Source organism: Balearica regulorum, chromosome 32, assembly GCF_011004875.1.
Source record: "Balearica regulorum gibbericeps isolate bBalReg1 chromosome 32, bBalReg1.pri, whole genome shotgun sequence".
Taxonomy (NCBI): domain Eukaryota; kingdom Metazoa; phylum Chordata; class Aves; order Gruiformes; family Gruidae; genus Balearica; species Balearica regulorum.
Window position 1 is genome coordinate 799,347 of NC_046215.1, and position 64,962 is coordinate 864,308.

Below are 64,962 nucleotides of genomic sequence, written 5' to 3' on the forward strand. Positions count from 1 at the left end.
TGCTATCAGATTTGGTCATAGAATCATATGGAATCACAGAATGGTTTGGGTTTGAAGGGACCTTAAAGAGCATCTAGTTCCAACCCCCCTGCTGCAGGCAGGGACACCCTCCACTAGACCACGTTGCCCAAAAGCCTCATCCAACCTGGTCTTAAACACTTCCAGGGATGGGGCATCCACAACCTCTCTGGGCAACCTGTTCCAGGGCCTCACCACTCTAACAGTAAAGAATTTCTTTCTAACATCTCATCTAAATCGACCCTCCTTCAGCTTGAACCCATTCCCCCTTGTCCTGTCACCACGCTCCCTGATGAACAGTCCCTCCCCATCTTTCCTGTAGGCCCCTTCAGGTACTGGAAGGCCGCAATTAGATCTCCCCAGAGCCTTCTCTTCTCGATGCTGAACAACCCCAACTCTCTCAGCCTGTCCTCATAGCAGAGGTGCTCCAGCCTTAGGATCAACTTCGTGGCCTCCTCTGGACTCACTCCAACAGCCCAATGTCTCTCCTGTACTGGGGCCCCCAGAGCTGGACGCAGTACTGCAGGTGGGGTCTCACCAGAGCAGAGGGGCAGGATCACCTCCCTCAACCTGCTGGTCACACCTCTTTTGATGCAGCCCAGGACACGGTTGGCTTTCTGGGCTGCAAGCGCACACTGCTGGCTCATGTTGAGCTTCTCATCAGTCAATACCCCCAAGTCCTTCTCCTCAGGGCTGCTTTCAATCCATTCCTTGCCCAGCCTATAGTCGTGCTTGGGATTGCGCCGACCTACGTGCAGGACCTTGCACTTGGCCTTGTTGAACTTCATGCGGTTTGCACAGGCCCACCTCTCCAGCCTGTCCAGGTCCCTCTGGATGGCATCCCTTCCCTCCAGCATGTTGACCACACCACACAGCTTGGTGTCGTCGGCAAACTTGCTGAGGGTGCACTCGATCCCACTGTCCCTGTCAGCAACAAATATGTTGAACAGCGCCAGTCCCGGTACTGACCCTGAGGAACGCCACTCGTCACCGTTCTCCCCTTGGACATTGAGCCGTTGACCACAACTCTTTGAGTGCGACCATCCAGCCAATTCCTTATCCACCGAGTGGTCAATCCATCAAAGCTGTGTCTCTCCAATTTAGAGACAAGGGTGTCATGCAGGACAGTGTCAAATGCTTTCCACAATTCCAGGTAGATGAGGTCAGTCACTCTCCCTTGCTCACCAACACTGTAACCCTATCTCATCAAATCCCATGGACTTGTGCACTTTCAGGTTCCTTAGATATTCTCGAACCTGATCTCCTACAGTGGGCGGTTCTTCATTCTCCCAGTCCCTGCCTTTGCCTTCTGTGACCTGGGCAGTGTGGCTCAAGCATTTGCCAGTGAAGACTGAGGCAAAGAAGTTGTTGAGTACCCTCAGCCTTCTCCATATCCTGGATAACCAGGTCACCCATTTCATTCTAGAGGGGACCCACGTTTCCCTCGTCCTCCATTTCTCACTAACATATCTATAGAACCTTTTCTTGTTGTCTTTAACATTCCTGGCCAGACTAATTTCTACCAGGGCTTTGGCTTTCCTAACCTGATACCTGGCTGCTCAGGCAGTTTATCTAAATTTCTCCCAGGCTACCTGCCCTTGCTTCCACCCTCTGGAGGCTTCCTTTTTGCGTTTGAGTTTGCCCAGGAGCTCCTTGTTCATCCATGGTGGCCTCTTGGTGTTTTCACTTAACTTCCTCTTTGTTGGGATGCATCGCTCCTGAGCTTGGAGGAGGTGATCCCTGAATACCAACCAGCTTTCTTGGGCCCCTCTTCCCCCCAGGGCTCTGTCCCATGGTATTCTACCAAGCAGGTCCCTGAAGAGGCCAAAATTCACGCTCCTGAAGTCCAGGGCAGTGAGTTTGCTGTGTGCTCTCCTTGCTGCCCTGAGGCTCTTGAACTCCACCATTTCGCAGTCACTGCAGCCAAGGCTGCCCTTGAGCTTCACATCCCCTACCAGGCCCTCCTTGTTGCTGAGAACAAGGTCCAGCATGGCACCTCTCCTCGTTGGCTCCTCTGTCACTTGGAGGAGAAAGTTGTCATCAACACATTCCAGGAACTTCCTGGATTGCTTGCACTCTGCTGCCTTGTCCCTCCAACAGATGTCGGGGTGGTTGAAGTCCCCCATAAGAACCAGGGCTTGTAAGCATGAGGCTGCTCCTATCTGCTTATAGTTGGCTTCATCTGCTCGGCCTCCCTGGTCAGGTGTCCTGTAGCAGACCCCCGCTATGATGTCCCCTGCCCCAGTGCTCCCTTTAATCCTGACCCATAGGCTCTCCGTCAGCTCCTCATCCATCCCCAGGTGGAGCTCCGTACACTCCAGCTGGTCATTGATGTAGAGCGCAATGCTCCCTCATCGTCTGCCCTGCCTGTACCCTTCCATCCCAACACTCCAGTCACAGGAGCTATCCCACCATGTCTCTGTAATGCCAATAAGGTCATAGCCTTGCAGGCGTGCACACGTCTCCAGCTCCTCTTGTTTGTTCCCCATGCTCTGTGCGTTTGCGTAGAGGCATTTCAGTTGTGCCCCCGATGAGGCTGACTTATTGGCTGGGGTGGCTGGAATTCTTTTGATGTATCTTCCCAGTGTTACCTGGGTTGGTTCCTGTTGCATCTGGAGTCCCTGGCTCATCTTCTCTAGGCTTTGAGCATGCTGTAGTGCGTCCAGCACGTCTCTGAGCAGTAGGCTGAGAGCCCTCACCAGCACCCCGTCCCTCCAACATGTTGGACATGTCGTCCCACAACATGTCGCTGGCAAGCCTGATGTTATCCCCCTCCCCCTTCGAGCCTAGTTTAAAGCTCTGTCGATGAGCCCCCCTGGTTCCTGGGCAAAGATGCTCTACCGCCTTTGAGAGAGATGAATCCCATCAGGGTGCATCAGGCCTGGTGCCGTGTAGGCTGTCCCATTGTCAAAGAACCCAAAGTTGTGGCGCTGACACCAGTCACAGAGCCATTCGTTTATGGACTGTGTTCACCTGTTCCACCCACCGTTGCTGCCCTCAACTGGAAGGAGGGAGGAGAATATTACCTGCACTCCCAAATCCTTCAGTGACTGACCCAAGATACTGAAGTCCCTTTTCATCAGTCATCGCCTTTGAGTTGAGTCCATCCCTGACTGACCCCAACCACGGGCTCTTCCCCAGCCACAGGCTCTGTCCCTCAGCTCTCCCTGGAGGCTTACGAGGACGGAGGCATCCGGGTGGTGTGTCGATCGGCCGGCTGGTACCCACAACCGGAGGTGCTGTGGAAAGATCCCAACGGGCAGCGTCTCCCCTCCATCTCCCAGAGACATTCCTCGGATGAGAGGGGCCTGTTTGACATAGAAGGCATCATCGTTGTGACCGGTAACAGACATGGGAAATGGTCCTGCGTGGTCAGGAACAGCCACCTCAACCAGCAGCAGGAGACGTCCCTGCACATCTCAGGTGCAACGATGGCAGCCAGACCCTGTGGCACTGGCAGCAGGGCTGGGGTTTGCTGCGTTGCTTTGAGCAGCTTTGATCTGGGGTTCCCAGTGCAAGGTGTGGGGTGTGGGGGCACGGGAGGGCTGGGCACCTTCACAGCAGTTTTAGCGCACCAGAGAACCGGAGCCTCGTGCACTTCAGGTGAGCATTGGTATGTGCAGGGCAGAGAGAGGACTATGTCCCCTTGAGGCCAGGGCTCCCAGGACAAGGGGCTGTGAGCTAGAGCTTTGGGGCGTTTGTCTTTTTGTTCTTCTGCTCAAAGACGGGACTCTAAAACCATCCCTTTTCCTGACGATGGTTTTGTTTCTCAGCTCCCTTTTTCCACATTGCCCGTCCCTGGATGGTTGGTGTAGGTGTGCTCCTCGTGCTTTCACTTGTGTTCCTTGGCCTCGGTGCTTATCTGTGGAGAAGGAAAGGTAAGTGGTGTCAGAAGAATGTTTTGCCTTCACCAAAAAGCTCTTTGGGCAAAGGAAGGAAGGGCACAAGGACACGGCGGGATGTGGGCAGGAGGACAGGGAGCATGGCTAGAGGGTCTGGCTGGTGGGAAGGTGCAAGAGACCCTCTTGAGATGTTGCCAGGGATGAAGCCAGCTGCTGTCCTGACCCCCTCTTCCTCTGGCTTTGCTTTTCAGGGCTGCAGTCCAGAGAGCTGGGTGAGTCCTTCTGGCCCCTTCCACCAGCAAAACCTGCTGGCAAAGGAGCCCCCCTGGGAGGGACTTGGGTTTGGATGGCTCCTGAAGTTACGGCTGAACTGCAGAGTGCCTGGGTGGGCTGATGGGGGGATGGGTAGGCAGGGATCCATTCCCTGGGGTCTGGGGTTTTTTTGCACTCCCCAAAGAGAAGGAGTTGAGGGTCAGCCCAAACTCTGTCTGCTCCTGTGGGAGCAACCATGGGATGAGAAGCTGTCCCCTCTGATCACTTATTGCTTTTGGTTTTGCTTTCCAGAGGAACGAGATGCATTACTGGGTGAGTCTCTATGAGCTCCATCACAACATGCAGTCCTGTCCTGGGTGTTCTGTGCTCAGACCTTTCCTTCCTTGCCCATCCTCTCCATCCCTGCATCCCCGGGCTCTAGGAAAGCCCAAGGCGATGTGCCTGGGAGAGTGGGAAGCTCAGGTAGACCAGGTCAGGGTTATTCCCTCTCCCCCACCACTCTCCTTGGCCACCAGCCATTGGATGTGACCCTACTGGCAGGGAGGCATTCCCAGGAGCAAGGTGGTCTTTTCCCACTCCCCACAAAGAAGCAATCTGAGGTCTGCCACAGCTCTGCCTGCTGTTGTGGGAACAGCCTTAGGATGACAGGCTGTCCCCCCTGATCATTTAATGCTTTTGGTTTTGCTTTCCAGAGAAAAGAGTTGCAGGACTGAAGGGTGAGTGTCTGTGAGCTCCGGCACAGCATGGGGTACGGTCCTGGGCTTTCTGTACTCAGCCCTTTCCCTCCTTGCCCGTCCTCTCCAGCCCTGCATCCCCTGGCTCTGGGAAAGCCCAAGGCGATGTGCCTGGCAGGGTGGGCAGCTCGGGGACACCAGCCCACGCCTGGACCCTCGCCCCTGCCCAGACCTGCTGGGCACCGGCTGGGGGATGTGACCAGCTCTTGTCTCTCCTTGTAGCCTGCAGAAAGTTTCTGCTTCCCCATCATCCAGGTAATCCCGTATTTTAGTGCCATTCTGGGTGGTTCTCCTCCCTCTCCTTGTGTGCAAGGGGCAGCTGGGCTGGGCAGTGCACGGGACTGGCCGTGCCTGGGTGTGTTTGGGGACTCAGACCCCCCAGACCAGGGCACGAGCCTGTTCTCCACCCCCTTTTCTTGCCTTTCCAAGCCATTGTGAGGGCCATCCCTGGGGCCAAGAGGAGCCCTCTCCCACCCCCTGACAGCCCGTGCACTGCCCAGACCCAGCCACTGCCTCCCCACCCTGCTCCTCCCTGCTGGGGCTGCAGCCCCACCGGTGCCTGTTCCCAGGGGACCCAGCTGGGCCGTGGCCGTGCTGGGGCCGGCCCCGTGATGGGCATCTCTCGGAGGAAGGAGATGCCCCGTGTGGTGCCCCGCGGGGCAGAGCCTGGCCCCAGGGGGCTCAAACCCTGCCCAGGACGCAGCTCTGCCCCTGAGGCTCTGCCTCCTCCTGTCCCCTGCAGACGTGGTGACCCTGGATCCAAACTCGGCTCATCCTGAACTTCTCCTGTCAGCAGATGGGAGAAGTGTGAGATGGGGAAGAGCACGGCAGGACCTGCCCGACACCCCGGAGAGATTTACATATTGGTGCTGTGTGCTGGGCCAGGAGGGGTTCAGGGAGGGGAGGCACTGCTGGGGGGTGGAGGTGAAGGGGGAGCTGGGAGGTGATGCCTGGTGGGCTGTGGGGGTGGCCAGGGACTCTGTGGACAGGAAGGGGTATATGAACCTGAGCCCTGAAGGAGGGATCTGGGCGGTGCAGAACTGGAAAGGGTGTTTTGTGTCTCTCACCTCTCCTCACACCTCCCTGTCCCCCATCCCCATCCCCAGGAGATTCTGGGTCTGTCTGGACTGCATGCAGGGGGAGGTGACTTTCATTGATGCCGACAGCGGGGTCGAGATCTTCACTTTCCCATCAGCCTCGTTCAATGGAGAGATCATCCGCCCCTGGTTTTTGCTGGAAAAGGAGGAAAATGAGCTGTGCCTGAGGGACAGCACCTCCTAGACCCTCTGCCCCCTTCCATCCCCACCACAGCCCTGGACAGCCCCTGCCCTGCTGCAGACACTGCCCGCTCTCCTCTCCTCCATCCCGCAGCAGCACATGTCCCTCTCGGCCCTGCCCAAGCCCACCCTGCCCAGGCACAGCACCGTGGCCTTCAATAAAGCTTTGCGGGTGACCATGGAGTCTGGCCGTGCTGGTTCCTGGGGGCTTTTTGTCCTGATTCCTGCCTGCCCGGGAAGGCCATTTGCAGCCAGCGCAGTCGGAGCAGTGCTTGGAGCAGGAGCCTGGGGGCAGCTCCCTGCAGGATGAGCACGGGGAGTGGGGTCGGAGGCGGGGGGCACTCAGAACTCAGGCACCCCCTTCTCTTCCTTCTGGGCACCCCCAAACTTTGCCAGCACCCCGTGTCCCCAGGATGCCCCTGCTCTCTCAGCATCCTTCTCCACCACACAATCCTGTTGGGAGCAAGACTGAGTTGTCTTTCCCTAATCCCCTTCCTCGCTGGGCACTCGGGACAGGCGGCTGCGGCTCGTTGCTGCTTCTGGGGATGGGGCTGATATTGCGCAAAAGCATCTTGGTAACCGAGTGGCTTTAGGTGCAGCAGCAGAGGAACCTTCTGAGTGGAGAAAGAATTTCCCAACCTGGGGCTCTTTTAAAGTGATATTTAGCAATATTGATGGCTGTGGCTGCTGCTGCTCTGGGGTTTGGTGCTGCAGTGGGGACTGTGGGATCAGATAGGTGGGATGGGATGGGGTGAGGTGGGAAGGTGTTGGGAGCGGGGGACGGGGGCGACCGAGCCCGGCAGGGCACGGGAAAGGGCAGGGGATACGCAGGAAGGGGCTGGGGGTGCGGGAAACAAGAACCAAGCTGAGCCTGGGCAGCCAGTACCGATGCCGGAGCCGCTCCTGGTGATGCCGCCGCCAGCAGCGCTGCGCAGGTAACGGCAGGAGGATGGCCAGGGCTGGGGACGGGACCCCCCGCTGCACTCACATGGGGGGAGTCTGCGGGACCTCCTTCTACCCCCACCACCCCCATGCCCTTCTGCCCTTTCCAGACCCCCCGGGAGCTGGGTCTGGGCTCCCCGACAGCCTGGGGGTAGATGGGACTTGCCCTCGTCCCCCTCCCAAGGTCTCACTATGGCCCCTGAGTCCCCCCGTACCCATACCCTGCTCTGGGTACAGCCCCTCGCACCCCCCTGCACCCCTGCTCTTGGGGATGGGCTGCCCCTGCATGGGGATGGGAGGGTGGGGACAGCGGGGGACACATCCTCCCCTGGCATCTGAGGTCCCCGAGGGGACAGGGCAAAGGCACAGGGCACAGCTGGCATGTCCCAACACTTCAAGCCCCCCCACCCCCCATCTTGTCCCCTTCTCCCCCACTCCCCACCAGCTCCTGGCTGTTGTCGGGCTCCAGGGACACTGCTGGGCTCCTCCTGGATGGCCCAACATCACAACAAAGCTCTACGATTTACACCATCACCCCCAACAAACAGTCTTCTGTTGCCTTTCTTTTTCACCTTTTTTCTTTCACACGACTGATGGGCTCCTGCCTTTCACTCCAGAACACACCAATGTCCTGAAACACCAAAGAACCCCAAGAGATGGACCCGGTGCAACTGGCTCAGGGGGACAATTCACCGGGGTCTGGTTGGGGTTTCCTCGTTGCTTCAGTGACAGTGGTCATGCACAAGACAATCAGCCCTTTTTGGGAAAGGAAACACGTATTTCTGGGTGCCAAACCTGGCCTAGTGCTGTTCCCCAGCACAGGCTGCCGGGAGAGGTGCAGCTCTGGGAAAAGCCACCTTCAGCAGCTCCCATCCAGGCGGGAACGGGGAGGCTGCTGGTTTCCCAAAACAAGCTATTTGGTGCTTGGAGGTTTATTTTTAGACTCCGGACTTGGTGTCGTAGATGCAGAACCTCAGCTCCTTGTGTGGGGGATGGAGCCTCAAGTCACCTGGGGTGGGTTGACCCTGGCTGGAGCCCAGGTGCCCCCCAGAGCTGCTCCATCACTCCCCCTCCTGTACTAGACAGGGCAGAAAGGTGTAACGAAAGGCTGGTGGGTCGAGAGAAGGACAGGGACAGATCACTCACCAATTACCATCATGGTCAAAACAGACTCAACTTAGAGGAAAAAAGTCATCTAATTTCTTACCAAGCAAAAGAGAGTAGAGCCATGAGAAATAAACCCAAATCTTCAAACACCTCCCCCCAGCCCTCCCTTCTTCCCGGGCTCAACTTCACTCCCCAATTCTACCTACTCCCTCCCAGCAGCACAGGGGGACGGGGAATGGGGGCTGTGGTCAGGTCATCACCCCTTGTCTCTGCTGCTCCTTCCTCCTCAGGGGAAGACTCCTCACACTCCTCCCTGCTCCAGCGTGGGGTCCCTCCCACGGCAGACAGTCCTCCACCAACTTCTCCAACGTGAGTCCTTCCCACGGGCTGCAGTTCTTCACCAACTGCTCCAGCGTGGGTCCCCCACGGGGTCCCAAGTCCTGCCAGCAAACCTGCTCTGGCGTGGGCTCCTCTCTCCACGGATCCACAGGTCCTGCCAGGAATCTGCTCCAGAGTGGGCTTCCCACGGGGTAACAGCCTCCTTCAGGTGTCTCCACCTGCTCCGGTGTGGGGTCCTCCAGGGGTTGCAGGTGGAATCTCTACACCCCCTCATCCTCCCTCCATGGGCTGCAGGGGGACAGCCTGCTTCACCATGGTCTTCACCACGGGCTGCAGGGGAATCTCTGCTCTGGCGCCTGCAGCACCTCCTGCCCCTCCTTCTGCACTGACCTGGGTGTCTGCAGATGTTCTTACATCTTAATCTGGCTGCAAAAGCTGTTGATCCTTTTTTTTTTCCTTCTTATCTCTTTTGTCCCAGAGGTGCTGCCACCGTTGATGATGGGCTTGGCCTTGGCCAGCAGCGGGTCCGTCTTGGAGCCGGCTGGCATAGGCTCTGTCAGACACAGGGGAAGCTTCTAGCAGCTTCTCACAGAAGCCACCCCTGTAGCCCCCCCGCTACCAAAACCTTGCCACGCAAACGCTGAACATCACCCCACAGGCAGGAATTCTGCACCTGAAACTGAGCAGCCTGGTGCGTCCCGCAGCTCGTGCCCACCTGGTGAGTGACTTTTCTTTCTGCAGGGGATTTAGAATATTTCCTTTCCTTTAGAGTCTTGTCAGGGATTTGGAATAAATGCTGGTGAGGGGGAGTGGGGCAGAGCAGGGTTCTGCACCAGGGATCCGTGTGCGGTCCCGTCCTGCCCTGGAGCAACAGTCTGTTCTGCTGTCAGGGTGCTGGTGCAGGTGGTTTGGTGGGATCTCCAGACCCTCTTTGGGGGTAGGTGCAGACCTTCTTCCCCTTCTGCTCTCTTGCGGCTGTAACCCCCATCCCCCTCCCTCTGCCTCCCTTCCCCTCCCTCTTCTCCAGCTCTGGACGCAGATGTGGCTCCCCACGAGCCCTGGGGGCCTCCTGAGTTCTTTGGTGACTCTGCACGTCCTGCGGCTGGGATCAGGTAGGGATCCTGCAGGGCTGGCAGGGGGGTTTGCCATCTCTGGGTGGCAGCTGTGGGGCAGGGGCGATGCCGTGGGGTGGGGGGAGCCAATCCCAGAGCTTGGCCCAGCATGGGTTTTACTTTCCCTTGGGCTCTCTCTGCAATACGTCCCTTGCCCTGGGGGCACCTTCGGTCCCATCCTGCAGCGCTCCCCTCAAACGTTTCTGGCTTGCACCAGGGCTGGGTGGGGTGGAGGTCGGTTTCTGGAGCACGTTCCTGCTTCCAGGAAACCTCCTTCCCCTTCCAGTCCTCCCACTCCCTCTCCAGTTTCTCCACTGTCTTTGGACCACAGGGAGGGCAAAGTAATGCCCATGGGATGGAGCGTGCACCAAGGTCACGCCAAGCTCACCCCTTGCCCGTCCCTAAATTAACTCAGGTATAATCTCCATGTCTCTGTGTCCTTCTCCATTAACAAGCTGACTTCATCGTGGTGGGACCAGACCGCCCTCTCCGGGTCACTGTTGGGCAGGACATCGTGCTGCCATGTCACTTGTCCCCCAGCATGGACACTCGGAGCTTGGACATCAGGTGGATCCGGCACCAGGTCTCTGAAACGGTGCACCACTACCGAAACGGAGAGGACCTGTACAGGGAGCAGATGGAGGAATATGATGGGAGGACAGAGTTGGTCAGGGATGGTCTCTCCCGTGGACGCCTGGACTTGCGAATCTCTGGGTCAAGACCCTCTGATGATGGTCAGTACGTCTGCACTGTGACAGATGGTGCCTCTTATGGAGAAGCTACGGTGGATGTGGAGGTGGCAGGTTTGTGTCCGGTGCGGTGTTTGCAGGGGCTGGTGCGGGTGTCCCTGGGTTTGTGTGTCCCTCCCCAGAGCTCTGTCCCATCCTCAGGTGTGTGGATGAGGTGCTGCAGGACAGGAGGCGTTGAAAGAGGTGGGGTGCGAGGGGGCTGTTGCCTGCAGTGCCTGCCCAGGAGGGAGCACGCAGGTGGTGCTGGAGGTGTTTTGGGGCAGAGCCGCATGGCTGCGGTGGCTTTGCTGGGTGTGCGCGGTGTCTGTGAAGGGTGTCCTGGTGATGTTGTGAAGGCCCTGGGGACGAGGTGCTGAGCAGCTCCTTGGGCTGAGAGCAGGGGCTGCAGCCAAGCCAAGGCTGGGACCTGATGCTGTTAGGTGTGGAGTTGGGAAGAGATCTCTTCCTGGGACTGAGCAGCTGGATCTTTGCTTTGGCATTGCCATTTACGCCGTAGGAGACCGGGCACGTTGTCTGGAAGCGTTGGGGCTTCTTGAACAAAGACGGGTGGGTGCTGATGCTGCCTTGAGGCGCTGAAGCTCAGCAGCTGGGTCTTGCTCTGCCGGGCTGTTTTGTGGGAGATCTGGAGTTGTTTGGCATCAATGCTCTGCAGTTCCTGCACAAGTCGGGGTGGTTTTGGTGGACGGTCCTGTAGCCCTGGTGGGACCTGTGATGTGTCTGTTATCGGATTTGGTTGTCACCTTTGAGTTGAGTCCTTCCCACACTGACCCCAACCACGGGCTCTTCCCCAGCCACAGGCTCTGTCCCTCAGCTCTCCCTGGAGGCTTACGAGGACGGAGGCATCCGGGTGGTGTGTCGATCGGCCGGCTGGTACCCACAACCGGAGGTGCTGTGGAAAGATCCCAAAGGGCAGCATCTCCCCTCGGTCTCCCAGAGACATTCCTCCGATGAGAGGGGCCTGTTTGACATAGAAGGCATCATCGTTGTGACCGGTAACAGACATGGGAAATGGTCCTGCGTGGTCAGGAACAGCCGCCTCAACCAGGAGCAGGAGACATCCCTGCACATCTCAGGTGCTTTGAGCAGCTTTGATCTGGGGTTCCCGGTGCAAGGTGTGGGGTGTGGGGGCACGGGAGGGGTGTGCACCTTCACAGCAGTTTTAGCGCACCAGAGAACCGGAGCCTCGTGCGCTTCAGGTGAGCATTGGTATGTGCAGGGGAGAGAGAGGACTATGTCTCCTTGAGGCCAGGGCTCCCAGGACAAGGGGCTTGTGAGCTAGAGCTTTGGGGCATTTGTCTTTTTGTTCTTCTGCTCAAAGACGGGACTCTAAAACCATCCCTTTGCCTGCTGATGTTCTTGTTTCTCAGCTCCCTTTTTCCACATTGCCCGTCCCTGGATGGTTGGTGTAGGTGTGCTCCTCGTGCTTTCACTTGTGTTCCTTGGCCTCGGTGCTTATCTGTGGAGAAGGAAAGGTAAGTGGTGTCAGAAGAATGTTTTGCCTTCACCAAAAAGCTCTTTGGGCAAAGGAAGGAAGGGCACAAGGACACATGGCAGGATGTGGGCAAGAGGACAGGGAGCATGGCCAGAGGGTCTGGCTGGTGGGAAAGCCTAAGAGACCCTCTTGAGATGTTCCCAGGGATGAAGCCAGCTGCTGTCCTGACCCCCTCTTCCTCTGGCTTTGCTTTTCAGTGCTGCAGTCCCGAGAGCTGGGTGAGTCCTTTTGGCCCCTTCCACCAGCAAAACCTGCTGGCAAAGGAGCCCCCCTGGGAGGGACTTGGGTTTGGATGGCTCCTGAAGTTACGGCTGAACTGCAGAGTGCCTGGGTGGGCTGATGGGGGGATGGGTAGGCAGGGATCCATTCCCTGGGGTCTGGGGTTTTTTTGCACTCCCCAAAGAGAAGTAGTTGAGGGTCAGCCCGAACTCTGTCTGCTCCTGTGGGAGCAACCATGGGATGAGAAGCTGTCCCCTCTGATCACTTAGTGCTTTTGGTTTTGCCTTCCAGCAAAAACAGATGCATTACTGGGTGAGTGTCCATGATCTCCGTCACGGCGTGGGGTGCTGTTCCTGGCACTTTGTGCTCGGCCCTTTCCCTCCTTGCCCATCCTCTCCATCCCTGCATCCCTGGGCTCTGGGAAAGCCAAAGGTGATGCGCCTGGGAGGGTGGGCAGCTCAGATAGACCAGACATGGGTTGTCCCCTCTCCCCTGCCTGGAGCCCTGAGCACCAGCCATGGGACGTGACCAGGCTAGCAGGGAGTCATTCCCAGGTTTTGGGGGTTTTTCACACTCCCCAAAGAGGAGCCGGAACTCTGTCTGCTCCTGTGGGAGCAGCCATGGGATGAGAAGTTCCCCCCTCTGATTATGTAATGCTTTTCTTTTTCCTTTCCAGAGGAACAAACTGCAGAAATAATGGGTGAGTCTCTGTGAGCTCCGTCACGGCACAGGATCATATCCTGGGCTTTCTGTACTCAGCCCTTTCCCTCCTTGACCGTCCTCTCCATCCCTGCATCCCCTGGCTCTGGGAAAGCCCAAGGCGATGTGCCTGGCAGGGTGGGCAGCTCGGGGACACCAGCCCACGCCTGGACCCTCGCCCCTGCCCAGAGGTGCTGGGCACCGGCTGGGGGATGTGACCAGCTCTTGTCTCTCCTTGTAGCCTGGAGAAAGTTTCTGCTTCCCCATCATCCAGGTAATCCCGTATTTTAGTGCCCTCCCTCTCCTTGTGTGCAAGGGGCATCTGGGCTGGGCAGTGCACGGGACTGGCCGTGCCTGGGTGTGTTTGGGGACTCAGACACCCCAGACCAGGGCACTAGCCTGTTCTCCAGCCTGTTTTCTTGCCTTTCCAAGGCATTGTGAGGGCCATCGCTGGGGCCAAGAGGAGCCCTCTCCCACCCCCCTGACAGCCCGTGCACTGCCCAGACCCAGCCACTGCCTCCCCACCCTGCTCCTCCCTGCTGGGGCTGCAGCCCCACCGGTGCCTGTTCCCAGGGGACCCAGCTGGGCCGTGGCCGTGCTGGGGCCGGCCCCGTGATGGGCATCTCTCGGAGGAAGGAGATGCCCCGTGTGCTGCCCCGCGGGGCAGAGCCTGGCCCCAGGGGGCTCAAACCCTGCCCAGGACGCAGCTCTGCCCCTGAGGCTCTGCCTCCTCCTGTCCCCTGCAGACGTGGTGACCCTGGATCCAAACTCGGCTCATCCTGAACTTCTCCTGTCAGCAGATGGGAGAAGTGTGAGATGGGGAAGAGCACGGCAGGACCTGCCCGACACCCCGGAGAGATTTGACACTCGGTGCTGTGTGCTGGGCCAGGAGGGGTTCAGGGAGGGGAGGCACTGCTGGGGGGTGGAGGTGAAGGGGGAGCTGGGAGGTTATTCCTGGTGGGCTGTGGGGGTGGCCAGGGGCTCTGTGGACAGGAAGGGGGATATAGATCTGAGCCCTGCGGGAGGGATCTGGGGGGTGCAGAACTGGAAAGGGCGTTTTGTGTCTCTCACCTCTCCTCCCACGTCCCTCTTTTGGGCCCCCAGGAGATTCTGGGTCTGTCTGGACTGCACGCAGGGGCTGGTGACTTTCATCGATGCCGACAGCGGGGTCGAGATCTTCACTTTCCCATCAGCCTCGTTCAATGGAGAGATCATCCGCCCCTGGTTTTTGCTGGGGACAGAGGAAACCCAGCTGTGCCTGAGGGACAGCACCTCTGGCACCCTCTGCCCCCCTTCCATCCCCACCACAGCCCTGGACAGCCCCTGCCCTGCTGCAGACACTGCCCGCTCTCCTCTCCTCCATCCCGCAGCAGCACATGTCCCTCTCGGCCCTGCCCAAGCCCACCCTGCCCAGGCACAGCACCGTGGCCTTCAATAAAGCTTTGCGGGTGACCATGGAGTCTGGCCGTGCTGGTTCCTGGGGGCTTTTTGTCCTGATTCCTGCCTGCCCGGGAAGGCCATTTGCAGCCAGCGCAGTTGGAGCAGTGCTTGGAGCAGGAGCCTGGGGGCAGCTCCCTGCAGGATGAGCACGGGCAGTGGGGGACAGAGGCGGGGGGGCACTCAGAACTCAGGCACCCCCTTCTCTTCCTTCTGGGCACCCCCAAACTTTGCCAGCACCCCGTGTCCCCAGGATGCCCCTGCTCTCTCAGCATCCTTCTCCACCACACAATCCTGTTGGGAGCAAGACTGATTTGTCTTTCCCTAATCCCCTTCCTCGCTGGGCACTCGGGACAGGCGGCTGCGGCTCGTTGCTGCTTTTGGGGATGGGGCTGAGTGTGCGAAAGCATCTTGGTAACCGAGTGGCTTTAGGTGCAGCAGCAGAGGAACCTTCTGAGTGCAGAAAGAATTTCCCAACCTGGGGCTCTTTTAAAGTGATATTTAGCAATATTGATGGCTGTGGCTGCTGCTGCTGTGGGGTTTGGTGCTGCAGTGGGGACTGTGGGATCAGATAGGTGGGATGGGATGGGGTGAGGTGGGAAGGTGTTGGGAGCGGGGGACGGGGGCGACCGAGCCCGGCAGGGCACGGGAAAGGGCAGGGGATACGCAGGAAGGGGCTGGGGGTGCGGGAAACAAGAACCAAGCTGAGCCTGGGCAGCCAGTACCGATGCCGGAGCCGCTCCTGGTGATGCCGCCGCCAGCAGCGCTGCGCAGGTAACGGCAGGAGGATGGCCAGGGCTGGGGACGGGACCCCCCACTGCACCCACACGGGGGGAGTCTGCGGGACCTCCTTCTACCCCCACCACCCCCATCCCCTTCTGCCCTTTCCAGACCCCCCGGGAGCTGGGTCTGGGCTCCCCCAGTACCCATACCCTGCTCTGGGTACAGCCCCTCACACCCCCCTGCACCCCTGCTCTTGGGGATGGGCTGCCCCTGCATGGGGACGGGAGGGTGGGGACAGCGGGGGACACGTCCTCCCCTGGCATCTCTCGGAGGAAGGAGATGCCCCGTGTGGTGCCCCGCGGGGCAGAGCCTGGCCCCAGGGGGCTCAAACCCTGCCCAGGACGCAGCTCTGCCCCTGAGGCTCTGCCTCCTCCTGTCCCCTGCAGACGTGGTGACCCTGGATCCAAACTCGGCTCATTCCCAACTTCTCCTGTCAGCGGATGGGAGAAGTGTGAGATGGGGAAGAGCACGGCAGGACCTGCCCGACACCCCGGAGAGATTTGACACTCGGTGCTGTGTGCTGGGCCAGGAGGGGTTCAGGGAGGGGAGGCACTGCTGGGGGGTGGAGGTGAAGGGGGAGCTGGGAGGTGATGCCTGGTGGGCTGTGGGGGTGGCCAGGGGCTCTGTGGACAGGAAGGGGGATCCGGCCCTGAGCCCTGAAGGAGGGATCTGGGGGGTGCAGCACTGGGAAGGGCACTTTGTGTCTCTCACCTCTCCTCCCCTGTCCCTGGGCTGGGTCCCCAGGAGATTCTGGGTCTGTCTGGACTGCAGGCAGGGGCTGGTGACTTTCATCGATGCTGAGAGTGGGGTCCAGATCTTCGCTTTCACACCAGCTTTGTTCAATGGTGAGATCATCCGCCCCTGGTTTTGGGTGATGTCGTGGTTTTACCCCATGTAGCAGCTGAGCACCACGCAGCCACTCACTCAGTTCCCCCTCATCTGGATGGGGGAGAGTATTGGAAGAGTGAAAGTGAGAAAACTCCTGGGTTGAGATAAAGAGAATCTAATAGATAAATCAAAAGCAACGAGTACAAGCAAAGCAAACCAAGGAGTTCATTCCCCACTTCCCATTGCAGGCAGCTATTCAGCCATCTCCAGGAAAGCAGGGCTCCTTCGCATGGAACGGTGACTTGGGAAGACAAATGCCATCACTCCGAATGCTGCTGCCCCCCCTCTTCCTCCTCGCCTTCCCCCAGCCCCTTATAAACTGAGCATGATGTCATATGGGATGGAATATCCCTTTGGTCCGTTGGGGTCAGCTGTCCTGGCTGTGTCCCCTCCCAACTCTTTGGGCACCCCCAGCCATCCCGCTGGCGGGGCCGTGTGAGAAGCAGCAAAGGCCTTGGCTCTGTGTGAGCACTGCTCAACAACGACAGCTCCAGATAACAAAAACATCTCTCTGTTATTAACACTGTTGCCAGCACAAATCCAAACCATAGCCCCATACTAGCTACTGTGAAGACAATTAACCCTCTCAGCTGAAACCAGGACAGGTGGGGTGAGAACTGGCTGAATGGAGGGCCCAGAGTGTCTGTTCTAGTGGACCACTTCCCACGCTGGGTTACAGGATCTTCCTTGAGAAGATACTTTGCTTTCACGCTCAGTAAAGAGCCACCTCCAGAGGCTGTGGGTAGCTGTCCCTCTTTGATCCATCAATCCCACAGTCCCTAGCAATGGATCCCAGCTGCTGGGCTTCCCTGCCTTCTAGTTCCAGCCTGTAAGCCCCACCATCCCAGCATGGGAGCCACCAGGGAACAAGTGTCTTCACCTGCCTGATGGACAAAACTGTTGCCCGCATCTCCCAGCTCGATCAGGGATAGGAACCAGGTCATTTCTGCCTCTGCCCCTTCTCAGGGCAAGAGTCCACAGTGTGGACATCCACTGTGTCTCCTTGACCGCAAGAATAATGATTATAGTTCAGAGCGGAGTCCCTGGTTTAGTCGCAGTGATCGTTTGTGTGACCCGAAACTTGGAGATGTTTGTCTCTGTGCCTGTCTGCTTGGCATCAGGGCAGGACACCTTCTTCTCAGTACCTGTCTACATCGTTTCAGAGCAAGAGACCTTCTTCTCAATGCCCGTCCGCGTGACCTCAGAGCAAGAGACCTGCTTCTCAGTGCATGTTTGTCCAGCCTCAGAGCTCAGTGCCTCCCACAGGGAGATGGACAACCAGCCCGTTCCCAGGGAAAAACTGACCAATCCCCATAAACCCCCTTTTCCCTTTTTATCATCAATGCCCTGGAATATCTCTCATTAGTTTGGGTCATCTGCTTGGTTGTGTCCAGTCTCAACATCAAGGCCTTGACGCTGTGCCACCACTATTGAGATCCATTGCTGTTTTGGTCATAAATCCTTGTAGGGGGTTGACCTTGGCTGGACACCAGGTGCCCACCAAGCTGCTCCATCACTCCCCTCCTCAGCAGGACAGGGAGGGGAGAAAAAATAAGATGGAAAACCAACTTGTGGTTCAAAATAAAGGCAGTTTAATAAAGCAAAAGCAAAAGGCCATGAGCATAAGGAAAGGAAAACCAAAAGATTTATTCTCTGTTTCCCATCAGCAGGCGATGTCCAGCCACTTTCCAGAAAGCAGGGCTTCAGTACACGTAGGGGTTGCTCTGGAAAACAAACATCATAACCAACCAATGCCTCCTGCTCCTCCTCCTTTCTGTCAGCTTTTATTACTTTTCTTGAGGCATCAGCACCCACTGTACTTCGCCATCAGGCTCGGGGGCTCCCCAGACTGCAGCGGCTCATGCCCACAGCCCCTCCTGGCCCCCCAGGCCCTGCCTTCCTCCCACACCCCTCTGCCTCACCACCCCGGCTCTTTACCTGATCTGTGCTTCCAAATGACGACTCCGGCGATGATGGCGATGACAGCCAGCATGGCAGCAATCACACCCAACACGATGGCCAACAGGTTGGACTCCGGCTCTGGGGGTGAGCAGGGCCGTGAGGAGGGGAAGGGGAACCACCCCAGCCCACCGCTCCACGTGCCCAAGGCCACCGGGCTCACCCCACGCAAAGAGCCCGGGCTCGGGCAGGCTGGCGTGCTCCACGCGGCACCGGTACTTGTCCTTCTCCTCCGGGCGGGCCGCGATGGAGGCCCAGGTGTAGTAGGTGCCGTCGCTGTTGGGCGCGATGCTGCCCCACTCGGTCTCGTGGTCCCTGACCTCGCCGTCCTTCAGCCAGCTCACCGTGATGGGCCGCGGGTAGAAGCCGTAAGCGCGGCAGTGCAAGGTCAGGATCCCGGGGGTCTCCTTCCCTGACACTCGGACCGTGGGGCGCTCTGCGGAAGGGGTGGCGGTGAGGGCTGGCACACAGGCCCACGCTGGCCGGTCCCCAGGGTCCCCGTCTCGCCCTCACCTTTCCTCTCCAGCACGGCCTGCCCGTAGCTCACGTATTTCCTCAGCCACTCGACGCAGGTGTTCTGCAGGTACTGCTTCAGTCTCTCAGCTTCAGTCCTGGCCTCCTCCCACTTCCTCTTGGTGATTTGTGCTGCTGCGTCCACCGCAGTGAACGTCATCGTGTCCATGTCAAAGGTGATGAAGTCCCTCCCGTCGTAGGCGAACTGATAATACCCCCTGGTGCCACCATCCTCCAGGAGGTCACAGCCGTACATGCACTGCCACGTGTGAGCCCCTGAAACGTGACCAGGGAGATGGGGCTGAGGGGCTGCCGCAGCCCTGGGCCTTCAGTGGGGCACGGACCCCCCGATACCACCCCCCACTCCAGCCCTGTGTGAGGCCCAGGGATATCGGGCACCGGCACCAGAGCTGCCCCCCCGTCCTGCCCGGGGCCCACAGCACTCGGGGCATCATGTACAGCTGTGACACAGACCCCCTGCACCCAGGGTATGGCAGCTTGAACTCCAGAGATCATGGTCCTTTAGGAACAAACATGGTTCTTGGCCCCACACCAGGATCCTGCAACAGGAAGCAAATACACCGCTGGTACCATCGGGTTAGCAGGTGTCCCCTCAGGCACCGGGAGGGGACAAGGGCCGCCTGCAAGCAACAGCCTCAGCAGACACATCCCACCAGGCCCCTGCCCATCCCACCACAGGATGGTCTCCCCACAGGACTCACGTCTGGTTGAAGCTGCTGCCATCCACCCACTCCAGCCGCTCGCCTTGTCTCCGCAGCCCAAGCCAGACATCGGTGTTGCCCTTGAGGCGCAAGAGAAACTCCTGAGTAGGAAAGAGAGAAGCCAACGGTCAGGAGCTGCTGCTGGCCCCACACCACTCACTGCCCCGGCACCACACTGGTCCCTGCCGGCCTGGCAGGCAGCCCCAGCCCTGCACCACCACCACTGGCCCTGGGATGGCAGCAGCTCCCTCCCAACGGCTGCTCCAACAAGCTCCAGCGCTTCTCAACGAGCTCACCAGCCCCGGGCTCCATACCCAGGGTCTGCACCCAACCCAGGAACCCCACTTCCTTCACACACCCCACCCTCCAGCCACAACAGCCCCCCACTCACCATTTCCCACTCCCTCTGGAGCACAGCCAGTGAGGCCCCGTGCAAGGAGCACCGCTCCTGGCTCCACTTCCAGCTCCCCTCCTCCTTCGAGAGGTAGTAGCAGATGTTGCGATACCCAACCCAGTCATCAGGACAGGCCAGCACTGGAGTTGGACAACCTTCATGTCTTCCTGCTGGAGAGGGAAAAGGAGAAGAGAAGAAGGTCAGAGGATTCTCCTTTGCAGGGAGCAGAGGACACAGCTCTGGAGGGCAGGGAAGGAGGCAGGGATCCCCAATTTGCTACCAGGGACCAAGAAGGAACAGACACCCCAGGGGTTAACAGCCTGTCCCCACACACAGGTGGGGGGGGTCCCTGCTCCCTGCCCCACTCCCACCTGAGCGGAGGATACCGAGGGTGGGTCTCAGCCCTGTTTTACAAACGGATGAGCACACAGGATTAAAGGGGGACAGGAGGACAGGGCTGCTCCCCTGCAACTCCCAGAGGCAGCTCAGCTGGAAGAGCTCCGGCATCACTCGAGAGGGCCGTGCGGCGACAGGACGAGGGGAAATAGTCTCAACCAGAGGGTTTTACCCCAGAGGGCTGATGCAGCCCAGATCTAAGGGGGACACGGGCACATCCCAGCGCCTGGCTACTCCCCGCTGCTGGCACAGGACGGGGACAGCGCAGGCCCAGCCCGCCCAAGGCCAGCACACTATTCACCCCAGGGGTGCTGGCGGCGGCTGGGCCAAGCAGCTCCCGCCCTGCCGGTGCCCTGAAGGGTTCCCAAGCCCGACAGACTCAGCACGGCTCCCCGCCCGGCACGGCTCAGGGCACAGCGGCAAGGGGGAGCCCACAACCGGCCGCTCCCTCAGCGGCCCCAGGAGGGAGGCGCGAAAGCCAGGGGGGAACACGGTGGGCAACAAGGGGATGGGGGAGCAACAAGGGGACAGGGAGCCCTCCCCGCACCCCACAACCGCCCAACGAGTGGCCGGGCCCGAGCACCACCGCCCGCCCGTCCCTACCTCCACTGCTGCCACCACCCAGGGGCGCCCGGACTATTCTGAGGAGACAAGGGGGAGCTGGGGGGCCGGGGCTCCGCTCTTCAGAGGGCTCGCGTGGACGCCCACCGCTCCCACCAATCAGTGCGCAAAAGGCGAGGAGCGGCGGGAGTAGCCGCCATTGTGGCCTGTCACAAGAGGAGGAGGTGACACGCGCTGAAGGGGCCCCGCTCTATAATAAACTTGTAATAAACTGTATAATAACCTGCTAGAAAATGAGAAGCCCTACGCCCTGTTCACTGACGGGTCCTGTCGCATCGTGGGAAAGCATGGGAGGAGGAAGGCTGCTGTATGGAGTCCTACACGGCGAGTCACAGAAGCTGCAGAAGGAGAAGGTGAATCGAGTCAGTTTGGGGAAGTGAAATTCATCCAGCTGGCTCTAGACATTACTGAGGGAGAAAAGCGGCTCGTGCTCTGTCTACTCACTCGTGGATGGTGGGCAATGCCCTGTGGGGGTGGTTACAGCAATGGCAGCAGAGCAACTGGCAGCGCAGAGGCAAACCCATCTGAGCTGCTGAATTATGGCAAGATATTGCTGCCCGGCTGGAGAAGCTGGTTGTGAAAGTCTGTCAGGTAGATGCCCACATACATAAGAGTGGGGCCACTGAGGAGCATCAAAACAACCAGCAGTGGATCAGGCTGCTGAGGTTGCCGTGGCTCGGGGTGGATGTGGACTGGCACTGTAAGGGTGAACGGACCCAGTGGCGCGGTTGGGGCGGGCCGGTGCCGCGGTTGGCTGCTTCCCCCGCCACTCCTCGCCTTTTGCACGCTGATTGGTGGGACCAGTGGGCGTCCGCGCTCCTCCTTTAAGGAGTGGAGCCCCGCCCACCCGCTCCCCCTTGTCTCCTCAGAGCAGTCCGGGCGCACCTGGGCGGCGGAGGCGGCAGCAGCAGCAGCAGCAGCAGCAGCAGCAGCAGCAGCAGCAGCAGCAGCAGCAGCAGCAGCAGCAGCAGCAGCAGCGCAGGCAGGGGCCGGGTGGGCTGTGCTCCTGCTCCTCCTCGTGCTGTTGCCGCCGCTGCTGCTTGGGCCCGGCCGCTCGTTGGGCGGTTGTGGGGTGCGGGTAGGGCTCCCCCGTCCCCGTGTTGCTCGTCGTGTTCCCCCCTGGCTTTCCCGCCTCCCTCCTGGGGCCACTGAGGGAGCGGCCGGTTGTGGGCTCCCCCTTGCCGCTGTGCCCTGAGCCGTGCCGGGCGGGGAGCCGTGCTGAGTCTGTCGGGCTTGGGAACCCTTCAGGGCACCGGCAGGGCGGGAGCTGCTTGGCCCAGCCGCCGCCAGCACCCCTGGGGTGAATAGTGTGCTGGCCTTGGGCGGGCTGGGCCTGCGCTGTCCCCGTCCTGTGCCAGCAGCGGGGACTGAGGGGCTGTTGTGGTTGCAGAGGGGTCAAGGAAAGGGGGGTTCCTGGGTTGGGTGTAGATGGCAGAAACTTCAAACACATGTGAGTCCCGTGGGGACACCTTCTGCAGTGGGACAGGCAGGGGCCTGGTGGGACGTGTCTGCCGAGGCTGTTGCTTGTAGGCAGCCCTCGTCCCCTCCCGGTGCCTGAGGGGACTCCCGCTAACCCGATGGTACCAGCGGTGTATTTGCTTCCTGTTGCAGGATCCTGGTGCAGGGCCAAGAACCACGTTTGTTCCTGAAGGACCATGATCTCTGGAGTTCAAGCTGCTCAAAGCAACGGCCTTATCTGTGCAGCAAGGCCTCAGTTCTGCTGGGAACCACGTGAGGGAGGTGGTGGAGAAAGGTCCTTCCCTGTGCTGGGGACTGTTGGGTTTCCGTGGCAAGGGTTTGGTAGCGGGGGGGCTTCTCTGAGGAGATGTCAGGAGCTGCTCCCATGTTGGATGGAGTCACTTCCAGCCGCCTCCAGGACCAACCTGCCACAGGCGGACCAACCTGCCACAGGCCAAGGCTGAGCCCATCAGTGACAATGGCAGCGCCTCTGGGATAAGATATTTAAGAAGGGGAAAAACCCTGCTGCGCAACAGCATGCAGAGAGGAGTGAGAAGATGCGAGAGGAACAATTCTGCAGACACCCAGGTCAGTGCAGAAGGAGAGGGAGGAGGTGCTCCAAGTGCTGGAACAGAGATTGCCCTGCAGCCTGTGGAGGACCCCACGCTGGAACAGGTGCAGAGTGTGAGGAGTCCTCCCCCTGAGGAGGAAGGAGTGGCAGAGAGAAGGTGTGATGAACTGACCACAGCCCCTGATCTCTATCCCCCTGTGCTGCTGCAGGGGAGGAGGGAGAGAAAACTGGGAGTAAAGTTAAGCCTGGGAAGAAGGTAGGGATGGGGGGAGGTGTCTTAAGTTTTGTTCTATTTCTTACTGCCAAATTAGAGTAGGACAATAAATGTAATTAATTTCCCTGAGTTGAGTCTGTTTGGCCCATGATGGTAGTTGCTGGGTGCTCTCCCTGCCCCTGTTGGGATGCAGGAACTTTCCATCATAGTTTCTCGCCCCTGTCCAGCTGAGGAGGGGAGTGATGGAGCAGCTGGGTCCATCTGGCCTCCAGCAAAGTTTGACCCACCACAGCCACCCAGATGGGTGGTGAGAGGAAGGCATCCTGCCTCGAGGCCACGCAGATGGGTGCAGAGAAATGAGAACAGAACAGCTATGGAAGGGACCTACAGCAACCATCCAGTCCAACTGCCTGACACTTCAGTGCTGACCAAAAGTTAAAGCCTGTCACTAAGGGCATTGTCCAAACACCTCTTGAGCACTGACAGGGCTGGAGCATCAACCCCCTCTCCAGGAAGCCTGTTCGAGGGTTTGACCACCCTCTGTATAAAGAAATGCTTCTCATGTCCAGTCTGAACCTCCCTGGCACAGCTTTGAGCCACTCCCACACGTCCTGTCCTACGCGTATTGCACTGGTGGCAATACTGCACCAACTGAGACTCCCTGGTTCCCATCCATAAGCTGATTCATCAACTGGAGGGTCAGGGAGTGATCAGCAGAACCTGCTCACCCTTTAAGAGTCCCATATGGCCAGTGCAGAAATCCAATGGAGAGTGGAGGCTGACAGTAGACTATCATGGCCTGAATGAAGTCACACCACTGATGAGTGCTGCCGTGCCAGACATCCTGGAACTTCAATAGGAACTGGAGTCAAAGGCAGCCCAGCGGTTCGCCACAATTGATATTGCTAATGCGTTTTTCTGAATCCCTTTGGCGGCAGAGTGCAGGCCACAGTTGTCTTTCCCTTGGAGGGGTGTCCAGTACAGCTGGACCCAACTGCCCCAGGGGTGGAAACACAGCCCCACCATTTGCCATGGCCTGATCCAGGCTGCATTGGAACAGGGTGAAGCTCCGGAGCACCTGCACTACATTGATGACATCATTGTATGGGGCAACTCAGCAGAGGAAGCTTCTGGGAAAGGGAAGAAAATAATCCAAATCCTGCTGAAAGCTGGTTTCACCATAAAACAGTCAAATCAAGGGACATGCACAGGAGATCCAGTTTGTAGGGATAAAATGGCAAGATGGGCATCATCGGATCCCAATGGATGTGAGTAACAAAACAGCAGCCATGTCTCCACCAACCAACAAAAAGGAAACACAGGCTTTCTTAGGTGCTGTGGGTTTCTGGAGAACGCATGTTCCAAATGACAGGCTGATAGTAAGCCCTCTCTATGAGGTGAGCTGGAAGAAGAATGATTGTAAATGGGGCCGTGAGCAACCACAAGCCTTTGAAGAAATTAAACAATAAATTGTCCATGGAGTAGCCTTTGGGCCAGCCTGGGCAGGACCAGATGGTAAAAACAAAAAGTACCCTACACTGCAGCTGGGGAGAATGGGGTGAGCTGGAGTCTCTGGCAGAAAGCACCATGGGAGACTCGAGGTGGCAAAGGCAAACCCATCTGTGGCATTACTTTTGCTCAAGGACCTGGGTGCACTTGGTGGGTGATGCAGAAGGATGGGGCAGTCTGATGTGTACCTCAAAGGGATTTGGTTTTGGGTGAGAACAGCCGATGATTTAAATTGTATGATGTTAATTGCTAAATAATAACGGATGTCATCACTGTTCTGATTGCTGTGTGCCATAATAATGGCATTACAGTAAGAATTATCCAGATTAATGAAGAACGAACTTTGATGAAACTGAGCAAGGTGCAGAGGTGATGAAACCCGAACTGGCTTTAGCAACGACCGCCCAGCAACTTCCTCGAGATCGATGTCTCAACCCGCAGCGCTTCAGCGTGGACCGTGCCAGATGCATCAGCTACGAGCTCTGGATGCAGCATGCAGCAATGCAACAGCACGCACCATCTCCCCTGCCCTGAGAGACTGTTATGACAGATGGAGCCAGAAGTCATGGACTAAATGAACTCAACGGACATTTTCTGGACATTTATGAATATTTTACCTACACTTCACAGTCCATTGACTAAGGGAATCATATCTGTGTGTATATATCAAAAGACAGGAAAAACAGTGGTGATTAATTGCAATGTCTTGGAAAGTGTGGGACTTGGACATGATGTAGATGATATAGAACAAGTGGTGGATCCTGTCCCGGTTTTGGCAGGGATAGAGTTAATTTTCTTCCTAGCAGCGGGTACAGTGCTGTGTTTTGGATTTAGGATGAGGGTAATGTTGATAACACACTGATGTGTTTAGTTGTTGCCAAGCAGTCAAAGACTTTTCAGCTTCTCACACCTCCCTGCCAAGGAGAAGGTGGGGGGCAACCAAGAAGCTGGGAGGGGACACAGCCGGGACAGCTGACCCAAACTGGCCAAAGGGATATTCCATAGCATATGACATCATGTTCTTTATATAACTGGGGGTGGGCCGGGAGGTGGGGCAGCTTGGGAACTGGCTGAGCATCGACTTCTGGTGGTGAGAAATTGTGCTGTTCGTCACTTGTTTTGTATACTATTGTTGTTATAATCATTATTATTATTATTCCTTTTCTGTCCTATTCTCAACCCACAAGTTTTACTACTTTTTGTTTTTTTTTTTCTTTTCTGATTCTCTCCCCCATTGCAGAGGGGTGAGCAAACAGCTGTGTGGTTGTTTTAGCTGCCGGCTGGGTTAAACCATGACAGAGGGACCCCATGCTGGAGTAGAGGAAGAGTGTGAGGAGTCCTCCCCCTGAGGAGGAAGGAGCAGCAGAGACAAGGTGTGATGAACTGACCACAGCCCCCATTCCCCATCCCCCTGTGCTGCTGGGGGGGAGTAGGTAGAATTGGGGAGTGAAGTTGAGCCCGGGAAGAAGGGAGGGATGGGGGGAAGTGGGTTTGAGTTTTGTTCTTATTAACCTACTCCGATTTGATTGGGGGGACAGAGGGACATGGTGGGGGACATGGGGACAAGGTGGGGATGGCATGGGACCTGGCAGGGAGGGCATGGGGATATGGTGAGGGGCCGTGGGGACATGGCAGGGAGGGCATGGGGACACGGATTGCGGGGGGGCATGGGGACATGGTGGGGACATGGCAGAGAGTGCATGGGGAGGGCCGGGGACACTGCAGGAGGGGGCACGGGGGTGTCACCTCTATCCCCCCCCAGGGTGTGTCCCTGGAGCTGCACCCCGGGGAGGTGCTGGTGATGGCCCCCCCAGGGGTGGGGAAGAGCACCCTGGTGTCCCTGGTCCTGTGCCTGCGCCCGCCGGGGGGGTGCTGCTGGACGGTCACCCCTTCCCTGACTACCAGCACGCCTACCTGCACTGCCAGGTGCTGCCACCGCCCCATCACACAATGTCCCCACTGGTCTCCACTCCCACCCCCAACGGGTCCCCACTCCCACCCCCGTGTCACCAGCCATCCTCACCACGATCTTGCCAGCACCCCATGTCACCAGACATCCCCAACGCATCCCCAGACATCCCTGCCACATCCACAGGCCACTTCCACCATGTCCCCACTTCTCACACCATGTCCCTGCCATGTCCCCAGCCATCCCCACGTCACCATGTCCCTGCTGTGTCCCCAGATGTCCCCCCCGCATCCCCAGCTGTGTCCCCAGCCATCCCTGCCATGTCCCTAGTTGTGTCCCCACCATATCCCCATCCCCGCCACGTCCCTGCCGCGTCACCGCTGCATCCCTGCTGCATCCTCGGCTGTCCTGTCTGTGTCCCTGCCAAGTCCCCTGCTATGTCCCCTGCAGCGTCCCCATCCATCCCCACCATCTCCTTGCCACGTCTCCACCGTGTCCCCATCCATCCCCACCAGGTCCCTGCCACATCCCCAGCCATGTCCCAACCATGTCCCCCCTACTTCCCCCCAACGTACCCCCACATCCCTGCCATGTCCCCAGCCCTCCCCTCCGCTGCAAGTGGCAGCTGTCGCCCAGGAGCCGGTGCTCTTCTCCCACTCACTCCACCGCCACATCACTGCCCAGTCCCACTCAGTGCGTGAGGTTAACTTTTTAATTCTCTGTGCGGTAATCAGGAGTAACGACAATTACTCTAGAGGTTCAAACAAATCACAAAATTACATAAAACTCAGCACAACTACAAAAGATAGCGGCTTGGCAAAAGTTATAACAATACTTAAAACTTAGCAGAACTAGGAAAGATAATGGCTTAGCAAAACTTGTAATGATATTACCCTAATGTGCCAAAAATGAAGTCAGAGACAAAGAGAGTAGTGGAGAGGAAAAAAAAGTCCCTTCAACTTGAGTGCAAACAGGAGTTCCAGCCTATCCAGCACAGCAGCACAGGAACAGCAGCGTTGCCCCGGCCATCTGCCAGCCCGGGTACATTGCCAGTGCTGTTATCAAAATGTTTCCCAGGCACAGCACAGTAAGATGACCAGCAGTACAGCGAGCAGCAAAAGCAAAAAGCAGCTACTAAACGAGCACTAGACTCTACTATAGAGTAAGGCAAGCAAGCCCCATGGCAAGCACAGGAAGCTGCCAATTAACAGCTGAACAGCAGTAACTATAAATTCAATGTAGCACATTCCAATCAGATCTGTCATTATCTTGAACCCTTCGAGCCCCACATTGGGTGCCAAAAAGGACTGTCGGGGTTTTACCCCAGCCAGCAGCTGAGCACCACGCAGCCACTCGCTCACTCCCCTCCTTCGGGATGGGGATGAGAATTGGAAGAGTTAAAGTGAGAAAACTCATAGGTTGAGATAAAGACAATTTAATAGGTAAAGCAAAAGCCGCGCGCACAAGCAAAGCAAAGCAAGGAATTCATTCACCACTTCCCATGGGCAGGCAGGTGTTCAGCCATCTCCAGGAAAGCAGGGCTCCGTCACGCATAACGGTTACTTAGGAAAACAAACGCCATCACTCCGAATGCCACCGCCCCCGTCCTTCCTCTTCCCCCAGCCCCTTATAAACTGAGCATGATGTCATATGGGATGGAATATCCCTTTGGTCCGTTGGGGTCAGCTGTCCTGGCTGTGTCCCCTCCCAACTCTTTGGGCACCCCCAGCCATCCTGCTGGCGGGGCCGTGTGAGAAGCAGCAAAGGCCTTGGCTCTGTGTAAGCACTGCTCAACAACGACAGCTCCAGATAACAAAAACATCTCTCTGTTATCAACACTGTTGCCAGCACAAATCCAAACCGTAGCCCCATACTAGCTACTGTGAAGACAATTAACCCTCTCAGCTGAAACTGGGCTGTGATGGGGAAAATTAACTTCATCTCAGCCAGACCCAGCACAATCCTAAACACCTCACCATGCTGGGCTGCTGTGAAGAAAATCAACTCTATCTCAGATAAAACCAGCTCAGCCCTCGACTCAAGGCTACCAGAGCAGCCCAGGCATCGGGATTTTAAAAGCATTGTAAAGAAGGCAGTTCACCCAGCCAGAAGAGCCACAAGCGTAGTGTGGTGGGCAGGCGCAGCGTGACCAGCTCTCTGCGGGCAGCTCCCAGCTGCCGCCAGCACCTCTGTGTCCAGCCGGTGAGAGGGCAGGGGGCCGCATCCAGCCCCCCAGCCCCCCGTGGAGTGGTTAGGCGTTCATCACTGCAGGTACCAGAGGAAGAGACAGTGTCACCCAGGGCCACCTCCCTGTCCCCAACCCTCTGCTCAGGGGGTCTCAGCATCCCCCTCCCGCAGCCTGGTCTTGCTCTGGCCACGGGTCCCACGGGGGAGCACAGAGACCTGGGACTGCCCCTGTCCACCCCCCCAGTCCCACCGCCGTACCTTGGGCTGAGCTGCCAGAGACACTGTCTGTGCCTGTGAGGGAGAAATAGCCGTGAGCTGCCAGCCCCCTGCTCGCTGCGGGCTCGGTGCACGTGCCAGGAGCCGGCCTGGGAGCCATGGCCGCGCTGCAGCCACCGGGAGAGGAGGATGGCACCGCGAGCACCGGAGGGGAGACACCACCTCTGCCACACGTCCCCGCTACGGGGCTGTAAAGAGGGGTGGCACAGGGAGGACGGGGGATGGGGAAATGCCGGCAGCGGCCAGAAACCGGAGCCACGAGACCTCCCCGGCACTGGGCAGCGGCTGGAGCCAGACCTGCCCCCAGTACTCACTTGACGCCATGCCGTGGCCCTTCTTCCCTGCAGAGAGAAAGAGGCATCAGCATCCACCACGCTTCACCGTCAGGCTCGGGGGCTCCCCAGACTGCAGCGGCTCATGCCCACAGCCCCTCCTGGCCCCCCAGGCCCTGCCTTCCTCCCACACCCCTCTGCCTCACCACCCCGGCTCTTTACCTGATCTGTGCTTCCAAATGACGACTCCGGCGATGATGGCGATGACAGCCAGCATGGCAGCAATCACACCCAACACGATGGCCAACAGGTTGGACTCCGGCTCTGGGGGTGAGCAGGGCCGTGAGGAGGGGAAGGGGAACCAGCCCAGCCCACCGCTCCACGTGCCCAAGGCCACCGGGCTCACCCCACGCAAAGAGCCCGGGCTCGGGCAGGCTGGCGTGCTCCACGCGGCACCGGTACTTGTCCTTCTCCTCCGGGCGGGCCGCAATGGAGGCCCAGGTGTAGAAGGTGCCGTCGCTGTTGGGCGCGATGCTGCCCCGCTCGGTCTCGTGGTCCCTGACCTCGCCGTCCTTCAGCCAGCTCACGGTGATGGGCCGCGGGTAGAAGCCGTAAGCGCGGCAGTGCAAGGTCAGGATCCCGGGGGTCTCCTTCCCTGACACTCGGACCGTGGGGCGCTCTGCGGAAGGGGTGACGGTGAGGGCTGGCACATGCACCCATGCTGGCCGGTCCCTGGGGTCCCCGTCTCGCCCTCACCTTTCCTCTCCAGCACGGCCTGCCCGTAGCTCACGTATTTCCTCAGCCACTCGACGCAGGTGTTCTGCAGGTAGTGCTTCCATTGCCCAGCGACAGTCCCATCCTCCTCCCAGTTCCTCCTGGTGATTTGTGCTGCTGCGTCCGCTGCGGTGAACGTCATTGTGTCCATGTCGAAGGCGATGAAGTCCCTCCCGTCGTAGGCGATCTGCCAATACCCCCTGGTGCCACCATCCTCCAGGAGGTCACAGCCGACCATGCGCTGCACCGTGTGAGCCCCTGAAACGCGACCAGGGAGACGGGGCTGAGGGGCTGCCGCAGCCCTGGGCCTTCAGTGGGGCACGGACCCCCCGATACCACCCCCCACTCCAGCCCTGTGTGAGGCCCAGGGATATCGGGCACCGGCACCAGAGCTGCCCCCCGTCCTGCCCGGGGCCCACAGCACTCGGGGCATCACGTACAGCTGTGACGCAGACCCCCTGCCCCCAGGGCATGGCTGGGCTGGCACCCAGCCCCACGGCACCCTGCGACAGCAACGGGCTGGGACAGGGTCCTGAATGCCATTGAGGGGGGACAAGGAGGTGGGATGGGTTGGGGGGAGCCCCTCTGGCTCTGGGGTGGGGGGTACAAAGTACTACAGGAATGGTGAGGGGATGGGACCCCCTCTGGCTCTGGGGGTCTCGACTGCCGTGGGGACGGCAAGGGGCTGGGATGTGGCAGCCAGTCCTGGGATGGGGTGCTGGGCACTGTGGGGTGGGGATGCGCTGGGTGGGGTGGCCAGAAGCCCCCCCCGGCTCTGGGAGAAGGGATCCCAAGGACTGTGGGGCTGGGACAGGCAGCCAGGACCCCCTCGCACTGGGGGACAGGGTGCCTGGGAGCCCTCTGACAATGGCACCGGGCAGGGAAGGGTCGGCACAAGCCGGGGCAGGAGCGTGGGGCAGGGCAGGGTCTTGTGAACTCTCCCATCCGATGGAGCCCTGTCCCAGCCCCACGGAGCCCCGTCCCAGCCCGCACTCACCACTCCCACTCTGGTTATAGCGGCCTTGCACTACATTCAGGCTCAAGTGGTAAAACCACTGATTGTTCTGTTCCGTCTGGGTCTCCTCGTCCCAGTACTGCTGATCCAGGTTGTCCCTCATCCAGTCCGCCCCAGGTACCGCCCTCCTCGTCTCGCTGTCGTAGCGTGAAATGAGGTTCCCGTCCACGTACCCCACGGACAAGAACTGGGGCACCCCCGGGCTGGGCTCTGACACCCCGACGTCGAAATAGCGCAGGGAGTGGAGCTCTGCGGGAACACGGGGGACGGTGAGGGATTGGGGGGCTCGGGGGGACAGGGGTGAGGGTGCCCAAGGAGTGGGGGTCCAGGGGTGGGCAGCGAGGATGGGTGGGGGTCCCAGGGGAGCAGATCCGGGGGGGGGGGGGGGGGGCAGCTTCAGGGGGGCTGTGACTGGTGGGGGGATGTTGGGGGAGCGAGGTGTGTCCAGGAGGGGGGTCCTGGTTCCCGGGAAGGGAAGCCCGGGGGGTCCCTGGTGTCAATGAAAGGGGGGCCCGGGGGGTGGGGGACCCGAGGTGCCCAGGAAGGGGGGTGCAGGGGGGTCCCCGGCGTCAAGGAGAAGCAGATTCGGGGAAGGGTCCGGGGGGGGGGGGCCTAGGAGGGGGACCCGGGGGTGCGGGGGGTGTTCCCAGGGGGTACCCCGTGTCCAGGAAGGGGGACTGGGGGGTCCCGGTGACCGGGAGGGTTCCCAGGTGCCCAGGAAATGGGCTCCAGCGGGGTCCTGGTCCCCCGGGATGGAGGGGCAGGTCAAGGGGGGGTCCCCGTGCCCGGGGAATGGGGCACCGCGGACCAGGAAAGGGGGTCCAGGGGGGTCCCGGCGCCCAGGAACGGGCTCCCGGGTCCCCGCCCGCGCTCACCGCTCGCCGCCCCGCCGAGGACCCCCAGCAGCAGCCCCAGCCCCAGCGCCCGGCCCGGCCCCATCGCTCCGCTCCGCTCCGGCACCGCCAACGCACCGGCACCGCCAGCCTCGCGCCGACCCAAGACCCGCCCCGGGACCCGCCTTCCTCCGTGATTGGCGCCGCCAGCGCCCGTTCGCCAATGGCAGCCCGAGACGCGTGAGACGTCACCGGGCGCCGGGTAGATCCCGTCTCTGCAAGTTGTGAAGCGAAAGCGAAAGCGGCGGAGGCAGCGCGGGGGGAGGGGCGGCGACAGGGGCCCCCCGGGACCAACCGGGACCCCGCCACCCCCCTGGGATCCTCGGGCCGGGACCCCCCCACGGCGCAGCCCAGCCCTCAGCCCCCCCCGACCCCTCCTCAGGGCCCGAGACCCCCCCACACCCCCATTTCACCTGTCCCCCCCCAGCCTGGGGTCACCCCTGGGCCCCCCAAGTCGCAGTTCTGTAACATCCCCCCCCCGGCCTCGGTCTTGTCCCCTTCCCCCGGGCCACCCCGAGACCCCCACGACCTGTCTGTCCCGGGGGGGGGGAGGACACCCAGGCGCCCCACGGCTCTCCCCACCCCGGCTCTGCCACCCTGGGGGTTTCTGGGTGAAAAAGCTGGGAAAACGGTAAAAAAACTGGGGAGTGTAGGCACCCCCCAGGGCTTGTGGGAGGTGTCCCTTGTGTAGCCAAGAAGAAAGGCCTGTAATGAAGGCCTACTTGTATTATATGTGATAAGAAACTATTCATTATTACTTTAGGCAGAAAGCTAACGAGTCTTAGAATGAGCCCCTGCTACGCATCATCAGAAAAAGGAGGAGCTACAAGACGCTTCAAGGTCCTTATGTACATACCTTGCAGAAAGGGAGGCCATTCATTGCCTCCAGCAACATCCTGATCTTGCTGAGGCGTATAGCAAGCAACTACCAACACCGAAATACTGAGAAACTAGGGGAAAGGTAATTTGGGCCAGGGTCCCCACGAGCACCCACCCATAAGCCCCCTACCCAAACTAGACCAGCTACTCAAAAGATAGAGGCGGAGAAAGGAACTGAGCAGGCCTTCTAGTTTGCAGACTAGGCAAAGAAATAGGAACCAATTATCGTAACGGGGAGCGTACCGCTTTGTAATCTTTGTAACGTTTGTGTATAAATATGACAAGAGAAGCAGCGTTAGGTGTGCCTGGTTTGAGGAACTCTCCTCCTGACACCCAGCGCTGCAATAAAGAAAATGCCTGCTTCTTCATGCCAAATTGGTGTTAAGGAGTTTTCTTTCATTCCCAAATTTCGGTGACAGTTTTGGCGACCCAGATGGCACAAGGCTTTTGAATCTCGACGCATCCGTGGGCTCATAGGACCTCCAGCCGGCCCCGAGGGATTCTCGGGGAGACCCTTCCATCCTGAAGGGTCTGAGCACGTTCCCTGGGACAGGTAAAAGGCATTTCTCTTACTTTTTAAATGAGATTTCAGATTTTGGGTTAGAGGCCCCCTTAGCCTTCAAGTAAGCCGTGGCGTGAGCTACGCGAGGGGCTATTGGACTGCGATTTGAGAATTTTGTAAGAACGTTTGAAAGGTATTGATCAATCAAGAATTTGTGTTTTAATGGTTTTGTGTTACTTTTGTCACTTTTGTCATTTGTCAATTTTTGTTTTGTGGGTTTTTTTTGTGGTATTGTTTTGTGTTACTTCTGTCATTTGTCAATTTTTGTTCTGTGGATTTTGTGGTATTTGCGTTACGATGGGTAACAAACCTTCGGTGGATGGGGAATATTAAAGAAATCTCCCCTAGGGTGTATTTTAAAACGTTGGAAACAAATAGGAGGGGACCCTCTTATAAAAAGACAACTAATTGAGTATTATAATCACTGGTGGTCGATATATAAATTGGATGGTCAGGAAAAACTGCACAAGAATAAGAATTTGTAATATAATACAATATTACAATTGATGTTGTTTTGTAGAAGGGAGAAGAAATGGGATGAGGTACCTTATGTTGATTTGTTTTTCACCTTGCGAAATCATCCGGAGGGGCTGAAGGACTGTGGGTTTACCCTGCAAGCCCCCCTGGCATCAGCATTAGAAAAGCAGGAAAAGGCAGCGGGAGGCTGTGAAGGTGTTGCTCTGCTTGTAGTACGGGGCAATGGTGTTGGAAGTGCGAGCGTGATGAGGAGCATGATTTGGAATTAATGAAAGATGTTGGAGGTTGCATGGATGGTTTTTGATAGCAGAGAGCAAGAGAAGGAAATGAAAGAAGAGCAACGAGAAAACGAAAGAGAGCGGAGGAGACAGGCACGGAGAGACAGGGAAAGAGACGGGTAACGTGAGAGCTGCACTGCAGGGAGCCTCAGCAAACAGTAGCTTCAGGGGAGGACGGCAAGGCAATACTCTGGGGGAGAGGTGGGGCCCCTCCAGCACAAACTACCAGCAATACCTTAGGAGATCCTCAGTGTGCCTACTGGAAAGAACTGGGACATTGGAAATGGGATTGTCAGAAACTGAAGGACCCTTTTCGGGCTCCTATTCCTATCAGTCCAGAGGTTCTGGAGGAGGCGCGATACAATCAAGGAGCAGCTCCCTTTCCACATCAGTTCCCCTGAACTAAGTCCTGAAGGGGACCGGGGCAAACCTCCCCAGCAGAACCCCTGGCTACAGCAGAGCTAGCTGGGAAAAAGGAAAATAGATTTTCTTGTAGATACTGGGGCGACTTATTCTGTTAAATACTTGTCAAAGAACATTGAGCGATGATACAGTAAACATTGTGAATGCCACAGGGAAAGCGGAAGAGCGTGCCTTTTTCCATCCTTTAAATTTTAAGCTCAGAAAACAATGGCTAACTCCCCAATTTGTAGATATGCCTGAATGTCCTCTACCACTCTTGGGACGGCACCTATTGAGTAAATTGGAAATGCAGATCACCTTTAAAGATGGGGAAGTTCAATTATTAATCCCTCAATCTAAAGCCATCAAGGCAAGAGATTTTATGTTGCAGGAACAACCTAAGACTAACCAAGGAATTCCCGAGGAGGTGGAGAATGCAGTGACGCCTTTGGTATGGACTAGTGAGGTTCCAGGTAGATCCAGAAGAGCGGAACCCGTAAGAATTATCCTTAAACCTGGAACAAATCCAGTAAGACAAAAACAATACCCATTGAGGATAGAGGCCAAAAAGGGATTAGAAAAGTTAATACTCAACTTTATAGAATATGAGTTGCTCACATAATGCAAATCAGAATTTAACACCCCAATCTTACTCGTTAAAAAGCCAGGGGGTGAGGAATAGAGGTTAGTGCAAGATTTACAAGCTGTGAACCAAATAGCGCAGGACATTCACCCAAGTGGTGGCAAACCCCTATACATTACTTACAGCCCTCAAAGATACACATGAATGGTTCACAGTCCTAGATTTAAAGGATGCCTTCTTTTGAATACCTCTCGAAAAACAGAGTCAGGCTATTTTTGCCTTTGAATGGGTGAGCCCAACCACTGGATGAAAAACTCAACTAACCTGGACTGTGTTGCCTCAAGGATTCAAAACAGTCCAACAATCTGTGGAAACCAGTTAGCTAAAGAATTAGAAATATGGAGAAGAGACCATCCTGGAGGAGTTCTGCTGCAATATGTGGATGATATCCTATTAGCAGCAGAAACCTGGGAGGAGCGTATACAAATGACTGTTGAACTTCTTAGGACAAGAAGGATGCAAAGCGTCCAAGAAGGCGGCACAGATTGCAAAACCAATGGTCACTTACGTGGGATTTGAGATTTTACAGGGCCAGCGGAGATTGGGAACAGATCGGAAAGAGGCCATTTGTCAGATCCCAGAACCAAAGACAGCAAGAGATCTGAGGGCTTTCCTGGGAATGGCTGGATGGTGTCGTCTGTGGATATCCAACTATGGACTGCTGGTAAGACCCCTTTACAACATGTTGAAGGAGGCACAGAGAGAATATCTGCCTTGGAACCCTGAATGCGGCAGGCCTTTCGGAGCCTAAAAAAAAAGCTTTGATGATGACACCTGCGCTAGGGCTGCCGGACTTATCTAAGCCCTTTGAACTATTTGTATATGAAAGGCAACATCTCCTTTGGGAGTATTGGCCCAGAAGATTGGGGACTGGAAAAGACCAGTCGGGTACTTCTCTAAGCAACTGGACCCTGTAAGTAAGGGATGGCTGGGATGTTTGCGAGCTGTAGCGGCCGCTGTCCTATTAATACAGGAAGCCAGGAAATTAACCATGGGGCAAAAAAAATAATTGTATATGCACCCCATATGGTTACCACAGTTCTAGAACAAAAGGGGGGACATTGGTTATCCCCCAGCAAAATGCTTAAGTATCAAGTGATACTATTAAAACAAGATGATGTAGAACTCAAAGTCACCTCTGCTGTCAATCCGGCTATTTTTTTTTTAACCTTGAATGAGGAAAGCGAGGACCCTTTGAGCCACAACTGTCTGCAAACAATTAAACAAGTCTATTCCAGTCACTCAGATCTGCATGACAAACGTTTGACTAACCCTGATTTGGAGCTATTTACAGATGGTAGCAGTTTTGTACAGGATGGGAAACGAAGGGCTGGGTATGCTGTTGTTACAACTACAGAAGTTGTGGAGGCCAAGACGCTACCCATCGACACGTCGGCGCAGAAAGCGGAACTGGTTGCACTATGTCAGGCCTTGAGAATAGCTAAAGGTAAACAGGTAAAATATATGGACAGACTCCAAATATGCCTTTGGTGTCGTGCACGCTCACAGAGCCATTTGAAAAGACAGAGGATTGCTGTCAGCACAAGGATCTTCTATTAGACACAAAGAAGGAATTTTACAACTTCTCCAAGCTGCCCAGGAACCAGAAGAGATTGCTATAATGCACTGCCGGGCACACCAGTTTGGGCAATCCAATGTTAATATAGGAAATCGTTTGGCAGATTGCACTGCCAAGGAGGTTGCACAACAAGGTATTCTAGCACTAATCCCAGCTAGAAGGATACAGCTACCAGGGACTAAGCCTTTTTACAGTGAAGTAGACCGTAAATTGTCATGGCATTTAAAAGCAACAGAACATTCAGAAGGATGGCTGATAACCCCCAATGAGCAAGTTATTGTGCCACCTCAAGGAATGACACAAATAGCTGAGGCCAGACATAAACAAATGCATTGGGGAGTGGAGTCTTTGACAGCCTCCAGTCACAAGTACTTAGTGTTTGAATGACTAAGATTATAAAATCAGTTACAGAGAAGTGTCCAGTCTGTTTGAAAAACAACCCTCTTAACCAAAGGAGGCCACCCCCAGGGGTTACTAGGCGAGGGAACTCCCCCAGAGATTACTGGCAAATTGATTTTTCTGAGTTACCCAGGCAAAATGGCTATCGATATCTTTTGGTTTTGGTGGATGCCTTTTCAAGACGGCCTGAGGCTTTTCCCTGTCGCACCAACAAAGCACAGGAGGTTGTTAAATGCTTACTAAAGGAAATAATACCTAAGTTTGGTGTACCAATTGGAATGTCCTCAGCTAGAGGACCGCATTTTGTGGCTGAGGTTTTGCAACAATTAAGTCAAACCTTGAATATTACATGGGATTTACATACTCCATGGAGACTGCAATCTAGTGGGCAAGTTGAAAGAATGAATCAGACTCTGAAGAGACAAATAAATAAAATCTGTCAGTAAGCAACATTAAAATGGCCCCAAGCCCTTTCTTTAGCGCTTCTCCGAATTAGGGTACAACCTTGGACTAATAAAAAGGAAAAACGCTTGCAGGTCTAAAGAGATACGTCACCTTATCTGAACCTCTGACCCTTGATACCCCCGTGCATCCATACCAGCCTGGCAACCACGTCTACGTAAAGACTTGGAACTCTGAACCGCTAAAGGAAAAGTGGAAGGGCCCCTTCCAGATTCTTTTGACAACCTACACAGCAATCAAGGTTGAAGGAATTGCACCATGGATCCACTATACCCAGTTAAGAAAGCCCCCTTGGATCAGTGGCAAGTAACTACGGAACAGCCTCTCAAAATCAAATTGAATCAGGTTTGAAAAAGTATGTCAAGTATGTAAGATGTGTTGCTCTGTTGGGACAGGCATGGTCCTGTTCTGGGTATTAGCAGTTCCTTTGCTCTCCAGTCACGGGAACCAACAGGAGCTATGGCCTCAAGCCCATAAACAACATAGTGGTATAACGGGGAATGTAGGCAAAGCTACCTTACTGACAGTGGTAATACATGGAACTGAGATGTTTTTAGAAAATGAATGGCGCTTGGAGGATGGCCATTGTGGGAAAATTCCCATAATTATGGGGAAGGTAGGGGAAGAAATGAAAATAGGATGCAGAATGATAAATGGATCTACACATCAGAGGGCAAATAAGATCACTGTACATAAGGCCACATCTTGTATAGGAGAAGGTCAAATTACAACCCAATGTCTTTCTAGTACCTTAGATTGTTGGCACAATTTTACTTTGGTACAATCTGTGTATGTAATCTGCTTAGGCGTCTGTGATCAATTGGTGGCATTAACATTTAAATTTAAGATAAACGTTATCGAACCTAGCATGACACGATCCCCTAGTCTAAGCCTTCCCACAACATCTGGGCCTGTGCCAACAGGTCCCTCTGGACTGACTCCATTTACTTTTAGCATTGGTCTATATGTTGTTAAAAATGTGGGACAACAACAAATCTTACTAAATTAATTTTATTCCCTTAAAAGGGTGGAGTTGTCCATACAAATCAGTATCATCACACTAAAATCCTCATGTTCCTCATTCTTGAACACAGCCCATACTGGATGGCTGGCCTGGTTATGTGGGCGGACTCCCACCTCTCATAGAACACAAAGAGATCTAACTGGCACTTTGGGAACAGGAATGGGAACATTGAACAGTATAGATGCTGAAGTCCTCACCAATAAATTAGCTGCTGCCACTAAGGACGTGCAAGGATTACAACATCCTCTTCGATCCTCCCTTTCAGCTTTAGGGGCAAATCAGTGGCTGTTACCAGATATATTGCCTCAATGGAAACAAATTAATGAAAAAGACCATGAGATAATCCTGGAGGGCCTGGGCACTGGCCAAAGTAATATCTCGTTAGCTCTTAGCTGTATTCAAGCCCAACTATGGGTCCAGTCGGTGGCGTCAGCGATGATTAGAGAAGGGGAAGAAGGGGTCTTACCTAGTGAAGTCCCTAAAGTCATTTGGGATAACGCAAATGAATTTGAAAAAGAATTCCAGTCTTGGTGGCAGTTAGTGAATTTCACCTACTATCCCACCAACCATAGTGGCACAGCATTTGTACTTACTGTACGAAATGCTTCAATACACACCCCTATAAGAATGAATTTAACACTTGTGAGAGAACTTTTACATCATCAAGACCTACAGAAAATTTTGCAGAAAGCTCATGAAAACGGACAGAAAACATTGATAACCATCCACCACGATACTGAGAAAACCCATCAGGTGTTGGAAAGAGTGAAGGAAGATGGGGAGCATAAGTGGTGGGATACTCTGTTTGGATGATCGCCTAACGCTACTGGACTATTGAACAACATGTTGCATCCGGTTATTGTATTGCTTTTGCTTGTCTTATTAGGCTTTGTTTTAACTACAGCTTTGTATATTAAGCGTTGGATAATGATGAAGCACTTGATACAGCTCACAATGTTTGCTAGAAGTACTGCTAATATATCTACTGATTTATATATGGCTCTGATAGAAAAAGGTGAAGGTGAAACTTACAAGAATCTGAAAGGATCTGAAAAGTTTCAAAAGGGGGGAACTGTAGCCAAAAAGAGAGGCCTGTAACGAAGGCCTGATTATATTATACATAATAAGAAAATGTAGCCAAGAAGAAAGGCCTGTAATGAAGGCCTACTTGTATTATATGTGATAAGAAACTATTATTACTTTAGGCAGAAGGCTAACGATTCTTAGAATGAGCACCTGCTACGCATCATGAGAAAAAGGAGGAGCTACAAGACACTTCAAGGTCCTTATGTACATACCTTGCAGAAAGGGAGGCCATTCATTGCCTCCAGCAACATCCTGATCTTGCTGAGGCGTATAGCAAGCAACTACCAACACCGAAATACTGAGAAACTAGGGGAAAGGTAATTTGGGCCAGGGTCCCCACGAGCACCGACCCATAAGCCCCCTACCCAAACTAGACCAGCTACTCAAAAGATAGAGGCGGAGAAAGGAACTGAGCATGCCTTCTAGTTTGCAGACTAGGCAAAGAAATAGGAACCAATTATCGTAATGGGGAGCGTACCACTTTGTAATCTTTGTAACGTTTGTGTATAAATATGACAAGAGAACCAGCATTAGGTGTGCCTGGTTTGAGGAACTCTCCTCCTGACACCCAGCGCTGCAATAAAGGAAATGCCTGCTTCTTCATGCCAAATTGGCGTTAAGGAGTTTTCTTTCATTCCCAAATTTCGGTGCCACTTGCACCCGCCGTCCCTTGCGTCCGGTGCCCACGGGCTGCAGTTCCTCACCAACTGCTCCAGCGTTGGGCCCTGTCGTGGTTCAGCCCCAGCCGGCAGCTGAGCCCTTTGCCCGCTCCTCCTGCCCCATGGGACGGGGAGGAAAATGAGAAGAAAAAGGCAAAACTGGTGGGTGGGGATAAGGACAGTTTATGGGAACAGCAAAAGGAGAGGGAAATAACAACAGCGGCACTTCCAACACACACAACGGGCGATACACAAGGCAGTTTACTGACCAGACACACAGCCCATCCAGGCACCGCGACGCTTATTCCCTCACTAGCCCCCTTTTACGCTGAGCATGACGTCACATGGTACGCAATACCCCTGCCCTGTCTCCCTCACGGCCTTATGGAAATTAACTGCCCAATACGTGGTCGCGATTGGCTGCTTCCCCCGCCATTCCCCGCCTTTTGCGCGCTGATTGGTGGGTGGGCGGGTCACCTTGAAAGAGCGGAGCGGTGCTCTCCTCAGAGCAGTCTGGGCGCGTCAGGGCAGCGGTAGGAGCGGAGGTAGGGGCCGGCCGGGCGGGCGGTGGTGCTCGGGCCCGGCCGCTCGTTGGGCGGTTGTGGGGTGCGGGGAGGGCTCCCCCGTCCCCTTGTTGCTCCCCCGTCCCCTTGTTGCTCCCCCGTCCCCTTGTTGCTCGTCGTGTTCCCCCCTGGCTTTCCCGCCTCCCTCCTGGGGCCGCTGAGGGAGCGGCCGGTTGTGGGCTCCCCCTTGCCGCTGTGCCCTGAGCCGTGCCGGGCGGGGAGCCGTGCTGAGTCTGTCGGGCTTGGGAACCCTTCAGGGCACCGGCAGGGCGGGAGCTGCTTGGCCCAGCCGCCGCCAGCACCCCTGGGGTGAATAGTGTGCTGGCCTTGGGCGGGCTGGGCCTGCGCTGTCCCCGTCCTGTGCCAGCAGCGGGGAGTAGCCAGGCGCTGGGATGTGCCCGTGTCCCCCTTAGATCTGGGCTGCATCAGCCCTCTGGGGTAAAACCCTCTGGTTGAGACTATTTCCCCTCGTCCTGTCGCCGCACGGCCCTCTTGAGTGATGCCGGAGCTCTTCCAGCTGAGCTGCCTCTGGGAGTTGCAGGGGAGCAGCCCTGTCCTCCTGTCCCCCTTTAATCCTGTGTGCTCATCCGTTTGTAAAACAGGGCTGAGACCCACCCTCGGTATCCTCCGCTCAGGTGGGAGTGGGGATGTTGTGTGCTGACTCTGACTTGGTATCCTTGATGTTTTGTTAAGGGCATCCTGGGCTTCCACTTTTGTTGTCTGGGGGCTGCTGTGGTGCCTTGTTCTGCCGGGTGCACCCCATTCCTGTCTCTCTGGGTGCTGGTGCTTCCTGTGTGTCGGCAGAGCCAGGAAGGGAGACGCTCCTAGCCAGCGAGTGCCTTGCTTCCATCAACAGAATTAAAAGTCCTGGTCTGGTGTGTCCTCAGCATGTTCTTGGCAATCTCCTAATAGCAGCTGTGATGGTAAAACAGGATCTAAGCCTGGCTTGGAACAGCCCCTGCCAGCAGCTGTGATGCCTTGGGCACAAGATTCTGCTTATCACAAGCAAAGTGATTCTACATCTCTGTTTCCCATGGGACAAGGGGAGGAGGAGGCATTCCGCTATACCAGTGGGAACATGGAGGAGCCCCTGGGTCCCCAGGACAAAGAGGCATCCTCCCACACAGAGGTGCCTGGGTATCCAGACAAAAGGACACAGAGAAGAGTTCTGGGTGAGTGTGGGGCCACCCCTGTGACCTGTAGGGAGGGGACAATGTCTCGGTGGTGGTGTCACCCTGGGAGGATTGGGGCTGGCAAGTGTGAGGCTTCTTCCAGCTCTCTGGGAAAGGCCTGGTCTTGTGCTCAGTACCTATCAGGTGGTCTGTAGCAGCTCCCCACCACATCTCCATCCATCTGGCAGCTCTCCTGCTGCGGTCTGTCCCCTGGGGTGTCCCTCCTACGTTCCCTGGGTAGCTTGTGTTGGGGGTGGTGGGGATGTGAGGGCCGTGCCTGCTCTGGGACAGCACCGTCTTCACTGCGAGTGACTTTTTCTTCCTGCAGGCAAGTGGTGCGGTCCCCATCTAGTGTATGTCCTGGTGGTGGTTGTGGTTATGGTCCTGGCTTTGGCTGCTGCTCTTGCTGTACAACCAGGTAAGGGAGGAGCAGCTGCCTCCTCCTGGCCCCTTGGCACAGAACCGTGTGTGCCGCCAGCAACCCGGCCCATGCAGTACCAGGCTGGATGCGGCCCCTTCCCCTCTGGGTTAGGGCAACTGTTGGTGTGGGGGGAGTGTGATGGGGCCAGGCCCTTGGAATGGCTGTGCCCCCGCCCTGTCTGAGGGGTCCTGGGGAGGCACAGGGACACCCTCACCTGTGCTGTGGGGACAGGCTCTTAACCCCTGGGGTGTCTGCTCCTTCTTGGTCCCTGGCAGCAAACAGGGGATCCCTGTGGTTACCTCATTCCCTGCGCCATGGAGCTGTGTCCCCTGCTCCCTGCAAAGGAGAATCCTCTGACCTTTTTCCCTTCTCTTCCCTCTCCAGCAGGAAGACGTGAAGGTTGTCCAGCTCCGGTGCTGGCCTGTCCTGATGACTGGGTTGGGTATCGCAACATCTGCTACTACCTCTCGAAGGAGGAGGGGAGCTGGAAGTGGAGCCAGGAGCGGTGCTCCTCGCACGGGGCCTCACTGGCTGTGCTCCAGAGGGAGTGGGAAATGGTGAGTGGGGGGCTGTTGTGGCTGCGGGGGGGGGGTGAAGGAAGTGGGGTTCCTGGGTTGGGTGCAGACCCTGGGTGTGGAGCCCGGGGCTGGTGAGCTCGTTGAGAAGCGCTGGAGCCTGTTGGAGCAGCCGTTGGGAGGGAGCTGCTGCCATCCCAGGGCCAGTGGTGGTGGTGCAGGGCTGGGGCTGCCTGCCAGGCCGGCAGGGACCAGTGTGGTGCCGGGGCAGTGACTGGTGTGGGGCCAGCAGCAGCTCCTGACCGTTGGCTTCTCTCTTTCCTACTCAGGAGTTTCTCTTGCGCCTCAAGGGCAACACCGATGTCTGGCTTGGGCTGCGGAGACAAGGCGAGCGGCTGGAGTGGGTGGACGGCAGCAGCTTCAACCAGACGTGAGTCCTGTGGGGAGACCATCCTGTGGTGGGACAGGCAGGGTCTGGTGGGACGTGTCTGCCGAGGCTGTTGCTTGCAGGCGGCCCTTGTCCCCTCCCGGTGCCTGAGGGGACACCTGCTAACCCGATGGTACCAGCGGTGTATTTGCTTCCTGTTGCAGGATCCTGGTGTGGGGCCAAGAACCGTGTTTGTTCCTGAAGGACCATGATCTCTGGAGTTCAAGCTGCTCAAAGCAACGGCCTTATCTGTGCAGCAAGGCCTCAGTTCTGCTGGGAACCACGTGAGGGAGGTGGTGGAGAAAGGTCCTTCCCTGTGCTGGGGGCTGTTGGGTTTCCGTGGCAAGGGTTTGGTAGCGGGGGGCTTCTCTGAGGAGATGTCAGGAGCTGCTCCCATGTTGGATGGAGTCACTTCCAGCTGGCTCCAGGACAGACCCACCACTGGCCAAGGCCGAGTTCATCAGTGACAATGGCAGCGCCTCTGGGATAAGGTATTTAAGAAGGGGAAAAGCCCTGCTCCTCAGAGCACATTCCTTGCAGCCCTTCACCAGCTGGCTTGTCCTCCTCTGGACATGTTCAAGGACCTTCACGTCCTTCTCAAATGGTGGGGCCCAGCTCTGCCCATGCTGCTGACTCCCGTTGAGCCTGCTGCTGGCCAGCACCCTGTAAACTCAACCACTCCATGAATGCTGTGGCCAAGGCAGCCACGAGCCGTCCTGTGAATGGAGAAGGACTTGTGGGAAACAAAGAACAAGTCTAGGAGGGCATCTCTTCTACTTGGGTCACTGAGTACTGGTGACAAGAAGGCGTCTTCCACAAATTCAGGAATCTCCTAGACCCGCTTGTCACAGCAGCGTGTCATTCTCGGCTGATGTCTGGGATGTTGAAGTCTCCCATGAGGACAAGGGTGACCGATCCAGAGAATTCTCCTATGGAATAACTCATTGGTGGTGTCATCCTGGCTGGGCGATGGGTAGTGGACACCCACTGTGCCATCTGCTTTGTCTTCCATCTTCTAATCCTCACCCAGAGGCTCTCAACCACGTGTGTTGGTTTTGCATGGCAAGGTTTTGGTAGCGGGGGGGGCTACAGGGGTGGCTTCTGTGAGAAGCTGCTAGAAGCTTCCCCTGTGTCTGACAGAGCCAATGCCAGCCGGCTCCAAGACGGACCCGCCGCTGGCCAAGGCCAAGCCAATCAGCGCCTCTGTGATAACATATTTAAGAAAGAGAAAAACAGTTAGAGAGCGCTTTTGCAGCCAGAGAGAGGAGTGAGAAGATGTAAGAAACTCTGCAGACACCAAGGTCAGTGCAGAAGGAGGGGCAGGAGGTGCTCCAGGCGCCCGAGCAAGATTCCCCTGCAGCCCGTGGTGAAGACCATGGTGAAGCAGGCTGTCCCCCTGCAGCCCATGGAGGGAGAATGAGGGGGTGTAGCGATTCCACCTGCAGCCCGTGGAGGACCCCACGCCGGAGCAGGTGGAGACACCTGAAGGAGGCTGTGACCCCGTGGGAAGCCCACGCTGGAGCAAGCTCCTGGCAGGACCTGTGGCCCCATGGAGAGAGGAGCCCACGCCAGAGCAGGTTTGCTGACAGGACTTGTGACCCCGTGGGGGACCCACGCTGGAGCAGTCTGCTCCTGAAGGTCTGCACCCCGTGGAGGAGACTCACGTTGGAGAAGGTCGTGAAGGACTGTTTCCCGTGGGAGGGACCCCACGCTGGAGCGGGGAAACAATGAGTCCTCCCCCTGAGGATGAAGAAGCGACAGAAACACTGCGTGATGAACTGACCGTAATCCCCACTCCTCGTCCCCCTGTGCCGCTGCGGGGGGCGGAGGTTGAAGCCGGGAGTGAATTTGAGCCCGGGAAGATGGGAGGGGTGGGGGGAGGTGTTTTTAAGATTTGGTTTTATTTCTCATTCCTCTACTCTGTTTTGCTTAGTAATAAATAAGATGAATTCCCTCTCTAAGTTTGGTCTGTTTTGCTCGTGATGATAATTAGAGAATGATCTCTCCCTGTCCTTATCTCGACCCGTAAGTTTTCTTTCATTGTACCTTTTCTCCCCTGTCTAATGAAAGAGGGGAGTGATAGAGCGGCTCTGGTGCGCACCTGGCCCTCAGCCAGGGTCAACCCACCACACCAGGTCATCCCGAACTGCAGAGGCTGTGTGGCAAAACCTCTTCCTTCCTTACAGTGCAACTCCTCTACCTCGCCTGCTCTGCCTATCACTCCTGAGAAGCTGGTGGCCCTCCATCCCAGTGCTCCAGGCTTGCCTCCTGCTCTGAGACCAAGCAAAAGGGCACTGAGAGGGTGGCCTCTTTCTCTGAGGTGTCCTGGTTTCAGCAGGGGTGGAGTTAATGTTCACAAGGAGCTGGGAGGGGACACAGCCAGCACAGCTGACCCCAACTGACTAAAGGGGTGTTCCATCCCATATGATGTCGTGTTCCATATATAACTGGTGGGTAGCCCAGGAGGTGGGGCAGCTCAGGGTCTTGCAGAGCATCGACTTTGGTGATGCTGTGCATCACTTGTTTATTATAGTTTTTGTTGTTGCTGTTATTGTTATTATTTGTGTTCTCCTATAAAATTCCCTTTATCTCAACCCACAGATTTTTTCCACAAGCTTTTTTGGTGGCCAACATGGGGCTCAAAGGTTTGAGATAAGAACGGATATGACCAGAGCATGTTAAAAGAGATTATTTGTAAACAGGTGTTATATCACTTTAAGAGTTGCTGGACACAATCTTGTAATATTTTTTCGTGTCATTGTGTCATGTACGTCCTTACTGTTATTATGTGTTCCCTATGGTGCTGTTCTTCTCTGGGAGCTGGTTGAGAACGTTCCTTTTGCTGCACGGTGTTCTGGCTCATGATAAGATACCGCCATTGGCTGTGAGAATGATTTGGTCTGTGTATTCAACACTGCTGTCTCTTCCATACCTTGGGCACTATCTCCTGGAAGTACTAGGAATCACAGTCTCTACCTTTTTTCGGCGGAGAACCAATCTGTGGAGGACACAGAGGGGAACACCTTCACCTTTCCTTTCTCGTTCAGGCTAGCTACAAACAGCTCTTGAGAATTTTGAATATCCTTGGGACGTTCAGACCAGCATGCTTCTATTGCTGGGTCTCCTGAAGGTGTTTCAGGTCTTGTTCAGGGTTAAACTATTTAAAAATACCACCCAGATATCACCGGATAGTTGAGTGGCAGAGGCTGTCTTTGGGGTAGCATGGGCAAATGCCCGGCGTGGTGGGCACCCCTAGTGTTTTGGAAATTCAGCCCTGAACAAATGCAGAATCCTGAAAAGCTAGTAGAATATTTGGAAAACGGGTGCTGTTGCCCTGGCAGGTCCAGAGAGACAAATCACTGCGAGGTGCTGGGGCTTGACCCGTGCCTACTGAAGCTCTGTTCAACACTATTCAGTACCTTCAGAGGGAGGAGAAGGTCTCTGGATCTGATGACCAAATGACAGGCATGGTGGCCACTCCAACTCTGGGGAACCAGTATCAGTCACCTGTATACAGCAGAAGAAGAAATACACAAAAAAATCAGTTTGCTTAGTAAGGGATGACGATGAACCAGGACCATCATGAGAACAGGAGGAAGAGCCAGAGGTCATCACCCGATCCCTGTCCCTGGGCGAGCTGTGAGATGTGAGAAAAGATTCCAGCCGTCATCCAGGGAGCACATTGTTACCTGGCTGCTTGGATGCTGGGATGATGGATCCAGTAGCCTGGCATTGGAGGGTAGGGAGGCCAAGCAGCTGGGATCCTTGTCTAGGGAGGGGGGCATCAACAAGGTGATTGGGAAGAAGACAGAAGCCCTCAGCCTCTGGAGGTGACTCCTGTCAGGCGTGAGGGAAAGGTATCCCTTCAATGAAGATGATGTCTGTCATCCAGGCAGGTGGACCACTGTGGAGAGAGGTATCCGGTACCCGAGGGAATTGGCTGTGCGGGAGGTGGTTTATTGTGACCCGGACAACGTGCAGTGACCCACAGATCCTGATGACATCCAGTGTAGCTGACTCGTGTGGCAGAAGTTTGGACGGAGCGCACCATCATTGTATGCCAACTCCCTGGCAGTGATGGACTGGAAAACTGAAGAGGTACCAATGGTGGATGAAGTGGCTCGCCAACTCTGGCAACATGGAGAAAGTCTCTCTTCTTCCCTTGTCTCGGCTGTGGAGAAACTGTCCTGGGAGTTTCAGGAATTCAGAGAGGATATGTCCTACTCCCCAGCTTTGTGGACCAATATCTCAGCTGTTAGGATTAAGTGTTCCTCTGCTCAAGAGAGAGGATATAGAGAGTACACAGCATGAGGCACCCTGTGGTTTTACCTGTGCGACCATGGAGATGACATGAGGAAGTGGGATGGAAAACCTATCTGAACCCTACAGAAATGAGTTGCAAGGCAAAACTGTCCCAAAAGGGGATTCTTCCAGGAAAAATGCCGCTCTGGTTTCCAGCGGGCAGTCTGCCAGACTGAGTGGAAGGCCCGATCGTAGTTATGACCCTCTTGAAGGGACCTCTTAGTTGACTTTGCAAGAAGTGTTTAAGGCCAGTTTGGATGAAGCTTTGGGCAACCTGGTCTACTGGAGGGTGTTCCTGCCCATGGCTGCAGGGTTGGAACTAGATGATCTTTGAGGTCCCTTCCAACCCAAACCATTCTATGATTCTTCAAAATAAGTAGCAAATATGAAAATATGATGAGCAGGATTAGAGGGGCCCTACTCCAGCCAGGTGGAGGAGAGGGACAACCAGGTTTATTGAACTGTGTGGATCCAACGGTCTGGCATGTCAGACCCACCGGAGTACAAGGCTCTGGTGGACACTGGTGCATAGTGTCCCCTAATGCCATCGAGCCGTGAAAGGCCAGAACCCATCTGTATTTCTGGAGTAACAGGGGGATCCCAACAGCTGGCTGTGCTGGAGGGCAAAGTGAGTCTAACTGGGAATGACTGGGAAAAGCACCCCATTGTGACTGGTCCAGAGGCTCGGGCATCCCTGGCATAGATTACCACCAGAGAGGGTATTTCACAGACCCAAAAGACTACTGGTGGGCTTTTGGTATAGCTGCCTTGGAGACGGAGGAATTTGAACCGTTATCTACTTTGCCCAGTGTCTTGCAGACCCTTCTGTTGTGGGGTTGCTCAGGATTGAAGAACAACAGGTGCCAGTCACTACCACAACAGTGCACCAGCAGCAATACCACACCAACCGAGACTCCCTGGTTCCCATCCACAAGCTGATTCGTCAACTGGAGGGTCAGGGAGTGATCAGCAGAACCTGCTCACCCTTTAACAGTCCCATATGGCCAGTGCAGAAGTCCAATGGAGAGTGGAGGCTGACGGTAGACTATCGTGGCCTGAATGAAGTCACACCGCTGCTGAGTGCTGCCGTGCCAGACATCCTGGAACTTCAATAGGAACTGGAGTCAAAGGCAGCCCAGCAGTTTGCCACAATTGATATTGCTGATGCGTTTTTCTGAATCCCTTTGGTGGCAGAGTGCAGGCCACAGTTGGCTTTCCCTTGGAGGGGTGTCCAGTACAGCTGGACCCAACTGCCCCAGGGGTGGAAACACAGCCCCACCATTTGCCATGGCCTGATCCAGGCTGCAGTGGAACAGGGTGAAGCTCCAGAGCACCTGCACTACATTGATGACATCATTGTATGGGGCAACTCAGCAGAGGAAGCTTCTGAGCAAGGGAAGAAAATAATCCAAATCCTGCTGAAAGCTGGTTTCACCATAAAACAAAGTAAGGTCAAGGGACCTGCACAGGAGATCCAGTGCGTAGGAATAACATGGCAAGATGGGCGTCATTGGATCCCAATGGATGTGAGTAACAAAACAGCAGCCATGTCTCCACCAACCAACAAAAAAAGCCAAAGCAGGCTTTCTTAGGTGTTGTGGGTTTCTGGAGAACGCATGTTCCAAATGACAGTCTGATTGTAAGCCCTCTCTACCACGTAACCTGGAAGAAGAACGATTTCAAATGGGGCCCTGAGCAATGACAAGCTTTTGAACAAATTAAAGAGGAAATAGTTCATGCGGTGGCCCTTGGGCCAGTCCGAGCAGGAGTGTGCTCTACACCACAGCCAGGGAGAACGGCCCTGCCTGAAGTCTCTGGCAGAAAGCACCAGGGGACACTCAAGGTCGACCCCTGGGGTTTTGGAGTCGGGGGTACCCAGGATATGAGGCCTGCTACGCTCCGACTGAAAAAGAGATATTGGCAGCATATGAAGGGGTTCCAGCTGCTTCAGAAGTGCTTGGTCCTGAAGCACAACTCCTCCTGGCACCCCGACTGCCGGTGCTGGGCTGGATGTTCAAAGAGAGGGCCCCCTCTACACACCATGCAATGGGTGCTACGTGGAGTAAGGGGGTTGCACTGATCACACGGAAGGCTTGACTAGGAAACCCCAATCATCCAGGAATTATGGAAGCGGTCATGGACTGGCCAGAAGGCAAAGATTTCAGAATGTCACCAGAGGAGGAGGTGACACGCGCTGAAGAAGCCCCACCGTATAATAAACTGCCAGAAAAGGAGAAGCCCTACGCCCTGTTCACTGACGGGTCCTGTCGCATCGTGGGAAAGCATCGGAGGAGGAAGGCTGCTGTATGGAGTCCTACACGATGAGTCACAGAAGCTGCTGAAGGAGAAGGTGCCAGTTTGCAAAGGTGAAAGCCATGCAGCTGGCTCTAAACACTGCTGAAAGAGAAAAGTGGCCGGTGCTCTACCTCTCCACTGACTCGTGGATGGTGACAAATGCCCTGGGGGGGTGGCTACAGCAATGGCAGCAGAGCAACTGGCAGCGCAGAGGCAAACCCATCTGGGCTGCCAAATTATGGCAAGATACTGCTGCCCGGCTAGAGAAGCTGGTTGTGAAAGTCTGTCAGGTAGATGCCCACATACCCAAGAGTGGGGCCACCGAGGAACAGCAGAACAACCAGCAGGTGGATCAGGCTGCCAAGATTGAAGTGGCTCAGGTAAATCTGGACTGGCAACATAAGGGTGAATTGTTTACAGCTTCTTGGGCTCAGGACACCTCAGGCCATCAAGGAAGAGATGCAATACATAGATGGGCTCATGATCGAGGGGTGGACTTGACCGTGGACGCTATCTCACCGGTCATCCATGAATGTGAAACATGCGCTGCATCAAGCAAGCCAAGTGGCTAAAGCCTGTCTGCTATGGAGGACGATGGCTGAAATATGGGGAGGCCTGGCAGATTGATTCCATCACAGTCCCACAAACCCACCAAGGCAAGCGCCATGTACTTACAATGGTGGAAGCAACCACCGGATGGCTGGAAACATATCCCGTGTCCCATGCCACCGCCTGGAACACTCTCCTGGCCCTTGAAAAGCAAGTCCTGTGGGGACATGGCACCCCAGAGAGAATTGAGTCAGACAATGGGACTCATTGCCGGAACAACCTCATAGACGCCTGGGCCAAAGCGCGTGGCATTGAGTGGGTGTATCACATCCCCTATCATGCACCAGCCTCTGGGAAAATCAAACAATACAATGGACTGCTAAAGACTACCCTGACAGCAACGGGTGGTGGGACCTTCAAACATTGGGACACCCGTTTAGCAAAGGCCACCTGGTTAGTTAACACTAGGGGGTCTACCAATCAAGCTGGCCCTGCCCAATCAAAACTTCTACATCCTGTAGAAGGAGATAAAGTCCCCATGGTACGTATAGTTAGGGAAGACAGTCTGGGTTAGCCCTGCTTCAGACAAAAGCAAACCCATCTGTGGCATTGCTTTTGCTCAAGGACCTGGGTGCACCTGGTGGGTGATGCAGAAGGATGGGGAAGTCCAATGTGTACCTCAGGGGAATCTGATTTTGGCTGAAAAAAGCCAATAAATTAAATTGTCTGTTGTTAATTGCTAAACAAACCCGGCATTGTACGTTATCATTGCTGCAATTACTATACTCTGGACCAAACGTATTATAGCAAGTATCACCCAAATCAATGAAGGATGAATGCTGCGATGATGGAACTAGAACTAGCCTTAGCAATCGGTGCCCACCGATGGCCTTGAAAAATCAACATCTTACACCCACAGACCACGAGCATGGACCACGCCAGATACATAGCCACGACTTCCAGATGCAGCATGCAACGATCCCACAGCACATGTCATCACTCCTGCCCTGAGAGACTCTTGTGACAGATGGAGCCCAAAGTCACAGACAAAATGAACTCAGTGGACACCTATAGACTAAGGGAATGATATCTGTGTGTATATATCTCTCAAACACAGGGGAAAGGGTGCTGATTAAATGGGAAGTGTAGGATCTGGGCATGACATAGATGGTACGGAACAAGGGGAAGGTAATGTCCTGGGTTCAGCTAGGATAGAGTTAATTTTCACCAGAAGCTGGGATGGGACACAGCCAGGACAGGTGACCCAAACTAGCCAAAGGGAATATTCCATACCATGTCACATCATGCTCAGTATAAAAGGGGGGGTGGCACGTCCCCAGGGCGCATGGCTCCGGGACAGTCTGACTTTGGGATGGGTCTGAGTGTGCGGTCTAAGTTCTATGGCCGTTGGGTGAGAAACTGCATTGTGTCACCAGTTCTGTATATTCTGTTAAGTACTGTTGTTGTTATTTCCCTCTCCCCTTGCTGTCCCAGTCAACTGTCCTTACCCCAACCCACAAGGCTTTGCCTTTGTCTTCCCATTCTCCTCCCCATCCCACTGGGGGAGTAGGGGATGAGTGAGCGGCCACGTGGTGCTCAGCTGCCAGCTGGGGCTAAACCAAGACAGAGGGCTGCTGAGGGAGGTCTCAGGCCAGGCCCCCCTTTTGGGGCTGGCACCTTTGGCCTGGGAGCAGGGGCTGGGCGTTTTCACTTTGAAATCCCAAATCAGCCAAACTGGGCTCATTCCCAACTTGTCCTGTCAGCGGATGGGAGAAGTGTGAGAAGGGGAAGAGCACGGCAGGACCTGCCCGACACCCCTGAGAGATTTTAACGATTGTCGCTGGGTGCTGGGCCAGGAGGGGTTCTGCCTCTGCCCATGGTATCGGAGCACCTTCTTCTCAATGCCCATCTGCGTGACCTCAGAGCAAGAGACCTTCTCCGTGCTCGGCCACATGGTGTCAGAGCTCGCTGCCTCCCACAGGGAGATGGACAACCAGCCCATTCCCAAGGAAAAGCTGGCCAATGCCCATAAACACCCTCTTTCTCCTTTTTATCATCATGCATGACATGCTATGCCCTGGAATATCTCTCATTAGTTTGGATCATCTGCCTGGTTGTGTATCCTCTCAACATCAAGGCCTTGACACTATGCCACCACTGACAAGATCCATCGCTGTTTGGGTCACAAATCCTTGTCAGGGGTTGACCTTGGCTGGACACCAGGTGCCCACCAAGCTGCTCCATCACTCCCCTCCTCAGCAGGACAGGGAGGGCAGAAAAATAAGATGGCAAAACAACTCCTGGGTCAAAATAAATAAAGGCAGTTTAATAACACAAAAGCAAAACCCCGATGCAGCAGAAAAGGAAAACCAAAAGATCTATTTTCTGTTTCCCATCAGCAGGCAATGTCCAGCCACTTCATGGGAAGCAGGGCTTCAGTACATGTAGGGGTTGCCCCAGAAGACAAACATCATAAATAACGAATGTTCCCTGTTCCTCCTCCTTGCTCTCAGATGTTATTGCTGAGCAGACACCATACAGTATGGTATATCCCTTAGGTCAGTCGGGGTCAGCTGTCCTGGCTCTATCCTAGATAAAACCAGCTCAGCCGTCGACCCAAGGCTGCCAGAGCAGCCCAAGCACCAGGATTTTAAAAGCATTGTAAACAAGGCAGCTCACCCAGCCAGAAGAGCCACCCATCTATTGGGGTGGGCAGGCGCAGCGTGACCAGCTCTCTGTGGGAGCTCCCAGCTGCCGCCAGCACCTCTGTGTCCAGCCGGTGAGAGGGCAGGGGGCCGCATCCAGCCGCCGAGTCCCCCCGTGGAGTGGTTAGGCGTTCATCACTGCAGGGACCAGAGGAAGAGACAGTGTCACCCAGGGCCACCTCCCTGTCCCCAACCCTCTGCTCAGGGGGTCTCAGCATCCCCTTCCCACAGCCCGGTGTTGCTCTGGCCACAGGTCCCATGGGGGAGCACAGAGACCTGGGACTGCCCCCGTCCACCCCCCCAGTCCCACCGCCGTACCTTGGGCCGAGCTGCCAGAGCCCCTGTCCGTGCCTGTGAGGGAGAAATAGCCGTGAGCTGCCAGCCCCCTGCTCGCTGCGGGCTCGGTGCACGTGCCAGGAGCCGGCCCGGGAGCCGTGGCCGCGCTGCAGCCACTGGGAGAGGAGGATGGCACCGCGAGCACCGGAGGGGAGACACCACCTCTGCCACACGTCCCTGCTACAGGGCGGTAAAGAGGGGCGGCACAGGGAGGACGGGGGATGGGGAAATGCCGGCAGCGGCCAGAAACCGGAGCCACGAGACCTCCCCGGCACTGAGCAGCGGCTGGAGCCAGACCTGCCCCCAGTACTCACTTGACGCCATGCCGTGGCCCTTCTTCCCTGCAGAGAGAAAGAGGCATCAGCATCCACCACGCTTCACCGTCAGGCTCGGGGGCTCCCCAGAGTGCAGTGGCTCATGCCCACAGCCCCTCCTGGCCCCCCAGGCCCTGCCTTCCTCCCACACCCCTCTGCCTCACCACCCCGGCTCTTTACCTGATCTGTGCTTCCAAATGACGACTCCGGCGATGATGGCGATGACAGCCAGCATGGCAGCAATCACACCCAACACGATGGCCAACAGGTTGGACTCCGGCTCTGGGGGTGAGCAGGGCCGTGAGGAGGGGAAGGGGAACCACCCCAGCCCACCGCTCCACGTGCCCAAGGCCACCGGGCTCACCCCACGCAAAGAGCCCGGGCTCGGGCAGGCTGGCGTGCTCCACGCGGCACCGGTACTTGTCCTTCTCCTCCGGGCGGGCCGCGATGGAGGCCCAGGTGTAGTAGGTGCCGTCGCTGTTGGGCGCGATGCTGCCCCGCTCGGTCTCGTGGTCCCTGACCTCGCCGTCCTTCAGCCAGCTCACGGTGATGGGCCGCGGGTAGAAGCCGTAAGCGCGGCAGTGCAAGGTCAGGATCCCGGGGGTCTCCTTCCCCGACACTCGGACCGTGGGGCGCTCTGCGGAGGGGGTGGCAGTGAGGGCCAACACATGCGCCTGCGCTGGCCGGTCCCTGGGGTCCCCGTCTCGCCCTCACCTTTCCTCTCCAGCACGGCCTGCCCGTAGCTCACGTATTTCCTCAGCCACTTGACACAGGTGTTCTGCAGGTAGTGCTTCCATTTCTCAGTGACACTCCCGTCCGCCTCCCAGTTCCTCTTGGTGATTTGTGCTGCTGCGTCCGCTGCGGTGAACGTCATGGTGTCCATGTCGAACGCGATGAAGTCCCTCCCGTCGTAGGCGATCTGCCAATACCCCCTGGTGCCACCATCCTCCAGGAGCTCACAGCCGACCATGTTCTGCAGCGTGTGAGCCCCTGAAACGTGACCAGGGAGATGGGGCTGAGGGGCTGCCACAGCCCTGGGCCTTCAGTGGGGCACGGACCCCCCGATACCACCCCCCACTCCAGCCCTGTGTGAGGCCCAGGGATATCGGGCACCGGCACCAGAGCTGCCCCCCGTCCTGCCCGGGGCCCACAGCACTCGGGGCATCACGTACAGCCGTGACACAGACCCCCTGCCCCCAGGGCATGGCTGGGCTGGCACCCAGCCCCACAGCACCCTGCGACAGCAACGGGCTGGGACAGGGTCCTGAATGCCATTGAGGGGGGACAAGGAGGTGGGATGGGTTGGAGTGAGCCTATCTGGCTCTGGGGTGGGGGGTACAAAGTACAATAGGAATGGTGGGGGCTTGAACACAGGGTGGGAGCCCCTCTGGTTTTGGGGATCTCAACTGCCGTGGGGACGGCAAGGGGCTGGGATGTGGCGGCCAGTCCTGGGATGGGGTGCTGGGCACTGTGGGGTGGGGATGCGCTGGGTGGGGTGGCCAGAAGCCCCCCCCCGGCTCTGGGAGAAGGGATCCCAAGGACTGTGGGGCTGGGACAGGCAGCCGGGACCCCCTCGCACTGGGGGACTGGGTGCCTGGGAGCCCTCTGACAATGGCACCGGGCAGGGAAGGGTCGGCACAAGCCGGGGCAGGAGCGTGGGGCAGGGCAGGGTCTTGTGGGGGGGAGGGGGGGTGGGAGCTCTCCCATCCCACGGAGCCCCATCCCAGCCCCACGGAGCCCCGTCCCAGCCCACACTCACTCTCGCTCTGGTTGTAGCGGCCCCGCACTGCCTTCAGACTGATGCGGTTAACCTGCTGATTGTTCTGTTCCGTCTGGGTCACCTCGTCCCAGTACTGCTGATCCAGGTTGTCCCTCATCCAGTCCGCCCCGGGCACCGCCCTCCCCGTCTCGCTGTCGTAGCGTGAAATGAGGTTCCCGTCCACGTACCCCACGGACACGAACTGGGGCACCCCCGGGCTGGGCTCTGACACCCCGATGTGGAAATAGCGCAGGGAGTGGAGCTCTGCGGGAACACGGGGGACAGTGAGGGATTGGGGGGCTCGGGGGGACAGGGGTGAGGGTGCCCAAGGGGTGGGGGTCCAGGGGTGGGCAGCGAGGATGGGTGGGGGTCCCAGGGGAGCAGATCCGGGGGGGGGGGGGGGGCAGCTTCAGGGGGGCTGTGACTGGTGGGGGGGGTGTTGGGGGAGCGAGGTGTGTCCAGGAGGGGGGTCCTGGTTCCCAGGAAGGGAAGCCCAGGGGGTCCCTGGTGTCAATGACAGGGAGGCCAGGGGGGTGGGGGACCCGAGATGCCCAGGAAGGGGGGTGCAGGGGGGTCCCTGGCGTCAAGGAGAAGCAGATCCGGGGAAGGGTCCGGGGGGGGGGGGCCTAGGAGGGGGACCCGGGGGTGCGGGGGGTGTTCCCAGGGGGTACCCCGTGTCCAGGAAGGGGGACTGGGGGGTCCCGGTTCCCGGGAGGGTTCCCAGGTGCCCAGGAAATGGGCTCCAGCGGGGTCCTGGTCCCCCGGGATGGAGGGGCAGGTCAAGGGGGGGGGTCCCCGTGCCCGGGGAATGGGGCACCGCGGACCAGGAAAGGGGGTCCAGGGGGGTCCCGGCGCCCAGGAACGGGCTCCCGGGTCCCCGCCCGCGCTCACCGCTCGCCGCCCCGCCGAGGACCCCCAGCAGCAGCCCCAGCCCCAGCGCCCGGCCCGGCCCCATCGCTCCGCTCCGCTCCGGCACCGCGATTGGCGCGGCTCGCCCCGCGATTGGCTCCGCCAGCGCCCGTCCGCCAATGGCAGCCCGAGATGCGTGAGACGTCACCGGGCGCCGGGCAGATCCCGTCTCTGCAGCTTGGGGAGAAGCGAAAGCGAAAGCGGCGGAGGCAGCGCGGGGGGAGGGGCGGCGACAGGGGCCCCCCGGGACTCAACCGGGACCCCGCCACCCCCCGGGATCCTCGGGCCGGGACCCCCCCACGGCGCAGCCCAGCCCTCAGCCCCCCCCGACCCCTCCTCAGGGCCCGAGACCCCCCGCACCCCCATTTCACCTGTCCCCCCCCAGCCTGGGGTCACCCCTGGGCCCCCCAAGTCGCAGTTCTGTAACATCCCCCCCCCGGCCTCGGTCTTGTCCCCTTCCCCCGGGCCACCCCGAGACCCCCACGACCTGTCTGTCCCGGGGGGGGGGAGGACACCCAGGCGCCCCACGGCTCTCCCCACCCCGGCTCTGCCACCCTGGGGGTTTCTGGGTGAAAAAGCTGGGAAAACGGTAAAAAAACTGGGGAGTGTAGGCACCCCCCAGGGCTTGTGGGAGGTGTCCCTTGTGTAGCCAAGAAGAAAGGCCTGTAATGAAGGCCTACTTGTATTATATGTGATAAGAAACTATTCATTATTACTTTAGGCAGAAAGCTAACGAGTCTTAGAATGAGCCCCTGCTACGCATCATCAGAAAAAGGAGGAGCTACAAGACGCTTCAAGGTCCTTATGTACATACCTTGCAGAAAGGGAGGCCATTCATTGCCTCCAGCAACATCCTGATCTTGCTGAGGTGTATAGCAAGCAACTACCAACACCGAAATACTGAGAAACTAGGGGAAAGGTAATTTGGGCCAGGGTCCCCACGAGCACCGACCCATAAGCCCCCTACCCAAACTATACCAGCTACTCAAAAGATAGAGGCGGAGAAAGGAACTGAGCAGGCCTTCTAGTTTGCATACTAGGCAAAGAAATAGGAACCAATTATCGTAACAGGGAGCGTACCGCTTTGTAATCTTTGTAACGTTTGTGTATAAATATGACAAGAGAAGCAGCGTTAGGTGTGCCTGGTTTGAGGAACTCTCCTCCTGACACCCAGCGCTGCAATAAAGAAAATGCCTGCTTCTTCATGCCAAATTGGTGTTAAGGAGTTTTCTTTCATTCCCAAATTTCGGTGACAGTTTTGGCGACCCAGATGGCACAAGGCTTTTGAATCTCGACGCATCCGTGGGCTCATAGGACCTCCGGCCGGCCCCGAGGGATTCTCGGGGAGACCCTTCCATCCTGAAGGGTCTGAGCACGTTCCCTGGGACAGGTAAAAGGCATTTCTCTTACTTTTTAAATGAGATTTCAGATTTTGGGTTAGAGGCCCCCTTAGCCTTCAAGTAAGCCGTGGCGTGAGCTACGCGAGGGGCTATTGGACTGCGATTTGAGAATTTTGTAAGAACGTTTGAAAGGTATTGATCAATCAAGAATTTGTGTTTTAATGGTTTTGTGTTACTTTTGTCACTTTTGTCATTTGTCAATTTTTGTTTTGTGGGTTTTTTTGTGGTATTGTTTTGTGTTACTTCTGTCATTTGTCAATTTTTGTTCTGTGGATTTTGTGGTATTTGCGTTACGATGGGTAACAAACCTTCGGTGGATGGGGGAATATTAAAGAAATCTCCCCTAGGGTGTATTTTAAAACGTTGGAAACAAATAGGAGGGGACCCTCTTATAAAAAGACAACTAATTGAGTATTATAATCACTGGTGGTCGATATATAAATTGGATGGTCAGGAAAAACTGCACAAGAATAAGAATTTGTAATATAATACAATATTACAATTGATGTTGTTTTGTAGAAGGGAGAAGAAATGGGATGAGGTACCTTATGTTGATTTGTTTTTCACCTTGCGAAATCATCCGGAGGGGCTGAAGGACTGTGGGTTTACCCTGCAAGCCCCCCTGGCATCAGCATTAGAAAAGCAGGAAAAGGCAGCGGGAGGCTGTGAAGGTGTTGCTCTGCTTGTAGTACGGGGCAATGGTGTTGGAAGTGCGAGCGTGATGAGGAGCATGATTTGGAATTAATGAAAGATGTTGGAGGTTGCATGGATGGTTTTTGATAGCAGAGAGCAAGAGAAGGAAATGAAAGAAGAGCAACGAGAAAACGAAAGAGAGCGGAGGAGACAGGCACGGGGAGACAGGGAAAGAGACGGGTAACCTGAGAGCTGCACTGCAGGGAGCCTCAGCAAACAGTAACTTCAGGGGAGGACGGCAAGGCAATACTCTGGGGGAGAGGCGGGGCCCCTCCAGCACAAAATACCAGCAATACCTTAGGAGATCCTCAGTGTGCCTACTGGAAAGAACTGGGACATTGGAAATGGGATTGTCAGAAACTGAAGGACCCTTTTCGGGCTCCTATTCCTATCAGTCCAGAGGTTCTGGAGGAGGCGCGATACAATCAAGGAGCAGCTCCCTTTCCACATCAGTTCCCCTGAACTAAGTCCTGAAGGGGACCGGGGCAAACCTCCCCAGCAGAACCCCTGGCTACAGCAGAGCTAGCTGGGAAAAAGGAAAATAGATTTTCTTGTAGATACTGGGGCGACTTATTCTGTTAAATACTTGTCAAAGAACATTGAGCGATGATACAGTAAACATTGTGAATGCCACAGGGAAAGCAGAACAGCGTGCCTTTTTCCATCCTTTACATGTTAAGCTCGGAAAACAATGGCTAACTCCCCAATTTGTAGATATGCCTGAATGTCCTATACCACTCTTGGGACGGCACCTATTGAGTAAATTGGAAATGCAGATCACCTTTAAAGATGGGGAAGTTCAATTATTAATCCCTCAATCTAAAGCCATCGAGGCAAGAGATTTTATGTTGCAGGAACAACCTAAGACTAACCAAGGAATTCCCGAGGAGGTGGAGAATGCAATGACGCCTTTGGTATGGACTAGTGAGGTTCCAGGTAGATCCAGAAGAGCGGAACCCATAAGAATTATCCTTAAACCTGGAACAAATCCAGTAAGACAAAAACAATACCCATTGAGGATAGAGGCCAAAAAGGGATTAGAAAAGTTAATACTCAACTTTATAGAATATGAGTTGCTCACATAATGCAAATCAGAATTTAACACCCCAATCTTACTCGTTAAAAAGCCAGGGGGTGAGGAATAGAGGTTAGTGCAAGATTTACAAGCTGTGAACCAAATAGCGCAGGACATTCACCCAAGTGGTGGCAAACCCCTATACATTACTTACAGCCCTCAAAGATACACATGAATGGTTCACAGTCCTAGATTTAAAGGATGCCTTCTTTTGAATACCTCTCGAAAAACAGAGTCAGGCTATTTTTGCCTTTGAATGGGTGAGCCCAACCACTGGATGAAAAACTCAACTAACCTGGACTGTGTTGCCTCAAGGATTCAAAACAGTCCAACAATCTGTGGAAACCAGTTAGCTAAGGAATTAGAAATATGGAGAAGAGACCATCCTGGAGGAGTTCTGCTGCAATATGTGGATGATATCCTATTAGCAGCAGAAACCTGGGAGGAGCGTATACAAATGACTGTTGAACTTCTTAGGACAAGAAGGATGCAAAGCGTCCAAGAAGGCGGCACAGATTGCAAAACCAATGGTCACTTACGTGGGATTTGAGATTTTACAGGGCCAGCGGAGATTGGGAACAGATCGGAAAGAGGCCATTTGTCAGATCCCAGAACCAAAGACAGCAAGAGATCTGAGGGCTTTCCTGGGAATGGCTGGATGGTGTCGTCTGTGGATATCCAACTATGGACTGCTGGTAAGACCCCTTTACAACATGTTGAAGGAGGCACAGAGAGAATATCTGCCTTGGAACCCTGAATGCGGCAGGCCTTTCGGAGCCTAAAAAAAAAAGCTTTGATGATGACACCTGCGCTAGGGCTGCCGGACTTATCTAAGCCCTTTGAACTATTTGTATATGAAAGGCAACATCTCCTTTGGGAGTATTGGCCCAGAAGATTGGGGACTGGAAAAGACCAGTCGGGTACTTCTCTAAGCAACTGGACCCTGTAAGTAAGGGATGGCTGGGATGTTTGCGAGCTGTAGCGGCCGCTGTCCTATTAATACAGGAAGCCAGGAAATTAACCATGGGGCAAAAAAAATAATTGTATATGCACCCCATATGGTTACCACAGTTCTAGAACAAAAGGGGGGACATTGGTTATCCCCCAGCAAAATGCTTAAGTATCAAGTGATACTATTAAAACAAGATGATGTAGAACTCAAAGTCACCTCTGCTGTCAATCCGGCTATTTTTTTTTTAACCTTGAATGAGGAAAGCGAGGACCCTTTGAGCCACAACTGTCTGCAAACAATTAAACAAGTCTATTCCAGTCACTCAGATCTGCATGACAAACGTTTGACTAACCCTGATTTGGAGCTATTTACAGATGGTAGCAGTTTTGTACAGGATGGGAAACGAAGGGCTGGGTATGCTGTTGTTACAACTACAGAAGTTGTGGAGGCCAAGACGCTACCCATTGACACGTCGACGCAGAAAGCGGAACTGGTTGCACTATGTCAGGCCTTGAGAATAGCTAAAGGTAAACAGGTAAAATATATGGACAGACTCCAAATATGCCTTTGGTGTCGTGCACGCTCACAGAGCCATTTGAAAAGACAGAGGATTGCTGTCAGCACAAGGATCTTCTATTAGACACAAAGAAGGAATTTTACAACTTCTCCAAGCTGCCCAGGAACCAGAAGAGATTGCTATAATGCACTGCCGGGCACACCAGTTTGGGCAATCCAATGTTAATATAGGAAATCGTTTGGCAGATTGCACTGCCAAGGAGGTTGCACAACAAGGTATTCTAGCACTAATCCCAGCTAGAAGGATACAGCTACCAGGGACTAAGCCTTTTTACAGTGAAGTAGACCGTAAATTGGCATTGCATTTAAAAGCAACAGAAAATTCAGAAGGATGGCTGATAACCCCCAATGAGCAAGTTATTGTGCCACCTCAATTAATGACATAAATAGCTGAGGCCAGACATAAACAAATGCATTGGGGAGTGGAGTCTTTGACAGCCTCCAGTCACAAGTACTTAGTGTTTGAATGACTAAGATTATAAAATCAGTTACAGAGAAGTGTCCAGTCTGTTTGAAAAACAACCCTCTTAACCAAAGGAGGCCACCCCCAGGGGTTACTAGGCGAGGGAACTCCCCCGGAGATTACTGGCAAATTGATTTTTCTGAGTTACCCAGGCAAAATGGCTATCGATATCTTTTGGTTTTGGTGGATGCCTTTTCAAGACGGCCTGAGGCTTTTCCCTGTCGCACCAACAAAGCACAGGAGGTTGTTAAATGCTTACTAAAGGAAATAATACCTAAGTTTGGTGTACCAATTGGAATGTCCTCAGCTAGAGGACCGCATTTTGTGGCTGAGGTTTTGCAACAATTAAGTCAAACCTTGAATATTACATGGGATTTACATACTCCATGGAGACTGCAATCTAGTGGGCAAGTTGAAAGAATGAATCAGACTCTGAAGAGACAAATAAATAAAATCTGTCAGTAAGCAACATTAAAATGGCCCCAAGCCCTTTCTTTAGCGCTTCTCCGAATTAGGGTACAACCTTGGACTAATAAAAAGGAAAAACGCTTGCAGGTCTAAAGAGATACGTCACCTTATCTGAACCTCTGACCCTTGATACCCCCGTGCATCCATACCAGCCTGGCAACCACGTCTACGTAAAGACTTGGAACTCTGAACCGCTAAAGGAAAAGTGGAAGGGCCCCTTCCAGATTCTTTTGACAACCTACACAGCAATCAAGGTTGAAGGAATTGCACCATGGATCCACTATACCCAGTTAAGAAAGCCCCCTTGGATCAGTGGCAAGTAACTACGGAACAGCCTCTCAAAATCAAATTGAATCAGGTTTGAAAAAGTATGTCAAGTATGTAAGATGTGTTGCTCTGTTGGGACAGGCATGGTCCTGTTCTGGGTATTAGCAGTTCCTTTGCTCTCCAGTCACGGGAACCAACAGGAGCTATGGCCTCAAGCCCATAAACAACATAGTGGTATAACGGGGAATGTAGGCAAAGCTACCTTACTGACAGTGGTAATACATGGAACTGAGATGTTTTTAGAAAATGAATGGCGCTTGGAGGATGGCCATTGTGGGAAAATTCCCATAATTATGGGGAAGGTAGGGGAAGAAATGAAAATAGGATGCAGAATGATAAATGGATCTACACATCAGAGGGCAAATAAGATCACTGTACATAAGGCCACATCTTGTATAGGAGAAGGTCAAATTACAACCCAATGTCTTTCTAGTACCTTAGATTGTTGGCACAATTTTACTTTGGTACAATCTGTGTATGTAATCTGCTTAGGCGTCTGTGATCAATTGGTGGCATTAACATTTAAATTTAAGATAAACGTTATCGAACCTAGCATGACACGATCCCCTAGTCTAAGCCTTCCCACAACATCTGGGCCTGTGCCAACAGGTCCCTCTGGACTGACTCCATTTACTTTTAGCATTGGTCTATATGTTGTTAAAAATGTGGGACAACAACAAATCTTACTAAATTAATTTTATTCCCTTAAAAGGGTGGAGTTGTCCATACAAATCAGTATCATCACACTAAAATCCTCATGTTCCTCATTCTTGAACACAGCCCATACTGGATGGCTGGCCTGGTTACGTGGGCGGACTCCCACCTCTCATAGAACACAAAGAGATCTAACTGGCACTTTGGGAACAGGAATGGGAACATTGAACAGTATAGATGCTGAAGTCCTCACCAATAAATTAGCTGCTGCCACTAAGGACGTGCAAGGATTACAACATCCTCTTCGATCCTCCCTTTCAGCTTTAGGGGCAAATCAGTGGCTGTTACCAGATATATTGCCTCAATGGAAACAAATTAATGAAAAAGACCATGAGATAATCCTGGAGGGCCTGGGCACTGGCCAAAGTAATATCTCGTTAGCTCTTAGCTGTATTCAAGCCCAACTATGGGTCCAGTCGGTGGCGTCAGCGATGATTAGAGAAGGGGAAGAAGGGGTCTTACCTAGTGAAGTCCCTAAAGTCATTTGGGATAACGCAAATGAATTTGAAAAAGAATTCCAGTCTTGGTGGCAGTTAGTGAATTTCACCTACTATCCCACCAACCATAGTGCCACAGCATTTGTACTTACTGTACGAAATGCTTCAATACACACCCCTATAAGAATGAATTTAACACTTGTGAGAGAACTTTTACATCATCAAGACCTACAGAAAATTTTGCAGAAAGCTCATGAAAACGGACAGAAAACATTGATAACCATCCACCACGATACTGAGAAAACCCATCAGGTGTTGGAAAGAGTGAAGGAAGATGGGGAGCATAAGTGGTGGGATACTCTGTTTGGATGATCGCCTAACGCTACTGGACTATTGAACAACATGTTGCATCCGGTTATTGTATTGCTTTTGCTTGTCTTATTAGGCTTTGTTTTAACTACAGCTTTGTATATTAAGCGTTGGATAATGATGAAGCACTTGATACAGCTCACAATGTTTGCTAGAAGTACTGCTAATATATCTACTGATTTATATATGGCTCTGATAGAAAAAGGTGAAGGTGAAACTTACAAGAATCTGAAAGGATCTGAAAAGTTTCAAAAGGGGGGAACTGTAGCCAAAAAGAGAGGCCTGTAACGAAGGCCTGATTATATTATACATAATAAGAAAATGTAGCCAAGAAGAAAGGCCTGTAATGAAGGCCTACTTGTATTATATGTGATAAGAAACTATTATTACTTTAGGCAGAAGGCTAACGATTCTTAGAATGAGCACCTGCTACGCATCATGAGAAAAAGGAGGAGCTACAAGACACTTCAAGGTCCTTATGTACATACCTTGCAGAAAGGGAGGCCATTCATTGCCTCCAGCAACATCCTGATCTTGCTGAGGCGTATAGCAAGCAACTACCAACACCGAAATACTGAGAAACTAGGGGAAAGGTAATTTGGGCCAGGGTCCCCACGAGCACCGACCCATAAGCCCCCTACCCAAACTAGACCAGCTACTCAAAAGATAGAGGCGGAGAAAGGAACTGAGCATGCCTTCTAGTTTGCAGACTAGGCAAAGAAATAGGAACCAATTATCGTAACGGGGAGCGTACCGCTTTGTAATCTTTGTAACGTTTGTGTATAAATATGACAAGAGAACCAGCGTTAGGTGTGCCTGGTTTGAGGAACTCTCCTCCTGACACCCAGCGCTGCAATAAAGGAAATGCCTGCTTCTTCATGCCAAATTGGCGTTAAGGAGTTTGCTTTCATTCCCAAATTTCGGTGCCACTTGCACCCGCCGTCCCTTGCGTCCGGTGCCCACGGGCTGCAGTTCCTCACCAACTGCTCCAGCGTTGGGCCCTGTCGTGGTTCAGCCCCAGCCGGCAGCTGAGCCCTTTGCCCGCTCCTCCTGCCCCATGGGACGGGGAGGAAAATGAGAAGAAAAAGGCAAAACTGGTGGGTGGGGATAAGGACAGTTTATGGGAACAGCAAAAGGAGAGGGAAATAACAACAGCGGCACTTCCAACACACACAAC

At 55.3% G+C, this 64,962-nt stretch overlaps 8 protein-coding genes across 17 annotated transcripts in view; 4 read left to right on the top strand and 4 right to left on the bottom strand.

The window, feature by feature from the left end:
• Nucleotides 1–6,327, top strand: part of LOC142598954 (butyrophilin subfamily 1 member A1-like) — an 8,189-nt gene extending 1,862 nt beyond the window's left edge. The window contains exons 4-10 of the mRNA XM_075738466.1: nt 3,160–3,441; nt 3,792–3,896; nt 4,112–4,132; nt 4,425–4,445; nt 4,826–4,849; nt 5,090–5,122; nt 5,610–6,327. Of these exons, the coding sequence (XP_075594581.1) occupies nt 3,160–3,441; nt 3,792–3,896; nt 4,112–4,132; nt 4,425–4,445; nt 4,826–4,849; nt 5,090–5,122; nt 5,610–6,148 (1,025 nt within the window). The 3' untranslated portion in view covers nt 6,149–6,327. The remainder of the gene's footprint in view (nt 1–3,159; nt 3,442–3,791; nt 3,897–4,111; nt 4,133–4,424; nt 4,446–4,825; nt 4,850–5,089; nt 5,123–5,609) is intronic.
• A 1,041-nt stretch (nt 6,328–7,368) lies between these two features.
• On the top strand, nt 7,369–12,752 carry LOC142598955 (butyrophilin subfamily 3 member A2-like). Of its 3 annotated transcripts, none has more exons than XM_075738469.1 (6): nt 7,369–7,862; nt 9,560–9,644; nt 10,100–10,447; nt 11,185–11,466; nt 11,761–11,865; nt 12,083–12,315. In XM_075738469.1, the coding sequence occupies exons 1-6, from the start codon at nt 7,743–7,745 to the stop codon at nt 12,223–12,225; spliced, it is 1,083 nt and encodes a 360-aa protein (XP_075594584.1). In that variant the 5' UTR covers nt 7,369–7,742; the 3' UTR covers nt 12,226–12,315. The 3 variants fall into 3 exon arrangements, with proteins under 3 accessions (XP_075594584.1, XP_075594585.1, XP_075594583.1); XM_075738470.1 differs by lacking the exon at nt 7,369–7,862 and adding an exon at nt 9,147–9,250 and having other exon boundaries at nt 12,030–12,752; XM_075738468.1 differs by lacking the exon at nt 7,369–7,862 and adding an exon at nt 9,250–9,331 and having other exon boundaries at nt 12,030–12,751.
• Nucleotides 12,388–14,386, top strand: LOC142598963 (butyrophilin subfamily 2 member A2-like). The gene is made up of 4 exons (XM_075738494.1): nt 12,388–12,416; nt 12,781–12,804; nt 13,045–13,077; nt 13,550–14,386. Exons 2-4 carry the CDS (start codon nt 12,801–12,803, stop codon nt 14,239–14,241), a joined length of 729 nt encoding a protein of 242 aa, XP_075594609.1. The 5' UTR covers nt 12,388–12,416; nt 12,781–12,800; the 3' UTR covers nt 14,242–14,386.
• Nucleotides 14,387–17,348: 2,962 nt separating this feature from the next.
• LOC142598962 (class I histocompatibility antigen, F10 alpha chain-like) lies at nt 17,349–18,680 on the bottom strand. 2 transcript variants are annotated; one of them, XM_075738492.1, is made up of 4 exons: nt 18,384–18,680; nt 18,034–18,306; nt 17,850–17,951; nt 17,349–17,635 (listed from the first exon to the last, which is right to left on the bottom strand). In XM_075738492.1, exons 1-4 carry the CDS (start codon nt 18,637–18,639, stop codon nt 17,364–17,366), a joined length of 903 nt encoding a protein of 300 aa, XP_075594607.1. In that variant the 5' UTR covers nt 18,640–18,680; the 3' UTR covers nt 17,349–17,363. The 2 variants fall into 2 exon arrangements, with proteins under 2 accessions (XP_075594607.1, XP_075594608.1); XM_075738493.1 differs by having other exon boundaries at nt 17,536–17,951; nt 18,384–18,679.
• A 154-nt stretch (nt 18,681–18,834) lies between these two features.
• Nucleotides 18,835–22,173, bottom strand: LOC142598900 (C-type lectin domain family 2 member L-like). The gene is made up of 5 exons (XM_075738300.1): nt 22,101–22,173; nt 20,499–20,690; nt 19,497–19,669; nt 19,106–19,206; nt 18,835–18,967 (listed from the first exon to the last, which is right to left on the bottom strand). Exons 1-5 carry the CDS (start codon nt 22,171–22,173, stop codon nt 18,835–18,837), a joined length of 672 nt encoding a protein of 223 aa, XP_075594415.1.
• Nucleotides 22,174–26,935: 4,762 nt separating this feature from the next.
• Nucleotides 26,936–31,715, bottom strand: LOC142598959 (class I histocompatibility antigen, F10 alpha chain-like). 4 transcript variants are annotated; one of them, XM_075738486.1, is made up of 8 exons: nt 31,577–31,715; nt 30,687–30,950; nt 29,669–29,944; nt 29,319–29,591; nt 29,135–29,236; nt 28,955–28,981; nt 28,623–28,655; nt 26,936–28,442 (listed from the first exon to the last, which is right to left on the bottom strand). In XM_075738486.1, exons 1-8 carry the CDS (start codon nt 31,638–31,640, stop codon nt 28,429–28,431), a joined length of 1,053 nt encoding a protein of 350 aa, XP_075594601.1. In that variant the 5' UTR covers nt 31,641–31,715; the 3' UTR covers nt 26,936–28,428. The 4 variants fall into 4 exon arrangements, with proteins under 4 accessions (XP_075594601.1, XP_075594600.1, XP_075594602.1 ...); XM_075738485.1 differs by lacking the exons at nt 26,936–28,442; nt 28,623–28,655 and having other exon boundaries at nt 28,725–28,981; XM_075738487.1 differs by lacking the exons at nt 26,936–28,442; nt 28,623–28,655 and having other exon boundaries at nt 28,734–28,981; nt 30,687–30,838; nt 31,577–31,684.
• LOC142598960 (class I histocompatibility antigen, F10 alpha chain-like) lies at nt 26,936–56,422 on the bottom strand. Of its 2 annotated transcripts, none has more exons than XM_075738491.1 (8): nt 56,294–56,422; nt 55,403–55,666; nt 54,358–54,633; nt 54,008–54,280; nt 53,824–53,925; nt 53,644–53,670; nt 53,312–53,344; nt 26,936–28,442 (listed from the first exon to the last, which is right to left on the bottom strand). In XM_075738491.1, exons 1-8 carry the CDS (start codon nt 56,355–56,357, stop codon nt 28,429–28,431), a joined length of 1,053 nt encoding a protein of 350 aa, XP_075594606.1. In that variant the 5' UTR covers nt 56,358–56,422; the 3' UTR covers nt 26,936–28,428. The 2 variants fall into 2 exon arrangements, with proteins under 2 accessions (XP_075594606.1, XP_075594605.1); XM_075738490.1 differs by lacking the exon at nt 26,936–28,442 and adding an exon at nt 53,016–53,131 and having other exon boundaries at nt 56,294–56,397.
• LOC142598903 (early activation antigen CD69-like) lies at nt 41,118–47,492 on the top strand. 3 transcript variants are annotated; one of them, XM_075738305.1, is made up of 7 exons: nt 41,118–41,779; nt 42,108–42,197; nt 42,585–42,757; nt 43,045–43,145; nt 43,307–43,878; nt 46,817–46,881; nt 47,035–47,492. In XM_075738305.1, the coding sequence occupies exons 1-5, from the start codon at nt 41,581–41,583 to the stop codon at nt 43,428–43,430; spliced, it is 687 nt and encodes a 228-aa protein (XP_075594420.1). In that variant the 5' UTR covers nt 41,118–41,580; the 3' UTR covers nt 43,431–43,878; nt 46,817–46,881; nt 47,035–47,492. The 3 variants fall into 3 exon arrangements, with proteins under 3 accessions (XP_075594420.1, XP_075594421.1, XP_075594419.1); XM_075738306.1 differs by having other exon boundaries at nt 47,039–47,492; XM_075738304.1 differs by lacking the exons at nt 46,817–46,881; nt 47,035–47,492 and adding an exon at nt 45,278–45,835 and having other exon boundaries at nt 43,307–44,186.
• Nucleotides 56,423–64,962: the final 8,540 nt, after the last annotated feature.

Excerpts from the sequence above, each read along its gene's own strand:
- LOC142598955 (XM_075738468.1), top strand. Across the intron at positions 9,645-10,099 it reads CGTCCTGCGGCTGGGATCAG|CTGACTTCATCGTGGTGGGA; the intron begins GTAGGGATCCTG and ends TCCATTAACAAG. Across the intron at positions 11,866-12,029 it reads TTATCTGTGGAGAAGGAAAG|GGATGAAGCCAGCTGCTGTC; the intron begins GTAAGTGGTGTC and ends AGATGTTCCCAG.
- LOC142598963 (XM_075738494.1), top strand. Across the intron at positions 13,078-13,549 it reads TCTGCTTCCCCATCATCCAG|ACGTGGTGACCCTGGATCCA; the intron begins GTAATCCCGTAT and ends TGTCCCCTGCAG.
- LOC142598900 (XM_075738300.1), bottom strand. The coding sequence starts at position 22,173 with ATGGTCCTTCAGGAACAAACGTGGTTCTTGGCCCTGCACCAGGATCCT. Across the intron at positions 20,691-22,100 it reads AGGAAGCAAATACACCGCTG|CGCGTGTCACCTCCTCCTCT; the intron begins GTACCATCGGGT and ends GGGCCCCTTCAG. Across the intron at positions 18,968-19,105 it reads GGCAGCAGCTTCAACCAGAC|CGGTGTATTTGCTTCCTGTT; the intron begins GTGAGTCCTGTG and ends CGATGGTACCAG.
- LOC142598959 (XM_075738485.1), bottom strand. The coding sequence starts at position 31,640 with ATGGGGCCGGGCCGGGCGCTGGGGCTGGGGCTGCTGCTGGGGGTCCTC. Across the intron at positions 29,945-30,686 it reads CCGCTATAACCAGAGTGGGA|GGGCTCACACGGTGCAGCGC; the intron begins GTGGTGAGTGCG and ends GTCGCGTTTCAG. Across the intron at positions 28,982-29,134 it reads CATTTGGAAGCACAGATCAG|GGAAGAAGGGCCACGGCATG; the intron begins GTAAAGAGCCGG and ends TTCTCTCTGCAG.
- LOC142598903 (XM_075738305.1), top strand. The coding sequence starts at position 41,581 with ATGCCTTGGGCACAAGATTCTGCTTATCACAAGCAAAGTGATTCTACA. Across the intron at positions 42,198-42,584 it reads TGCTCTTGCTGTACAACCAG|CAGGAAGACGTGAAGGTTGT; the intron begins GTAAGGGAGGAG and ends TTCCCTCTCCAG. Across the intron at positions 43,146-43,306 it reads GGCAGCAGCTTCAACCAGAC|GATCCTGGTGTGGGGCCAAG; the intron begins GTGAGTCCTGTG and ends TTCCTGTTGCAG.
- LOC142598960 (XM_075738491.1), bottom strand. The coding sequence starts at position 56,357 with ATGGGGCCGGGCCGGGCGCTGGGGCTGGGGCTGCTGCTGGGGGTCCTC. Across the intron at positions 55,667-56,293 it reads CCTCGGCGGGGCGGCGAGCG|AGCTCCACTCCCTGCGCTAT; the intron begins GTGAGCGCGGGC and ends GTGTTCCCGCAG. Across the intron at positions 54,634-55,402 it reads CCGCTACAACCAGAGCGAGA|GGGCTCACACGCTGCAGAAC; the intron begins GTGAGTGTGGGC and ends GTCACGTTTCAG.
- LOC142598962 (XM_075738492.1), bottom strand. The coding sequence starts at position 18,639 with ATGTACGGCTGTGACCTCCTGGAGGATGGTGGCACCAGGGGGTATTAT. Across the intron at positions 18,307-18,383 it reads GGCCGTGCTGGAGAGGAAAG|AGCGCCCCACGGTCCGAGTG; the intron begins GTGAGGGCGAGA and ends CCCCTTCCGCAG. Across the intron at positions 17,636-17,849 it reads CATTTGGAAGCACAGATCAG|AGCAACCCCTACGTGTACTG; the intron begins GTAAAGAGCCGG and ends TTTGTTTTCCAG.